At 53.6% G+C, this 60948-nt stretch overlaps 1 long non-coding RNA gene across 1 annotated transcript; it reads right to left on the bottom strand.

The window, feature by feature from the left end:
- Positions 1-30130: 30130 nt before the first annotated feature.
- LOC122236930 lies at positions 30131-38922 on the bottom strand. Its single transcript, XR_006215107.1, has 2 exons — positions 38790-38922; positions 30131-30495 (listed from the first exon to the last, which is right to left on the bottom strand). It is a non-coding gene; the product is annotated as an uncharacterized LOC122236930 (long non-coding RNA).
- Between the last annotated feature and the right edge of the window lie 22026 nt (positions 38923-60948).

A 60948-nucleotide genomic window follows, 5' to 3' on the forward strand; every position in this document is an offset into this window, starting at 1 on the left:
TTGAACAGGAGCCCCAGGGAACTCCAGGGGGGCCCCAGGGGAGCGAGGAGGGTAGGCTGCTTTGGTGGGAGGCTCAGGGCCAGAACTGGGTGCATGGCTGTCCCCAGAGTCCCTGCTCTGAAATTCTGTCTGGATCGTGGAACTGGTGGCACAGGCCTGTCCGCATCTACGCAGCCCCCCTCCCCCCACACTGTTCTAGAGCCGCTCTAGAGCCCAGTGAGCAGAACTCCCTGTGATGTTGAAGCAGCAGCTCTTTATCCGTCCCATCAGCCGCCACCAGCCACGTGCGGCTTTGTGAGCACTTGAAATGTGGCTCATGCGACTGAAGAACAGATGTTTCATTTTACTTCATTAAAATGAACATTTTAAAACTAACACTTGGCTCAGTTATTGGACAACTGTGAAGTTTGTTTGGAACAACCCGGGTGCGTCTATCTGTGTTTTCGGCTTTACGTTTCCCGAAATCTTCAATCCACATCAAGCACTTCCGAATGCAAATTGAGCGCCCCAAACTGCAATGTGCTGTCAGAGCAAAACCCACGCCAGCTTTTGCAAACTTGCGGAAGGCGAGAAAAATGGCAGATTACTTGCCACGGTTGTGCATGTTCCTTAGCTGCTGAGATTATCGTGTTTGGCGTGTTTCAGATAGCCACGCGTGGCTCACGGCCCCACCCCCATGGCAGAGAGCGGTCCCCGTCCCCCAGGGTGGAGCAGCGCCGTGATTTCCAGAAGGGATTCCTACTCAACGGTCCCGAGACCTCGGGGGCAGGATTTCCTGGGGGAAAGCCCCAATTTTGAATATTCCACTCTGTGGTCTCTTCCCGTGGTGGTGGTGGGGGGGGGGGGCGGGGGAAGACGGCCAGTCTCACCCGTGGGCTTCCGGAGGCGGCCGGGATTCGCGAGTCACGCTTTCCTCCAGAATCAGGATAAGACCGGTGACGCCCCGCCCAGGGTCGCCACGCAGGGATGGCGACCAGAGCCGCGGGCAGCGAGGAAGACCAAGTAAGACCTCCTCGGGAGGCACCTGCCACAGCAGCCACACGCTTTCTTTTCAAATTGGCACCGTGAGGATAGTAATAGCCACGATCAGTAACTGATCGGTCAGGTGCCGATTCAAGTGCTTTACCTGGTCGTCGTCCTCATCCCGCAGATGAGGAGACTGAGGCAGGGAGGAGTCTCAGCCGCGATATGCCCGTGTTCGGCGGTGGTACAACCCAAATCCAAACCCGGTCAGTGTGCTGTCTTCACAGCATGCTCTGCGGTCCCCTCAGCAGGAGGGAGGCGGGAAGCCCGCCGTAAAAATGGCCCCAAGTTGAGTTAGAACAAACCACCGGGAGAATCCGAAGCTCGGAAAGCCAGGATGGTGCGGGAGGACGGCCGGGCACCCAGCACTGTGCGCCGTGACCCCCGCCCCTCCCCCCCGCCCCCCGCAAGCACTTGGCCCAGGGAGCTGAGCGGCGCTGGCCTCTCTGCACGAGGCCAAGTCGGTGGCCCAGACATCAAGCGCTGCCTCTCAGGACAAACGTGGGTGGGAATACTGTAGCAGCAGGTGCGGCGAGGGCCCACAGATGTGCTGGGGACAGATGTGCTACTTGGCAGGCTCTACCCGTCCTCAGATGGGAGGTGGAGCTCCCAGAAGCAAATAACTTGCCCAAGGTCACAAACCCAGCTTCCCCGGCCCCGACGAGAAGCCGTCCATCTCGGAAGGAACAGGGTGTGTGAATGATTGCCCACACCCGTCTCTCCAGGGTGATCGTAGCCCCGCTCACCTTGGCGGGACGGGCCCATCCTTTATCTTGTATCTGTGTCTGTGCACAGCCCCGTGACGGCGCTGAGCGCCCAGGCCCAGAGGAACCTCGGGACGGGTTTGTAATACACGAGAAAGGAAATCTGCCAACAGCCGGCCGTATTCCCCGAAGTGACAGGGAGCCGCGGGGCTCCTCTGCGCTCCTGTCACTGCTCTGCCTGAGCGCTCTCCTCAGTTCATCTGCTCAGTGTCGGGACCGTCACTTCGGACTCAGCGATGCGTGGCTCCGCGATAGCTTCCGAGCCGCCCTGCATCTGTTTGCAGACCCCGGGAGCGCCGTGGCGGCCTCGCGGGCTCTCTGATCTCCCCACGGTGCCTAACAGGGTGCTCTGGACACGGGGCGTGTTGAATACTGGCTTGTTAATAACGCGCCGTGCTTTTCATTTCGCCGATAGCTCTAGGAGGCGAGCAAACGGAGGCATGTAATTAATATACTATAGATGAACTCGAACTAATTTCTTCCCCCGCGAAGCCGGGCGAGGAGAAAACTGCCTTAGACCCGTCTCACCGCGTCGCCCGGGATGGAAAAGTTGGAAAAAAGCGGCTGCTGGATAGTTAACAAAAAAACCCCAATCAAACCGTGCTTGTCCGTGCCTCGAGGCAGTCTCCCAGAAGTTTCCTCTCTGCCCAGGAGCCATGAACCTGAGACCCTCCCTCCTGCTCCCCCCCTCCACCCCGTGATGGGCGTGGGGACCCCTCCCCGCACACTGGGACTCCTTCCACAATTCATCCCAATCAGAACCTTATTGTATGATGCTCTGATGGCCTGGGAACCGCGCTTTCCCGTCCGACGGGTTGAGGAGCCTCCCTCCGGCAGAGCGCGAAGGTGACATATGACCACACTTTATTTACCGGCAGACAGACAGAGCCCCTCGCTCCTTAGCCTGCTAACAACACGAGGTCGTTCATCACTGGCTTGCTCCTTTTTGAAATTCACTCTGCAGCAAGCACTTTTTAAAGTCATGCACGTAATGCATTTTAAACAGCATTTTCTGCACAGATCCATTTGCTTGACCTCGGCCCTGAGCGCAAGATGGAAAGGTGTTTTAGCAGGCACCCCCCGCAGCCTGTTTGGAATGCACACACGGACGCGGACATGTGGCTCTGGGACTCTGGGGAGCAGAGGGGAGGCTGTTGTTAACACTTGGGCTGAGTGACGGCTCCGGGCAAGCCCCCGGGCGTGGGGTTGGGGGTCTATAGAGACCGCAGGGCTGGGTTTCTGTCCTCTGGAACTTAGCCTGCAGGGCAGGGGGTCGAAGCAGACTCCCTTCTGGTAAGTAAGGGGCGGCGCGTCCAGCTGGCCTTGGTCTTGCAAGGTAGTGGCCGGGCACCTCTGGGTCGGATGGATGCCGGCTGCCAGCTGGTTCACCCGGCCGGGCTTCTTGGAGGAAGCGCCTGACTTGAAGGATAGGTTTTGGGTCTCTACAGGCTGGATGGAGGCAGATGTGGGGGTGGGGGTGGGGGTGGGGAAGCTCATTCCTGGCTGGGGAAATTTCCCAGGCCACGTATGTAGGTTTTGGTGTGAGACGAGGGGCCCCCAGATTGAAAAACAACATCGGGTAAAGCACGGGATGGAGCCAGACTCTCCTGGGGGCCCTCAGACCTCACCTCCCCCAAACCAGGCTCCAGATGCCTCCTTCTTCCCGAATGTCCCGCCGCAGGGAATGGTGTTTTCATCCAGCCATGTTCTGCAAACAGGTTCTCTGCCTCACCCTCAACTCGTGTCTATGCACACAAGGATGATTTTGCAGTGCCCTGATTTCTCTGGAACCTTCCATTTCCCTGTTCACTCCTCCACGTGGAGCCCACTCTTCCCACCCTCCCTGGACCTCTGCGGCATGGCCCCCACTGCTCTGCCCGCACGCTCCCGTCCTTGCCGGGCTAGTCTCTGCACGGAAGCTACAGACGTTCTTTTCAGCAAGTCTCATCTCGCCCCCTGCCCCCTGCGCCCCGAAGGCCTTCAGGGGCTCCCCATGGCGCTTAGGATCAAGACCGATATGCTCAGCTTGGCATCCAGGACCCCACACGACCTCCCCTGTCTTACAACAGATGCTGTTCCTCCTCGCTTTCTGGGCGGGGGCCCCGCCCCGCCAACCTTGCCCAGAGGCATGTTCAGGATCAGTTTTACTTCCCTCTGGACTCAGGCCTCACTATCCTGTCCTTCAGCTCTATTATCACCTTGCCCCGGAGGCTGCCTGGCCTTCCAGGCCTCTCCGATCACAGCCGTAATTCCACACTTGACCCTCTAGCGTCCCTCTACTGGACTGTAGGCAGGCACGGGGGGGGGGGGGGGGGTGTTTCTGTTCACTGTTGTATGTGCTTGAACGGATGGACGGACAAGAACTTCGAGCGACCGGGGAGCTCCGTGAAGACCACGGAGGGGCCCTGAATGCCGCTGCCGTGGTGGCGGTGATGACGGAGACTCTCGGTGCCGAGGGTGGGGCTTGCCGGTGGCAGGGAGGGGGTCCTGTAATGCAGACACCTCAGGATCAGCCTTCCAGGAGCACGATGAAGAACGAGCGCGACGGGGCGGGAGAGAGCAAGAGCAGTGAAGAGGCCGTTGCAACACTTTGGGTGGAGGTCAGGTTCAGGGTGCCGGAAGGAAGGCGGGGGAGAGAACACGCAGAAAAGACTCGGGATCGGAAACAGGCTTTCAGAAACCGCAAGTCTGACCGCGTGACCTCCCTTGGAGTTTGCAGTCTCCCGTGGAACTTGTCCAGGTCGTCACAGGTTAGCAGAAAACGGCCCTCCCTGCCGGCTTCTGTCATCTCGGTCTCATAGCTGGTGCTATAGGAAGGCCACCATCCAGGCGGCCCCTGAGCAGCCCTCCATGCCTGGCCAGGTGACGCCCTTCCTAGGCGGGAGCTGGCAGGACCTTCCCCTCCTGCACCGTGAAGGGCACCGGGGGCAAGGCTTGTGCCTGGGCACACCAGTTTTTCTGGGTGCTGGAAAAGAGCAAGCCATTCTCAGGCAAGATGCACGCACCCCGAGGGAGGCCTCCCATCTGTCCCAGCCCCTAGCTCGTAGCAGCACGAGAACCGGTAATTCCCGAGCCAACAACAGAAGCGGGAGGGGACCGTCTCTGGAGAGGACGGTCAGACTGGGGCTCTTTGCTCAGCCCGCAGCACCCTGGGAGGCGGGGCCCGTCACCTGTGTCAGAGGGGTTCTGGATGCACACATGTGGGGGCACCGCGGCCGCCCCCCCGGAGAAGCCAGGTCACCGCCCACATTCTCTTGGGGAGTGTTCTTTGGGCAAGAAAAATCTGGGTTGGGGCTGCGACGCTCATGACTTCCTGTCCCAGTTTGGCGATTTTTAGGCTCCTAATGGTGGCGGGAACGATGACTTAAACCCGTGAGCCAAGCTCTGCCCTGGAGCCTTCAGAACATCCGCCTTCTTTCTCATCCCGTCCTCCCAAAGATGAAGCGAGCTCCTACGTAGGTGCTATGAGGTGCACCCATCCTGCCGGGGAGGAGACGGGGTCGCAGGGCTTACGGACCGGGTCCACGCGTCGGGAGCCACGTCTGGCTGCATTAAAATCCACGCCCTTGACTGCTGCGTGAGAGCGGGGTTTGTGCACCTCAGTGCTGTCAACATCTGGGCCAGATGCTGCCCTGCTGGGGGCTCTCCTGCTCGCTGCGGGAAGCTGAGCGCCATCCCTGGACTGCCCCCCCACCAGATCTGGTGCCATCCCCCCCACCCCCCAGGGTGTCCCAGTTGTGACAGCTAAAAACGGCTCAGACACGGCCGCACGTTCCCCAGGGGGCAAAACAGCCAGGGGGTGAGAGGGTCTGTGCTACCCTTTCCTTTGCAGGCGAGGCTGGGACGACCCAAGGGTATGAGGGCACTCCACACCCCCTCTCCTGCCCCCACCTCTTGTGGGGAAACAGGCATGGGATCCCGAAAAGCGCAGACACCCACAGGATCACCCGCCATTTTATCTGGTTCTCAGTGATTTCTTGGGACTGTCTCTGTCCAACCACACTTCAGGCCCTTGGAGGCCAGAGCTGATACGCCCACCTCTTCGGGGGTCCCTGTGACACTCCGCACAGGCGAGGCATACAGAAGGCACCCAATAACGGCCTCCTGCGTGACGCAATACCATGGACTGCTTACAGGGACTCATGGCTCCGGGCCACCTTGCCCTGAGGCACAGCTGTGTCCTACGGCTGATCCCCAGGGGTGCCGAGCAGCCCCTTCCGGCTTCCCGAGCCAATCGCGGACGCTCCCTCGGGAAAGGCCTGGGTGCCTGGGGCTGGAGCCCCTTGTCGAGGCCTTCGGGTGACTTTGTGGGTGCGGGGAGCGTGAAGAGTTTCTGAGGGAGACCCAGGATGTTTGGGGCACCTCCGAACCTAGAGGTCAGGAGGGGGGGGCCTTTCTCGGCCACCGTGGGTGCGGCAGAGCCCGGGGCTGCCTGCAGGGGGAAGGCACGGGCTCTTTCCGTTGTGTGCCCGGCTCTGGCACGTGGACTTATGCGGAGAATTTCTGGGGTGCAGCCTGCTCAGACTCTGCTGACCGAGGCTGAGAAAAACCCCGACCCAGGACCTAGCGGTATCTTTATCTGTTCCTCTACCCCAGCTCCCCATTCCTCACCAGCTGCTTCGATGGGTGGCCTTGGGGACAGAGCCCCCTTGGGCTTTACCTCGCCACGCGGCCCCTGGGGGCAGCGGGGCTTCATGTTTAAGGAGGACGTGAGTCTTCGGTCCCGGCGCTTGGAGTGAAGGCTCAGGGAGGTGGAGGGCCCCCGGCACCCGTGATGAAGAATCCCACACGGGCTGGGGCTGCTCCGGCCGGGGCCTGAGGGCAGGCGGGGTCGCCTGGAGGCCTACCTGGGGTCAGATGTGCCTCCCGCTTGACCCTGTGGCTGGGATGGCCAAGTTTTCATCACCATTCAAAAGGAAAAAGGTCTTCTTGTGGGAAAGGGTCTTGCAGGTTGAGGGGGGATCTCTGAGCAGGGGCTGGGCCTCAGTGCCTGCGGTCACATTGGCACGTGGCTCCCCGGATGGTGGCTTCGAGAACGGGAGAGAGTCCTGGGACCCGCGGTTCCCAAACAGCCTGCTCCAGATGAGCTCTGACTTTGGCAGAATGCGACACAACCCAAAGCGGGTTCGAGAGAGGGACCGCATCAGTGTGGGCTGCAGGGTGGCCTTGGGTTACAGAGTGACAGCTCCCGGTAGGCGTGGGAGAAGCTGGATGCGGAAACAGGGTCCTAAGAAGGCTCTGGGACGCCTGGTCCCCAAGATGTGCCCGTGAGAGGAGCGTGGGCCTCCGTGCGGCCTTGACCCACAGGTGGGGAGCACCGCCCCCGCCGACTGGCTGGGCTCCGACCTGTGTGGTCTGGATTGTCTGGGACTCGCGCTGGGGCTCTGCGTGTCTCAGGGGAGCTGTTTCTAAGTCCCCCTCCACCCTGGATCTGAACCCCCCGCCCCCTCCCCCAGCCGTGTCTCCCCCTCGAGTGCCAAGGTAGGGTCACCTCTCTGCCGGCACTCAGGGTGGGGATGGGGCCTGGGGATTTTCCACTGCAGACCAGACCACGGCGCCGGGGGGGCTTGGGACGGTGAGGGGATCGGAGGCCTGGGTCTCTGCCTCGGCTGAACCCCCAGCCCTCCAAATTCCTCGCCTACGATATGGGGAGGGGAGGGGCAGCGTGACCCCTCCAAGGTGACCTTCGTGGGCCCGGAGGGCTGTGGCTCGGGTGGTGTGACGCAGGTGCCCGCCAGGACATAGGCGGACACGTCCTGGCCGTCCCCCGGCCCCCCAGCGATGCCCCCTTCCCCTGGGCTCTGAGGGAAACAGAAGGCTGTCTCCACTGCTGGACTCAGCGACAGGATGGAGACTCATGATTCATATCCCAGGGAGGCTGTGGGTGAGCAATGAAGTGACTGTTTGTTTCCCACTGCAGAGTCTCTGTGCATTTTTATTTTGGCTGCTGCTACAGCAGCAGGTCCTGGAGAGGCAGATGCTGGCTTGGGCCAAGGAAGCCGGAGAAGCAAGAACGAGTCGTGAGGACCCTGGATGGCCTGCCTCCCGCCCGAGGAGCTTCAAAGGACATTTATGCGCATATTTTGAAGTTAATCATTCCTCCCGAGAATCCCAGAATCTCAGGGCAAGGTGAAGAATCTCCCAGGGCCCTCGTCCTGGCCTGCCTTCAGCCGGCGGCCCCCTCCCTCCCTAGCAGCTTGGGAAGGACACGCAGGGAGTGGTCCCAGGTGGCCCGGGTTCCTCCCAGAAGCTCCGGGCAGGCTCATCCGGGGTCACCATGCTGGTCATCCAGGCAGGTGCCCAGCATCAGGTGAGGGCTCTTCTGGTGCTGGGCTGTGTCCTTCAAGACTTTGGATCTGGAATTCTCTGGCCAAGAGCGGGATAGGACTCACAGCCCCCATCTTGAAAAGGGTGATTCCCTCGGGCGGTGGGGACGAGCAGGGGGTCTTTGGGGGAGGCCTTCTGACCCTTCGTTGTTCCGAGTCCAGTGTCCCACCCCCGAGTGCACTGTCTCCGCAGCCTTTGGGAAGACAGCATGGGGGGGGGGTCTCCAGCGGACCCCAGATGCCTGCGGCCCAATTCTCTCAGCACCCGAGACCCCCGGAGCCCCCTGGCTCCTGTCTGCGAGAGATGTGTGACCGCAGGCCATGCTAGCTCCTGTTGGAAGGGAACATGGTAGAAACCCCAAAGCAGCAGACATCACGGCTGGTTGCCCCAGGACGTTGGTACTGTCTTCAGGTGCCGGGAGGAGTGAGGGAGAGGCAAGGGAGCCAGAACCGGGGGGCCCGCCCGACTGCTCCCCCTCCCCCACTCTGGCACAGGGCCCTATGATGTCCTGCCGGGCATTCCAGGCTCCTCCCTCGCGGGTCTCCTGGCCAAGGACTGGATCTATATCCACGTTGCCGTGTCATCAGCTTTGACGGCAAGGTGGCGGCGTGCGGACCGTCTCTGTCTCTCTCTTCCTGTCCTGCGTGGCCTGCATCAGGTGCGCCTGAGCCCCCAGCCCCTGCTCTGCTTTCCCGTCCCAGTACCCCTGCCCGCAGCTGGCCCCCCACCTGCACACTGACTTCCGGCCCCAGCCGGGCTGTGCCCAGAGGGCAGCTCACCGCACATGTAGTTCATACCTACAGTTGCTCAGATAAGAGCCCGGCCCCAAACGGAGCGAGTCAGGGGCTCGTGTTTAGGCAGGGCTGGCTGATGCGTCCTGGCAGCGATAGCGTGAGGACGGAAGGGGGAGAAGACAGAAGTCCGTGTTAGACGCTGTGCAGGGAGCGGCGGGTCTCAGTTCGGTTCGGTACGGCAGCCTCCGGGGACCGGGCAGACGGAAGGTGAGGCCCCGTGACCTCAGGTCCTTCCCATCCCGACACTCTGGCTTTGTGGGCACCCTTGCCATTTGCATATCCCAGCGCTCGGGCTGGGGGGAGGGGGCCTGGAGAACCACAGAGCTAAGCAGGCCAGAGGCCGGCCCCACGCCTCCTCCATGCAGGCTGCCTTGGAGCACACTTCCCGTGGTGGCGAGCACAGGGGCTCCCACGGCGAGACAGGACCACGGAGGCCGTGTGCACTGATCGGTGAGGTCACACAGGCTGGCCCACGACTAGACACGTCGACTCTTCGCTCCAGGTGACCTGGCAGGTCTGACGCCCAGGTCGAAAAGAGGGTGCATGTGCGAGAGACACAGAGAGAGGGACCCGCCGCCAGTGGCTCGGTGAACAGTCAGGACTCCTCACGCAAGGGCGTCGAGCTCTCTGGGTGCTGCCCTTCTCCAGCCCCCAGCTTTGTCTTTCTGCAGGTGACTGAGCTCAGGGCACCGACCCCTGACTTCACTTTGGTGCCTCATAAAGACTTGCTTAGCCTCTCATGTAAGAACGCGCTTGGGCTCCAGCCAGCGAAGACTGCTGTTGGAAAAGATGATTTTGCATAGGGAGTTTTTACTTCCAAACCTTCCCTTGGCCCTTCTGGCTGCTGCCCCTCCCGCCCTGGCTGGCTCTGGTGCCTGTCCATGTCTGTAATCACTGCAGTACATTTATCAGGGAGCGTGTCTGAACTGCAGGTACACTATAACCAGGATCCATGGCTTCTGGGGTCAGGGGACGACGTGCCATCAGGTAGAAGCCCGCAGAGGAAGTCGAGCCGTCACTCGGCCAGGGCCCGTGTTTGCCGAAGGAGCTGCTCGTAGGCCGGCAGGGAACCCCAGAAGGCCTGCCGTCTCAGGCCTTGGGCAACTGTATGGGGCAGGGGCCCTTCTCGTTGGTTCTGTGCTCTCTGGACACCTCTGCAAAGCTCTTAGCGCCTCCAGGTCTGTGGAGGTGCCTCTGCCCATTCCATAGTTTCCGGGACAGACCCCGAGTCCAGGGAGGGCAGAGCCACAAGTCCAGGGAGGGGGGAACCCCTCAAGTCCAGGGAGGGCGGAGCCACAGGTCCGGGGGAGGGGAACCCCGCCAAGTCCAGGGAGGGCGGAGCCACAAGTCCAGGAAGGGGGGAACCCCCCCAAGTCCAGGGAGGGCGGAGCCACAAGTCCAGGGAGGGGGGAACCCCCCAAGTCCAGGGAGGGTGGAGCCACAGGTCTGGGGGAGGGGAACCCCCCCCAAGTCCAGGGAGGGCGGAGCCACAAGTCCAGGAAGGGGGGAACCCCCCAAGTCCAGGGAGGGCGGAGCCACAGGTCCGGGGGAGGGGAACCCCCCCAAGTCCAGGGAGGGCGGAGCCACAAGTCCAGGGAGGGGGGAACCCCCCAAGTCCAGGGAGGGTGGAGCCACAGGTCTGGGGGAGGGGAACCCCCCCCCAAGTCCAGGGAGGGCGGAGCCACAGGTCCGGGGGAGGGGAACCCCGCCAAGTCCAGGGAGGGTGGAGCCACAAGTCCAGGAAGGGGGGAACCCCCCAAGTCCAGGGAGGGCGGAGCCACAGGTCCGGGGGAGGGGAACCCCCCCAAGTCCAGGGAGGGCGGAGCCACAGGTCCGGGGGAGGGGAACCCCGCCAAGTCCAGGGAGGGCGGAGCCACAAGTCCAGGAAGGGGGGAACCCCCCAAGTCCAGGGAGGACGGAGCCACAAGTCCGGGGAGGGGGGAACCCCCCAAGTCCACGGAGGGTGGAGCCACAGGTGGGGGGGGAAACCCCCCCAAGTCCAGGGAGGGGGGAACCCCCAGTTCCCAAGTCGAGGGAGGGCGGAGCCACAATTCCAGGAAGAGGGGGAGCCCACCAAGATTTTGCTGCCAGACCATTTCTGCTGCAACCTTGGGACTGTGTGGGACTCTCGCACCCCTCGATCTCAGCTGTGAGTCTGAGTTCGTCCCAGATGGCATCGTGAGCGTGCTGGGCTTCCTTCTCGGGGTCACGTGCACCCACCAACCAAAGAACCCCTTTGGGCCCAAAGCCACGCCGCGTTGCGGTGGGAGCCACGCCTGGGTCCCTCCCTGTCAATACCGTGTGGTTCTGGACAGAAGGGTTGAGGGGCCTCTCCAGGAAGGTGTCTCTGTCGGGCGCAACCCAGGTAGGGTCCTGCTCTTCAAGCCTCAAGGCTCTCTCCCTGACCCCAGGCCATGGGATGCGGGTCCCGAGTAATTGGACGGACTGTCACTGTTTGCTCCTGTCCTCTGCCTGCCGCCTCTCTGGGGGCTTGCGCCATCCACCTTCATTACGTTAAGGAACCACCAGTCTGCATAATATTCCCATTAAATGGAAGGGTACCGGTGTCCCTGGGGTAGCATTTGGAGATTCTGCTAATAGACTCAGAGACGGGCTTGGCCCAGGGGAGGTGGGAATTAGATTTACTTTCCATCTGCTGAGTCATCCATTTGTAGGGGTTCTTTTGAAGTCGGTGGGGAAAGGTTAGGTTCGGAGTGTCTTTGCAGGGCCAGCGGCCCGGGCAGCGGGGGGACTTTCGTGTCCTCCCTGATGCCTCTGGGGTCGGAAGCTCGCTGGCGCTCCCTTGAGTTGACGCTTTGCTTTCGCGGGGACCTCCTTTAGCCCCCGCGTGAGACCAGTGGGATGTTTTTACGTGCCTCAGGGTTTAGTTGTCTTAGTTTACCTTGTTTTCGTTTTACTTGTTTCCGTTTTCACCATTCCGGACCCTCAACGAAGACGCTGGCTGTGAAACTTGGCTCTTAAAGGTCTCCTAATTTTTTAGACTGAGTCATTAATACGTTAGAGTATTTCGCAGAATTCTCTTAAAAGGCCGCGTGTTGCCGAAGCGATTCATTTCATCACCAAGACAAATGAAGCAGGCGGCTGTGGTCCTCCGAAGGCCCAGATCTGTCTTCCGGATCGCACTGCGCAAGCCCCTAGCAGGTTACATGAAAAAGTACACACAGTGTTTTGTGTACTACCCACAGATTGATTCTTTTATTCCCCCGGGGTTGTAAAACATTCCTTTCTGTCAACATGGTGCGGTTTGTTTTTGGTTCGTGCTCAGCTCTGCTGGGATCCAAGGCGGGCTGTGGAAGCTCTAAAGAAACAGAGACGGGTCCCCCGGGGGCCGGGAAGCCACACCTGGGGGCCGCGGGGCGCCCTCCCCCCGCCTGCTCCCTGTCCCTGAAACGTGCCTGGACACACTCGATACCAGAAGGAGCCCGGCTGCGGGGTGAGGACAGAGTGTGGGGAGAAAAGCATGGTCTTCTGAGGCCGCCAGGGCCCCGCCGGGTCAGCCCGTGAGATGGTACAAGGGGTGAAGGTTTGCAGAGGCGGTGGATGATGTTTGGGACCAGGTTGCCATGGTAACGCCACGCGAGCACCAGCCCCCCGCGGTACTGGCAACGGGAGCGCCCTGTGATCTGTATCCCCCGGCAACACGCAGGAAACCGACGTGCATCTCCTGGCAGACGTGAGGCTCTTCCTTAAAATTCTTCCTGCCGAGGGGCGCCCGGGTGGCTCCGTCGGTTGAGCGTCCGACTTCGGCGCAGGTCACGATCTCGCCTTTGGCGAGTTCGAGCCCTGCGTGGGGCTCGGTGCTGACAGCTCGGGGCCAGGAGCCTGCTTCGGATTCTGTGTCTCCCTCCCTCTCTCTCTCTCTCTGCCCCTCCCCCGCTCATGCTCTGTCTCTCTCTCTCTGTCAAAAATAAATAAACACTAAAAAGAAAAAAAATAAATCAATAAAATTCCCCCTGCGGGGGGTCCTCGGCTGAGCACCTGAGCCCCGTGGCCGGCGCACCAGATCAGCTGGCCCTCCCCGGTGCAATCGAGTGTTAATCTAGTTCTTTACAAAAATTCCAGCAGTGAATGAATGCCTATCGCTCGGGCCCCGGTGAAACAAATGAGGCTATGTCTCAGCGGCGAGATATATATACACTGATAGGGGATCAGCTTCAAGACAGAGTGCCAAGCACAGAAAGCAAAGTGCAGAACACCATCCGTGGAATGTGCTAGCATTTGTTTCGGGAAAAGATACATGCACACGCATGCTGACACATACACAGCCTATCTTTGCAAGAATTCAAGAGGCCGGTAACGGGGTGGGAGATAGAGGCGGAAAGAACAGTTACTTTTCACCGTCCGCCCTTTCTGTACGTCTTGAGTTATGTTTCGACTGTGCGCACGCGTGGTCTAGCCAATATAATAAATGAATACGCTATTAAAAACCTGTTGGAGAGTTTGCTGTTTAAACAAATCCAAGAGGAAACAAATACTTTTTATAAACAGAGGAGGCTCCCTCCCTCTCTCTCTTTCTCTCCCTGGCTCCAGGCGACGCTGTGGGAAGCATTAAGAACTGAATCGGGAAGGCAAACGCTTCCTTCCAGCTTGACTCCTGGAGTCCGCTATGCCCGAGAAAAGCATTCGTGTGACGCTTACCAGTGTGGAACAGACCAGGCCACGCAGAGGACTTTTCCAATGACCAAGGCCTTGACTCTGCCCCCTCCTCATATTGCCTTGTGGCTTGGACCCATTTCATGCCTGGGCTTCGATAAAACAGGCTCAGCAGTTGGGACTTGATTCCCTACGTTTAACTGCCTAAGGGTTAGGGTCTGCCTTTGGTTTTTAGCCTCGGACCTGGTGGGGGAGGGGTGGGAGCTCAGGACTCTGCAGACAAAGCAAGCAGCGTGGTCCAGGATGAATGGGAACCGGGGAGGATGGAAACCTGGGGCGGGGGGAGGCATCAGCAGGTTAGAGATGCCGTTTCCCCCCAAGATCCTGCGTGATGCTGTCTGGGTTGCTCTCTGGTGTTGCCAAGAATCCTGGGCATATAGGCAAAGAGTTAACGCATTGGAAAAAGAATCCACAAAGTTTGTTGACCTGATTCTCTGATTCAACACGGCATCAGCATACTCTCACATTTTGTGCAAACCGTCCCAGATGTGGGGTGGCTGGGAAGTCGTCCACCTGCCATCTGCCTACTTGCTGTGGCCCAAGCAGCCGTGTCTTCCTTCCCTCTCCAGATGGGGGGCGGAGGGGGGGCAGTTCACATCAGCTGGACCCACAAATTCAGGATGGTGGGTGAATGCCTCTGCACTTTCAATGAAAACATCATTCGTGGGCCCCCCCCGGGTGGCTCAGTTGGTTAAGCGTCAGACTCTTGGTTTCAGCTCAGGTCCTGATCTCTTGGTTCATGGGATCGAGCCCCCTGTCGGGCTCCACGCTGAATCCTGCCTGGGATTCTCTCTCTCCCTCTCTCTCTCTGCACCTCCTCTTCTCCTGACACACACTCTCTCTCTCTGTCGCTCTCTCTCAAAAATAAATACATAAATGTAAATAAAAACAGAGAAAAAAATAAAACACAATTTGCAAATTAAAAGTGGCAGAGGTTCCTGGAGTCCGTGTTACTTAGTTGGGGAACCAGCTGCTTACAGATGATTTGAGCCCATGCGTGTCTTTGATTTAGCTTGTGCTTGGGATCCAAAGAAGAAACGTAAGACATGGTGCCTGCCATATTCCAAGTGCTTCATACACGTCAGCACGCCGTGGGCCCTGTGCCAAATCCTACCCTCCTGTTTGTAGATAAAGCCACACTCGCGTACCCACTGCCTGTGGCCGCTTTTTTGCCTCGAGAGCAGAGCTGAGTTGCGGGGCGCCTGGGTGGCTCAGTCGGTTAAGCATCCCACTCGGGCTCAAGTCATGATCTCGCGGTTTGGGGGTTCGAGCCCCGCATCGGGCTCTGCGCTGACAGCTCGGAGCCTGGAGCCCGCTTCCGATTCTGTGTCTCCCTCTCTCTCTGCCCCTCCCCCGCTCGTGCTCTGTCTCTCTCTCTCAAAAATAAATAAACATTAAAAAAATTAAAAGAAAAAGAGTAGAGCTGAGTCGTGACAGAGCCTGGATGACCCCGTGTCCACACTCTGTGCCATGTGGCCTTTTGTAGAAACGGTTTGCTCACCCCCCTCTGGAGGGGGATGGGAGGGTTCACAGACATTTGGAACACGGGAGGACTGTGTTACGGTGGAGGGGATGGAAGGGCCGTGCCATAGGCAGTTAGTATTACCGGAAAATAGCATCCTTTAAACACCACCACCACCACCTACTTCCTAGTTCCCCGTGCTTTGTTCTGGCTCTCTCTCAAATGCAGAACCGGACCCCGCAGCATCCCCGGGGGCAGCCGGTTAAAGCCTTTCTGTCCCCCCCCCCCCCCCAGAGGAGGGAACGAGTGATTGGGACTCAGCAGTCGGCAAGCTGCCGGCTGCTTTTCCGAAGCTTCTAGAAATGGTTAATGGAACTCAAGTGTTTCCGTGGCACGGCTTGGAAGCACACGTCATTAGATTCGCGTCCCCACAAGTCATCTGGCACACGCTGCAGGAGGCCTGTGGCCTTTCAGGAGGACCAGGTCCTGTCACGTCTGGGAGGCACAGAGTCAGGTTTTGAGGCCCGTGTGCCCTTTCTTCTGCATAGCACTGACCTCCTGTTATTGAGGGTCCGGTGGGTATGTTTTTAACTCCCATTTATTTCCCCCCCTAATTTGAAATGCTCCGGTCACACCCAGGGAGTAGAACCCAGCCAAGGGGCCCGCAGACTCCAACGCTTTGCCTTGTCGGTTTGTCTGATGAGTCCCCTGCGTCATGCCCTCCAGGTGGTGGCCCAGAGGAGCTCTGTCCGAGCTGGAGCACGGCTGGGTCTCAATTTTCCCAGCGTCTGGCTTCGCGGAGTCTTCTCGAAGGCGAGTTGCTGCATGAACCACTAGAACATAGTGATCCGGGGAAAGAACGTCTGGCGTAATCTCTGCCGTTTCAGGGATGAGACTTGGGTAGGAGGGGCGCAGAGGACTGGCCCAAGAGCCACGTTCCGTCCATCTATTCCTTTCCCAAATGTTGGGGGGCCGGGGCGGGGGCAGCTGTGGCCGCTGGCAGACTGTGTCCTGTCACCCCTCTGCGTCTCCAGCCTGGTCCAAGGCCCGGCGAGCCCGGAGGGGTGATGGAGCTGGAAGGGACTTTGAAAAGGTGGGCCCATTCCGCACAGGGGGCTCCTTCACTGGCCCTCCCCTCTAAGCTGGGGGAGGCAGACAGGCAGGAGGCCTCGAGGCCTTGCAAAGAAGAGCCGAGGTGCCACAAGGGTCTTCCGGTCCTTCCACAGGGCCCGGGGTTCTGCCTGGGTCAGAGCCAGAGGCCCTTCCCGGGCCATCTTGCGGCTTGGGTCCCTTCTGCGGCCCACGGATGGGCCGGACACCCCACCAAGTACCCTGGCACCATTTTCTGTCGACGCCACGGTGCAGGAGGTAAACAGGACACGCCCACTGGCCAAGTTTGCCGAAGAATCCATCCTCCACCTGCGGCCACTGGCAGAGAGGCTCAGAGCCCCGAGGAGGTGTGACGGCCAACGGTGGCCTTGTCTACGGCGGGGGGATGGAATAAGGGCCCGTGACTTGCAGGTGGGGACGAACGGGGTGGAGGAGACTGCGCACCTCTGGGATCCACGCGCACCAGCGAGAAGATGAAGTGCCCGCCCGGGCCTGGCACACAGTCGCCTCCCTGGTGAGCTCGCCACCCCCCACCCCCACCCCGCCCCTCCCGGGAGCACTGCATTAAGTAATTGCTTTTGTGGCCAAGTTATATGTTACTGAGAACGAACCTGGCTCCGACTTATCATTCACGTTTACTGTTTTGCCTAGAGAGGTTTCCGTGGCAGCTCGGAAAGCCAGGGATGAATAAGGACAGAGGGGACGTTAAAGGCAGGCCGTTAGCAGAAGTGACCATTAAACACCTCGGCCAAAATCGAAGCCCGGTAGCGCCTCGCCCATATGAGCGGGGAGACAGATCGCTCCCCTTCCGGAGCCCCTTCCAGAAGTGCTGAGTTTGCAAGGGTCTCTCTCTTTTGACCCCAACTCGTGTGGAGTAAGGGCTGCGGCCCCGTAGGCCAGAGGTGGATACTGAGGCTCCAAGAGGCGGAGAATGTGACGTGCAGGGTCGCACGGAGAAGGAATGGCAGGGCCAGAATGAGACCCCCCCCCGTCTCAGGGTCGCCACTTAGCCGCTGGCACAGCTCATTTGGCCAGGTCGCACCCGAGGAGCACGAGGCACAGAAGCCCACCCCCCGCCTCGCCGACCCGTCCCCCGGGAAGAGGACGGAGGGGAGTGACGGCAGGTGCGGCAGAGCGGGCCACATATGGTCCCCTCGCTCCGGTCCGTCGGGCACTCGCGGGCCTCAGTCTAGAACAGAGAGGAGGAATTCAGAGGCAAATCAAAGGAAGCCCACGTGGCTGTCTAGGCACAGAGGGAGCGAGCGAGGCCGGCCAGAGATCTCAGGTGCAGGAAACCGGCTGGTCGTGATAAAAAGCTGCTACCACCTATGTCCTGGACCCCCCTTCCCTGGCACCTTCCCGGCACGACCCTGGCATCGGCCCCTTGACCGCTCGCTCTGGCTCTCCCAGGAGAACACGCGTCGGCAGGGTGCTGTTCCATGCGGGGGCCTCGGGCCACCGAGCCACGGTCACGGAGGAAGAGGCCGACCATGCTGGTCAGAGTGAGACGCAAGCAGCTCAGGGGGGCACCGGGCCCCAGAAGGAGGCGGAAGGCCGACCTCACTCATCAGGGAAGAACTGACCGCGTTCGATATACACTGCGAGGGCACGATCCGTTCTGGTAAACGAGTTACCCAAGAAGATTAACAACAAACCTCTGTGGTGCTCCACGGGGCCACGCTCTGCGGTCCTCCGGGTCACCGCGGGCGACACCCGGAGCCCCCGCCCCCAGCCCCGATTCGTTTCCCGGGGAGTCCTGGGGAGCTGCAGTTTCCTTGTGAGGCGTTTTATTTTAAGAAGCGTCAGCCTCCTTTGGTTACCACTCGACTCCAGACCTTGCCCCCAAAAACTTACGGAAAAGGATGAGCCAGCCGTGCAGCTCCTCAGACAGAAGACTATTTAGTCTTTGTGCCCTAATTTGCTGAGAGAACGCACAGGAGGGTCTCTGCACAGCCATCGGGGGCTGGGCAGAACAGAGAATCTCTATGAGGGCTCATGAAAGGCATCTGCGTAGGAACGGGGACAGTGCTTGGACCGTCTGGAGCCCCGAACAGACCTCACTCTTCATCTCAAATCATTAGTCAGTCTCTCGCAAGTGTCCCAAGCTGAAGCACACAGGACGCACTTATGGCTAAATATGACCTAATAAGGTAATCCTTTTCATTTCTGTGTCATATAATCAATAGGGAAAATACAGCATATTTATAACCCACAATTAGGCTTTCACTGCATTTCCCCCCCCCCCCCGCCCGCCCTCCATCATTCATCAACAAACACCCTCTATAAACCCTATACCCGAATCTGAGTGGTTCTCATTCTATCAATCAAGTCGTCCTCGGTGCAGGAAAGATTCCATAGCATGGCAATGGCATTTAAAAAGAGAGAGAGAGAGAGAGAGGCCCACTAAGGATGATTTTTAAATTCACACATCATGCGGCAAGATGGATTTCAGCATTAACCAGCAGCATCATTAAGAGCTGGCTGCTTAGAGGGGAGGCGTCCTTGAAAGGGTGATGGTATACACATTGTGTTATAAAGTAATATAATCAAGCAAAGTAAATGAACTCATTATGATCGGCTTTTTATTCCCAGCTTGTCAAGAGTCATAACTGTATGAGGCATTCTCTACCCCGATCAATTGGAAAATCGATACCTTGGTATTTGTGGAGAGCATCTCTGATAGGAAGAAACGAAAGGAAGTGTTTGGGAAACGTGGGGGGTATGATTTAGTCGTCCCGACAGCCCGGGTCTCCAAGCAGCCACTCATGTTTGCCAGAGCCGGGGCCGGGACGAGGGCTGACTCCCGGGAGCCAGCGGGCTGGCTGGGTTGGGAAAAGGCTTTGATCCTCCAAACCACGGTTTTCCTGGGGAATCGAGGACGGCGAGTCTGGGTGCAAATTTCAGCTCTTTGCACACCAGCAGCCGTGTGCGGTGAGGCTTTGCCACCACTCCCGTGGGCGCGGACGCAGGCTGGCTTGGCTCGGTGGGGCGGCTCGCCATCTTGGCCCCCGGGACTTTGTGGGGGACAGCGGGTGGCATCAGAGGCCCACCGCCTTCGGAACGGCCTGCCGGGACCCTCACTGTCCCGACACCATCACTCAAGCACGTCTTGACTACCGAGCAGTTGGCAGTGTTTAACCAACCGCGGATTTTACAAGTTTCGGGCGTGAGGTGACCTCACCGTACACGTCCCCACTTCCTAGATTGTTTTATTTCTTTAACAAGGTAAGTACCAGTCACATGCGCAAGCAGAGGGAAGAGTGTCACAACCCCCCACGGAGCCCTCACCATCTCCAGCAATTACCGACTCATGGCCCATCTTGTTTTCATCTCCCCGCCACCCGTTCTCCCACCCACGGATTATTTTGAAGGAAACGCCAAACATCGTGGATATTTCCGTGTACCTCCTCGAAAACCGTGACCCCGATACCATCGGCGCACCTAAAAAATGAGCAACTCCTCAAATACCCAGGGCGTGTCCAGATTTTCCTCATCAGCCCGTAACTTTAGAAGACAGCCAGTTCAAGCCAGGATCCAAATAAGGTCCACGCATCGTGATGGGTTGCTTGGTCGATACAGCATGTAAGCTCTTAATCTATAGATTCTCCGTCCCTGCAGTTTGTGGGTTGAAGGAACCTGGTCCACGGCTGCGGAATTTTTTGCAGTCTCGAGGTTGCTGACGGTGTCCCCAGGGCTTCGTTGCAAATGGTGATATTCTAGGCCCACTGTGTCTTCTTTATTAATTAACTGAAGGACTGCTATGAAGAGAAACACTCCCTCATCAACGATTCAATTTCCCCGAGAAACAGTTCTTATTTAAAAAACAGCAAGGCAAGAAAAATGTTTGATTTTTCACAACAGGGGGGCGGGTTCGTAGGCCTCTCCCAAGGCGGCCAGCGAGTTTTCAACGTTTCAAATCTTCGGCAGGCAGCCGTTGTCCCATCCGTGCTCAGACTCCCCGGATCTTCGGCCCGAGGGGACCCCTCGGTTTTACAGCCAGCGACCTTTCTCACGGGTTCCACCCTTTTCCCTTCCTTCGAAACCTCCGGCCCTTTGAGAGCTCGGTGGAGTCAGAGCGCTGCCTGCCTTCTTATCACCTTGTGGTTGACTGACTCTGCTTCGTTTTCTCTCTGGACAGTCTTTAACAAATCGTTTTCTGTCTGGACAGTCTTTAACAAATCGTGTCTTGTTATTTATCCAATTTGCTAATACATCAAATGGTTGTAATGAATTTCTGGGCCGTGGGGTGCTTCGCACAAGCAGCGGTAACGCACAAACGCATTCACGGACCCAACTCCCCACCGTCCCCAAACCCCCAAGCCTTCTTGTCCCAGGGACCAAGATGGCCATTCCTGCCCCGGCCCTGCACTTGTTGGCGTTCGTGGCTATTGGTCTCGCGTCTTTCATCCTGCATTTCGGCTGCGTTCTGTGGCCGCCCCCGATGCCACAGGGCGGCGCATGGATTTCTGCTCCCTCCATCCATTGTCATCTGGCTGATTTATTTGTTGAATCTTCAGCGGAGAAAAGCAATTGCTCTGAGGTCTGGCCCAGATACTGTGCTGTTCTCGTCAGTCTTATGACCTTTCAGTGCTTTCTGTGTCTCAGGCTGCCTCCTGCTCTCTGCAAAGGTGAGCCAGACAACGCGGTCACCCACGCACCTTTCTGGGGGAAGTGCTGAGTTTTGGCAAAGGCTGACTCTGCCCGGGATGTCTGAGGTTCCCTTGAGTGGGGGTGGGGCTGGGGCTCCTCTGTCTCAATTCCTTTTTACAAAAGAGTCGCTGCATTGAGGAACGATTGGGCTTTGGAAATGATTTGGCCCAACCCCTGGGGCGTCCTGTTCTAAGACCGACTCGGTCTGAGGGCAGACACAGGCCCCACGAGCTGACCCAGGCTTGCCCCTGGGGGAGCGGTTGGTGCGACTCTGTCCTAAAAAGCAAATTCAAATGAAAGGGGCAGGAGGTGGGGAAGCGCCATGCCCCCTGCCACCTGTGTGCACTGCTTCCCCAACGCTGCCCGCCTCTGTCCCCGGTGGCGGTGGCGGGGCGGTGGCAGTCCCGCTGGGTTAAGTCAGCCAGACACCGCCATCCCCGGGCGGGGGTGGGGGGGAAACAAAGGGTGTTGCCAGTTCTCGATCGAGGTTCACAGCTCCTTGGTGGCACAGGCCAAAGGGGCCGGGGTCCGTGGACGGGGACCTGGGTAGCCTTTTCCTTGGATTGTCTTGTCCCAACACAGTGAAGACTCAAAAATCTCGTCCGGAGTCAGACTGAAAACCTCTGTCCTCCCCTCGGGTCCCAGTTCGCCAGAACCAGTAAATGCGGTTCTGTTGGTGGCTGAGTTTCCATGACCGTCTCTGCGGCCTCCATTGCGTTTCCTTCCCGGAGCTGCTCTGGCTTTCCACCCCCCTGCCTCCCGCCTGCCTGGCCCTTCCTGCCATCCCTTCTCTCCCAGCCTCCCCCAAACTCTCCGCTCGCCTTTTCCTTCCCTTCTTTGTGCTTCTCTCTTCTTGCTGGCTTCTCCCTCTCGCTCTTCACTTCGGTACCCCCTTGCAGAGTGCCACCTGGCGCCTCTGAGGACCACGGCGAAGGGGCCCCCGGGCAGGTGTCCTGGTGAAGTGCCAGGTTCCCCAGGCCGCTCAGTCATCAGGGTTCTGAAGACGTTCCCAGCATCCTCTCAGTGTGTCCAAAAAAAAAAAAAAAAGAAGAAGTCCTTCTCTTGACCTTGAAATCTTATCTGACATCTTAGACATGCCCTGTGATTTGAAAGAAGCTTTAATAGAACATAGACTCAATGATCTTTCAAAAAATAATGAAGACGAAAAGAAAATTGCTCTTTCCTTTACAGATTACCCATGGAGAATCACAAGTACAGAAATACATTCAAATCTCATTAAGTGGTTGTATCTCTCGGACTTTGCCAAGAAGCCGGATGCCAAGTTGTTACTCTGTGAGAACTCAGGGGGGTCTGAGAGCTTCTTCACTTTGGGAACTTCAGATTGGGTGGGCAGTTGAGAACCTAGGACATGCCAAGGGCCATCTCAGTCTTCCTTCTTTGCCAATCTTCTTTCCAATATTTCTCCATTTCAGCTTCTTGTAATCACCCAGACGGCACTCAGAGAAGAAATACAGTCACCAGGTTCCAAGGTCTCAATCTAATTAAAAAATGCTTGCGTTGGAGAGAATTTTAATTCATACGCGTTATTCCGATGGCGTGCTGGGTGGGGGGTAGGCTTTTCAGTAGGTTTTAAATCCAGAGACTTAGTAAGATACTACATGAAAAGCGGACAGCTGATTTGCGAATGTGATTTCCAAATATCATCTCGAGCGAAGGCCTTCCCAAACTTGGGTTTGGGGAGTCAGCGCTTACCTACCCAAACGTGGGTCCTCTGTGTTCTCCTCGGGGTTTGCCCTTCTCACTTAGCCTCAAAAATATCCATCTTCTTGAAAGCCGGCTGCGTCCCATGTGAGAAGACAGAGCTGTGGACGGTGGACGTAATCCACGTTCACCCTTCCTCCACCTCTTACCTTTTCCCCTGAATTCTGTCCCAGGCCCAATCCAGTTTTTCATTCATCCGCCTCTATCCATCAGATGCCGGTCATCTCGCACTGTGTGCCCTTCACCTACCTGAGAAGCGAGCGCCGGCCACATTCCGTGCGGACCAGGAAGCTCTGTGGTTCTGGACCCACACGCTGAGTGGGTCCTGCAGGCTTTGTGACGCTTCAGGGCTGCTCACGACTCCTGGATGCTCACGCGGCACTGCTGTCCCGCGCCCCCGTCCAAGGAGATGGTTGACGAGGGAAGCCCCCCCTGTACTGTGCCGGGATGAAACAGGCACCCTGAGCGCACCCCAGGGGCTCCCGCTGCCATGGCAGCTCCTTGCACGTAGATACTCATGAGGTTAACGTTCGGACGCTCACGGCCACTGGGCTACTGCCAAGAACCGTGACCCCTTGTTGGGATCTTTCTAGTTGACCTCTGGCTTCTCCTGGCGGCCTCCCTGCGGTGGCAAGTGTTTGTGGAGGAGAACAGAGCATCGTGAGTATGTGGGCAGGGGACAACGGCGAGGTCAGCCAGGAGCTAAGCCCAGAAGACCTCGCCCCTCTCCACCCCGTCCCCAGCTGTAGTTTCTGCCGCTCAGAACGGAGATCCTGGTTCGCGGCACTCTGGTGGGTGACCAGTCTTTGCTCCCTCTCAGCCCTGTGGGCTCCGGAATTGCTTCCTTTGAAGAAGAAATTACCGCGATTTTTTTTTTTTTTAAGTTAAAAAATTTCAGTCGGTGCGTCAACTTACATGCAGTGAAATGTTTACATCTCAGCGATCTCAGCCTGTTTCCAAGGGTGCGGAACAAGACACGGAACGCTTCCGTCATCCCAGAAATTTCCCTCGTTCCTTTTCTCAGTCACTTCTTCCCGGAGGCGGCCACTGACCTGATTTCTGCATCATAGGTTGGTTTTACCTATTTTAGAATCTCATCTAAGTGGGAGCATATGGTATGCACGTTTTGGTGTCTGCCTTCTTTTGCTCGCCATGATGTTTTTGAGACCTAACCATTTGGTAGTGTGTTTCCGTACATCCTCTCTTTTTATTGTTGAATAGTATTCCACGGTGTGACTATTCCACGTTTGGGCTACCCGCCGATGAGTTGATGAACATCTGGGTGGTCTCCAGCTTGGAGCTAATGTGAATAAACCTTCTAGGAACATTCTGGCTCAGGGTTTTTGTGCACATATGTTTTCATTCCCCCGGAGAAACGCCTAGGAGTGGAATTGCTGGGTCATGGGGTACATGCACATCCATTGCTTTAAGAAACTGCCAGAGCGTTTGCCAAAGTAGTTCTACCATCTTCTATGACCTTCTGAATGCCTCCCCTCCTATATGTACCATATGTTGACTGGGTCCCCCCCTCCCCGTGTTCTATCCACTCCTTCTTACATTCCAAAATGTTTCTCGTTTACCGATATGTGCCAGGCACTGTTCGAGGCGCTAGGAATTCAACAGGAACAAAAGACTCTTGCCCTTATCCTGGCAGGCTTTTGTTTTTTTTCCAAAGAAATTGACAAATGTATACAGACGCAAAGGACCAAGCACCAAGACGATTTTGAAAAAAGAAGCGTAGGGTTGGAGCACTAATATTACCTGATTTCAAGACTTACTGTGAAACACGGTCATCGAGATCGTGTGTCGCTGGTGGACGAACAGATTCCCGGATCGATGGAACAGATAGTTTGGAAAAGACGGCATTTCTACAAGTAGTGCCAGAACGTTTTTGGATACGTCCCCAAACCCCTCAAACCCCTAAAGCACACACAAAAAAGCCACCTTTACCTGTACTTCTTACTATGTACAAAAATTCACTTGAAATGGATTGCAGACCTACATGTAAAACCCCAAACTATAGAACGTCTTTGAGAGAAAAAAAATAGGAGAAATTCTTTGCGACCTTGGATTGGAGGCAGATTATTTAAATAGGACACAAAACGCATGAGCCATGGTAGAAAACAGTTGATCAGTTAGATTTCATCAAAACATAGAAGCTTCTGTTCTTGGAAAGACGCCGTTAAAATCACACAAAGATAAGCCCCAGGCTGGAAGAAGAGATTTACGTGGCCACTAAAGGGCTCGAATCCAAACTATATAAAGAATTTTTACAGCTCAAGAAGAAAACAACACAAGTGTTTAAATGGGCAAAAGATTTGAACGGACTCTTAATCAAAAAAGATAATGAGACCATAAGCACATTTTGAAAAGATGTCCAACATCATTAGTCATTAGGGAAATTCAAATTAAAAATGAAAATGAGATGTCACTACACACTCATTAGAATAGCTAAGATTTAAAACCAAAACACCGGAAACTTAATACCAGGGGCCGTGTTGCTGGAAAGAGCAACTCTACTCTCAGTCATCGCTACTGGGAAGGCAAAACGGTAGAGCCACTTTGGAGGACAGCCGGCCGGTTTCCTCGAACGTCACGTGTTCGCTCACCACCTGACCCAGCCATCCTCCTGCCAGCTCTTCCACCCCGATGAGATGGAAACTTAGTTCCACACAAAAACCTGCACCTGAACGTTCGCTCATCATCGCTGAACAAACGGAAGCAGCCCAAACGTCCATTCACTAGTGAGCGGGCGAATCATGGCGCGGCTGGCGAATGGTGCTCAGCGATAAAAAGGAGTGGATCGCTCACGCGTGCAGTGATGTGGAAGGCCCTCGGAAGCGTCACGCCAGACACAAAAGGGGGGGGCACACTGGTGCCACTTACGTGCTCTTTGGGGCGAGGCAAGCCATAGGGGCAGAAACCAGATCACGGGTTGCCCAGAGGGGGTTGGCTAGAGAGGGCACGGGAAACGTTGAGGATGACAGAAATCTTCTACGTCTTGATTGTGGTGGTGGGAACGGGACTGTATGCATTTGCCAAAACTCAAAGAAGTACACACCTAAAAATGGGGAGTTTTACTGAAGGCAACTCGTACCTCCGGGAGCCTGACTTTATGAAAGACCCTGGCCTCACGCAGCTTCCCATCTCGTGGGCATGTCCTGAGTCTCTGGAGGTCCGCTGCTCGCTGCATTTTGCTGCCTCTCCTGATGTACGTGTGCCTCTCTTTTCAGATGACCTGGGGCGGGGGGACGTTTGTGTCTGTGCTTTTCACTTCCCTCTTCAGTCCCCCAGGTCCTGTTGGGACACGGTGAAAGTTTGTGCAGGAATGGCGTTTCTTGCAGGAGTCCCATGGAACCACGTCTTGGCTGTTGGGCACCTGACAGCCCTCGGATATTCCATGCTGCACGGAAGCCTCCTTCTCCCAAAGCCTGGGAAGGTCACAGCCACTGGGCCGCCCGGTCGCTTCCCGGGTACTGGCGGTTTCTACTAAGACCTTCCTGCTGGTATGGGATAGCCCATCCTTCAAGGTCGCTCTTTGTTTTCCTAGCCTGACCGTCTTAATACCCTACGAAAGGTACTACCAAAACCAACAGTCATCTTAAAAGGCCTTTTGCAAAGATGTTTGCCGAAGGTGGACAAATGTAAAATGATCAGCTTTGGGAGTAGCTTTTGATGTTGAAGAGCCGTGAGCTTAAAGGAAACCAAGAGGCAGAAGGAAACGCGAGAGAAAGCATGCTTTCTGATCCAGCTGATGACCCGGGACGATGGCCCCGTGAGTCTGATGTTTGTTCACCGTACCAGAGTGCGCCCTGTTAGCCTGGGGTCTCTTGAAGCCCAGTCACATCTGACTTACGTGGAACCAAGAGGATTAATCCAGCAGACCGAAGGCTAGAGGAGCTATGGGTCTGAAAACCGGGAGGGACTATAGGAGATTATTCGGTGCCTCCCTCCCCTGCCCCCATCTTGGGTGGGTAAAGCCTTTACGTTTCCGAGAGATGGAGACAGTCCAGCCCCGTCGGCTCGTCCAGGAGACACTGGGCTCCCATCTCCAGACGCCCAGGGCTGATTCTCTCTCTGACCTGCCATGCCCCACGCACAACCTCCAACTCGGACGCACGTCAGGACCCCACTCAGCATAATGGGGTCATTCTTTGGAGGTTTCGAAGCCTCGGGTCACCCCTCAGAATACCGACCCTCCTTGGCCTGAAACTTCTGCGTGAGTGCCTGTCAGGTAAACTAGCTTTTACTGTAATGGCGATGTTCGTATTACCAATTTATCTGGTCGCATCTCCGTGGGTGGAGACACCACAGCGTCTCTTAGTGTCATGCATCTCAGGACTGGATCCTTCTAATGGCCAACAGGTCTCCCTAGATAAAAATCACAGGTCGTGAGAGCAGGAAGGAGACCTCAGAGATGACAGAGTGGCTTTGCAGACGAGAACACTGGACACAGGAGATGAGAAAGGCAGCGACTGTCTCGTGGCCTCTCCACTTCTTATGCTTAGTCCTTCTCAACGTAGGAGATTCTTCCACGGGCCCCGGGTTAGCGCCTCATCATGTTCTTGGGAAGGAGCGTAATTAGACCTTGGGCGACGAGCATACTCGAGGCTATGGCGACAGAGGCGAGTGTAGATGGTGCTGGCTGGTGACGCCACGCCGGGGAGGTTGCAAACCAAGAGCTGGTGAGTCTTTTCCGCCTTCTCTGCTGCGGGCAGGGGCGTGTGCATCCCTGAAGGTGTTTCCTGTTCCCCACTGGTGGCTGGTGCATGGCTTAGGCTTGTACTCTGCAGTACAAGAACCAAGTAGGTGAGCCCGCCCCTAGAATGTTCACCAGCTCAGCATAGGCGTGGCCCCGGGGAGCAGCTAATGCAAAGCCCACCTGATTTATTAGGAAAATAAGGCCAAACGCCCAGAAAAGTTGATGGTCACCCACATCCTCATCCCGAGATTGACTGTTGTTTGTTTTACCTCGTTGCTTTATCTGTACTTGTGCGTGTGTTTGCGAAATCACTGGAAGGGAAGGAGCAGACAGACACACGGGCATTCTCCTCCCTGACCCCGTGATCATCAGCACACCCTCCAAAAGTTGACTCTAATCTGTAGCCCAGATGTGGGACAGATGTGGCTGTCCCCAGACCGTTGAGGACCGCCACGTCATGATTACTAGCGACTGGGCCCAGGATGCGATCCCAGGTCACGTGCTACGTTTGCCTCTTTCGCCAGACTATTCTTTATTTTCTTTCAAAGGATTTTTGAAGGAGAGACAGAACGTGAGTGGGAGAGGGGCAGAGAGAGAGGGAGACGCAGAACCCGAAGCAGGCTCCAGGCTCCGAGCTGTCCACACAGAGCCTGACGTGGAGCTCGAACTCACAATCTATGAGATCATGACCCAAGTGAAGTCGGTCACCCAACCGACTGAGCCACCCAGGCGCCCCTCACCAGACTATTCTTTAAATGGACATCGAGGAAAGCCCTAGTAAAAATGGGGACATGTTCATTCTCTCCGGGGAGAGTCCAGGACCAAACAAAAAGGAAAGAGAGAACACAACCTCAGAGTCTGCCCTGAGACCCAAGGTCAGGTCAAGGGCGGCAGTGCTCTCCAGCCAACAGCCTCTGGGCTTCGGGGATACTCTCACCCGGGGCCAACAGCTCTTCCGCAGATTTGGTGAAACTCCAGCCATCCCGCTAATTCCCAGGCTGCTGGCCTGTTTGGCGAGGGCGGAACCCTGGGTTCTGCCCGACTGGAGCTGTAACTGGCTTCCTTTTATGAATGAAGGAAAAGGAGAAATGTGTTTATTTGAACTCTTGCCTCTGAGTGACATCCTGGGCTGGGTTCTCCCTCTCTCCCCCTCTCTCTCGGTTTGTTAAGAAAATATGTGACATCACATCTCATCCCTCACAGACAAGGGACGGAGCCCCGGGGCTTAGGGCTAGGGCCACGGGGGGTAGGTTTCTGAGCACCGCAGCGTGGTGCTGTGATGGAAAGTTCTCAAGCCCACGGATTACATGTCTCACCCCTGTCAATCACCTCCGCTATTTACCCCACAGGGGACGCCAGGGCGGCTCTCAGCATGAATCGCGTCAAGGAACCGGGAGGGGGTGGGCCCAGGCTCCAGGGAGGTGTGGACAGAGGCCTCATCTTATTCCCCCAGCAAACTCACCATCTGGGCAGGGAGGAGAGCAAAGAACACAGGAGCCCGAAAAGTTTGCCCAAAGGAACCCTGGCTCTTCCCATACAGGGTGGTGGCCTCATCGGGCACAGCCGCGAGAATCCCGGTTTCTCCCGTCTTCCGTGCAGACATCCCCAAGGATGTGCCCCGTGAAGCTCCGGAAGAGGAAGCGGGGATCCTTCGGGATGCTGTGCATTTTGCCCTTCTGCTAATCCAGCGGCAGACCTCCCCGAGCTATTGGCACCCTTACTGGTAGTGGATCTGGAGGCCACCAAAGTCTTGGCGTCCAGGTACTGGGAAACCAAGGATAGAGACGCCGGACCTCAGGGGCTCAGCTGGACAAGAAGGAGTCTTCAGTCAAAGGGTCAAAGAATCACAACCCTTTAGGAATCACAGGAGCCTCAGATCGCCTCATCCCCCCGCTCCCCTCCGCGGAGGAGGAGAGAAGCTCGGAGCACGTCACGGGCCGGGGGCAGCTGGGCGGGCAGGGTGCAGAGCGGGACTGACTCCAGCCCTTCCTCCCAGCGCCTCTGCAGCACCTGCTGCTTCCTCCCGAGTCTGGGGCTCAGTCCTCTTATCTCCTTGGGGCCTCAAACGGTGTAGCGCCATGAGATCTTGGGCAATACTAACTTTGAACACAGAGGAAGGGCGAGGGCCAAAGACGGCTCTCTTTGCCAATCTTTGGGGGAGTGGTAGTGACTCCATGGCCATGGGGGACACGTTCAGCTGAGCGTCGAAAGGGGAGCCTGGGTAACTTCTGGGCAGAATCAGCCTGGCCCTGCAGGGTTCCAGGGGCGCAGGACAACTCTGGGCACCTCCTCTCCACCCCGCCTAAGGCTCGCATCCTGTTTCAGTGTCTGCTTGGCCGGCTTTCCAGACAGCCTGACAGTGACAGATTATTCATCTGTTACTAACCTGATCATCTAACAGCCCTGGGTCCCTTCTCCTTCATTGATGGAAGCAACAGCCTGGAGAAAGCCCTCGCGCTGTGCTTTAACACTGTGCCGAAGGGAAGGGGCAGAATCAGTTCCACCGTCCGTTTCGGTGGCGCGGACCGACATTCCAGGATTCAGATATGTCACCCAGCACACCCAGCAAACTGTCCCTTCGAGCCCCACAGCCTCTCACCCTGAGATCCTGCCCAGCACGGCCAGGTTTTCGGCACCTTGCAAGAGTCTATTCCCCTACAGAGTTTCCATGGTTTGTTGAGTGTTCTGTCCCCAGTCTGTTGAGCCAGACTCGGTCTTCGTGCTCTGCAGGTTTATGCTTTTGGGGGAAGAAAAGGAAAAAAAGGATTCCTTTCGAGCAGCCAGCTAGACCTAGCTTGTTACACGAATGAGCGACGCGATTCATCTTGAATTTTAGTGCACAAACTGATGGTGACATTTTACCAACAAAGAAGTTACCACAGAGATGTCGTCGAGGCTAAGATGATTCCTCTGATTTATTTATTTATTCACTGCACACAGAGGGGTGTTGTTGGAGCTGTCTTTAGGCAAGGCTGGGGGACAACGAGGTGCCAACCGGTCGCCGGGGACCGGTTAAGTCGGCTTTTCTTTCTCCTCCCTGGGAGGGCAGTCCTCCCAAGGAATCGGCCATTTCTTACTGCTTATTTCTTTCTTTGAGACAGACTTCCCCGTTTTGCTTTCCTTCTCTTGTCTTTGAATTCCACCAAGAGGAAGAGACTGCACGAGAACAGAAATGTGCCAGGGTCGGAGTGTGGGGCACTAACGAGCTGTAAATGTGGGTCAATCAGTGGGCAGAGGGGCAGAAAATCGCAGGGCTGATTCTTCCAGCTGGGAAGACAAAGGCAGGGGTCTTGAGTGGGATGGGAACGTGAGTTTCCCCCAGATGATCTGTCCCCTGATGTCATTCTTAGATGAGGAGGGGAGGCTTTGAGCCCTTAGCAGCTCAGACTCCCGGCTTTGGTGAAACTCACTGTCCCCCAAAAGGCCACTTGCTTTCCTGGGTCTGAGCCCGAGTTCAAGCTGTCCCAGGCTAAGAGAAGCTACTGCTACTCCAGTTGGCCGGGACCGTGCTCTGTCCTCCAGTGCTCCGTGACGCACACGCCCCGAGCGCTGCCCAGGAAGGTTTTAGGTGGAACACGTGTGAGTGTACTTTTGCTTAAAGGTTAGGCTAATCTTAACGCGTGTTAGGGAGGAATATCTAGGCCATCTGGGGAGCGATTTCAAGGATATTATTGCTTAGGATGAGGCCAAGTTTAAAAAGTGAATTGATTTTGGGGCACCTGGGTGGCTCCGTCGGCTAAGCGTCTGACTCGGGCTCAGGTCATGATCTCCCGGTTGGTGAGCTCGAGCCCCACGTCGGGCTCTGTGCTGACAGTGTGGAGCCTGCTTGGGATTCTCTCTCTCTTCCTCTGTCTCTGCCCCTCCACCCTGCCCCCCACCACTGGCACTCTGTCAAAATAAATAAATAAACTTAAAAGTAAAAGTGAAATGACTTTAGTCAACTTTAAACATTAAATGATACGGGGAAAATCACAGCGTGCACGTGACTGAAGTTGGGGAGCAGGCTGGGAAGTACTTTCTTGCCGGCTTAAGTGCGAATTCCCAAAGTAAGTTCGCAAAGACTCCCCAACCCTGAGCCCTCCTCCCGATCTGAGGTTACCAAACCCCACCTGTAACGTGTGCCCCGTCTTCTGGAGCGGAGAGCAGCCTGGCTCTCTCGTCTCTCCCACCACTGACCCCCCGCACAGCACCTAGAACACCACCCGGTCCACACGGGTGCATGAAGTGTTGGCTGTTGGGTGTAGGGTGTTGACGTGGCTCCTTTTAGTGAAGGGGAACGTGGAGGTGGAAGTCTGGGCATCTCTTGCCCCACCTTGGGATCGGGGGGAAAAGGCAAGCACAGAAACTGACAAAATGGCAAAGGTGTTTTGACTGGTGGAGAAGAAAATGGCTTTCTTGGTTTGTCTTCAATTGCCAGGATGGAGAAAATCAAAGCAAAGCAAAAGAAAATTGCTGCTCTGCAGTGAGCCCGCAGGAGTCCTGACGCCTTGGCGGTTAGCATGAGCTGCCTGGCCACAGAGGAAGCCGAGAGAAGGGTTTGCGTCAAAGGTGACCTGCCCCCCCAGTGGTCTTGAAACAAGGACATTACAGTGATCCACCCACCACCGGCCCCCAGACCCCCTCATCCCCTCTGGGAGCCAACAAGAACATGGATTTCTCCCTTGAGAACAGCAGTAATGGAAGTACCCTTCTGTCTGACACATCTCAAGGGCTCAGATTTGGGATCGTGCCTTGATGGAAAATTCCGAATCCAACCTCAAGTCGCAGGAGGGACCCCTCCCCATCGGCAAAATAACCACCCCCCGGTGCAGAAGTGTTCTTTCTGGTTGATCCCTGGTTCTCTGGAAATCTGTGGATTAAATAACATTTTCTGCCTTTCAGTTTTGAGGTTTTGCAGAAACACGATTTCCCCAAAGGGCCAGGTGGCTAAAGAAGAAAGGCGTTTCATTTTTTATTGGTCACGAAATAAATAAAATCTCTTTCAAAAGTTGTTACTTTTAAATTGGACTGGATTTTCTCTTTCTTTCGGTTGAACAAGTTGAAGAAAATAATGTCATCTCTTGGCTACCAACCACCCAGATGATTCTGTTTTATCTGGCAATTTATATGCAGAGTGTGATGTATGGTTTAACCTTCCTAATTGGGGGACACACTGTCTGAATTAGTGACAAGACTGAATTATGGTGCTTTTAAGAAAAAAAATATTCCATTTTAGTACTTTCAAGTTCGTGAAGCCATTAGAACTGGTCTTCCAACGTGTTGCCCAGTAAAGTCTCCCTGGGACTTTTCTTGAAAGAAAGGAAAGATTTAGGCGGTTTCCACATTTTATTTGCACTAATTAATTTGTCCGAGTGAATACCTTTGTAAGGTGGGCGGTAGGTGGAGGGGTGGTTAACAGGTTCCACGGTGTTGATTCTGATTTCTTCAGTAGAAGAATAAACTTTGCTCCAGTTCAGGATCATGCTCATCCTCATGATCTCGGCACGGTGGAGGATGACAAAGAGGAAATATGGCGGCAGCCTTGGGTGAAGCCTCCTCCCAGTAAGATGGGGAGTGGTCACAGCTGCCTGGAGCAGAGCCCTTCCAACGACCGAGGATCGGGGGCCAGTTGGGCCAGGTGGTTGCCAGTGCCAGGGTTCCCTAAAAAAGACCCACTCTCTAGGAAATGCCTGTCATTTTACGCAAGGATGTGGCCAGGAGGCAGACAGACGGCTCACACTTGCCGCCCCACCAGAGCTATTAGAAAGGAGAAGTTAAGCGTGTACCCTTTGGGACACTGGAGAAGCAGGACCCACTCCACCTAGCAGGGGCAGAGTGCTCTCCTACCATGAGCGATGTGAGCTCAGTGGCTCTGAGCATATGTAGCAGGGACTGGAGCTTGGAAATTCCGTGGCTAACGAGGTGGATTGATAGTAAAGGGGAACAGAAATCCACAGGGGTCTAACTATGAACTGTCCATGCGAATACATAATTGAGATCCAGTTAGGGGAACAGGTAAACCTGTTTCGACAGTGCTCCCTTCTGCGGTAGAACCTGCCAGAAGGGAGGAAATCTCATGATGCAAAAAACAACATGCCCACCGTGTCATCGAAATAGCAAACATGTCTCAGGCAGGGCCGGACTTGTCGTGAGGTCTGTGGGCCAAGGGGCAGGAGGGCGTGCGTTCCAAGCTTTCTGTGGATATGTTTCCAGGCGATCCAAGATGGCGTAGCTACAGCCTCTCTGAGACCAACAGTGAAGAAGAAGAATCATCCAGATGGACTGAGGCAGAAATAAAAGACAATTGGCCAAAGCCCCAAACAGGTAACTTTTCTCTGAAATGGACTCAAGGATCTATGTGCATCCAGTGGATGTCTCCTGTGGTTTGAGGGGCAACGGGCGAGGGAGCGTGCCCCCCATTCCGTGCCAACAGAAGACGTGTGTGCCCAAGGCATGATTGGATCCACACGCGGTAGGTCAGACTTTGCAGAACAAGAGGCCAAGAACTTAACTTTAGCCTGGGTCTATTTGGATTCCACTGGGGAATTTCTAATTATAAGAGGGACAGCTGTTGCTCTGGAGGCTGGCCACTGTGGGTGCCTGGTGCTTGTTTACTTGTGATCGGGGTGTGATGCTAAGGATGCCTCGCCTCTAAGGGGGCTCCTTTCCGGCTCTTGGGGAAGCGCGAAGGAATCACGGCGAAGCAGATCAACCGGGTCGTCTTGGTACAGATCCCTCCCATTGTCATGAACGCATACGCAGAACCAAATGGAGAACGGGGTGCTTATCTGGTGTCATTAACCACTATCTCGAGGGGGATCCTGGGCAAAAGGATATGTTATTTGAAGAACGATTTCGGTTCTCTTCTTTGCTATGCCTTGCTTATCTCTGTTCTCTTATTATTTAGGGCTTTTTCTTAAGTGTGCATTCAGTTGAAAGCAACTACTCAGAAAAATATTGAAGAAAGGGAAAAGAATTTCATGTATTACCGACCTTCTGCTCCTGTCTTAAGGGATCCCTTTTTCAATTTTTTTTTTGTTTTGTTTTTGGCAAAGCCAGGACTGCTTAAAGCAGACCCAAGAAAGGCTGTCGCCCCGTTTTAGCCTTTATACCACACCGCCCTGGCTTTTCCGGGAATAAAGAGAGAGATCATCCAGCGAAATTCCGTTTGGGGTTGACTTTGATGTTCCGATGTCTAGATGCAACCGTAAACATCTTTTAAATTCGCAAACCACTCCTAAGAGCCCTTTCTCTTCTAAAAGGAAATTACTTGGAACAAATATGACATCGATTTTCCATCTCCCTTGATTAGTCTCATTTGGTCTGATTTTTATTATTTGAGGCTTACCGACAACGAGAATATACAGTTAGCAATCGTTCTAATTAGATTTTGTGACCTTTAAGGAAGAAAAGGCGGGTCTGGGCCCGGCTGGGCCTGAAACTGCCGGAGAACAGAGCCGGGTTTATGACCGTCTCCCGGCAGCTCCCACAGGGCACTCGCGGGAGCTCCCGGGGTGAGGACGGCAGAGGAGGGAAGGGGAGAGGTGCGGGGGGACCAGGGCGGCGGGCGGTGCCGCTGTGGAGGTACCGCCACCGGCAAAGCGGGGCTTGCGCGCTGATTCCGACCAACAGATGGTCCGCTAGGAAATGCTGGAGTCAAATGGTTCCGGCTTGTGACTGGGTCCATTGAAAGCAAGTGGACTGTGCAGGAAAGATGAGGTCACGGGCGCATATAGGAAGCATAGGGGATGTTTTATACGCGCCGATGAAGGGGGAGCATCATGGAGGTGTCCGCACGATTTGGACAATGGGATACTTGCTGAAGGGCCAACTTGTTAGCCTGAGATATTGGGGGCGGGTGGGATATGCATTTTTCCAAGCCTGTTTTCCCCAACGGCTTGAGCTTTGGAACGCATGGGTCAGGCCCAGAGATAAATAAATGGTCTGCTGAGTGTCCAAGGTTTCCCGAGTGAGGCATTTTACCGGACTTCAACCCTGGACCCTGACAACTGGTAGACAGGAGCCAATACAAATTCGAGAGGCTTTGCTCTTTAGGCGGACCTGCTCTTCTTAGCGTCTGCAGCAAAGATCACGGGATTCAAGGGCAATGCCTGTAGGGTACCAGCGACTCCCCAAAAGTGCCCGCGGTGTTATGTGCGTTTGAGGGGGACCTTCATCTCCACGGCCCATCGACATGCCTGCCCTGGACGCACAGATACGTTTATAAAAATGTGAATCGAAGACAGACGGAATTCTCAACGGCCACCTATTTTGTTTCTCTTTGGTGTGATTCAGCAGGCGAGGCCAGAGTTGAGGCCCGGAGCAGAGAATCCAGGCGGACCCAGGAGCCATGTTCAAGACGGAAAACAAGGCCACAGAAGAAAAAGCAGCCCGTGAGGGCAGCTGGCCGAGTCCCCTGGGGAGGCGACCGGCTAGTCACAGTTCAGAGAAGCAAGAACCAAGTCAAGCCCGACCCTAAATAAGAAACTGCTGAGTTTTCCGAGAGACGCTTGGAGCGCGGCATAGCGTTTGCAAAGTAAGGGAAGAAAGGGGCACCCAGCTCATCCCAGCGTGAAGTGGGCCTCGTTTCTGGGAGAGCCAGGGTGCGCCCTGGCTCCCCCAGAGGGCTTCTCCCACTTGCAAGACCCTGAGAGAGAAGGCGGAATACGCCTGGGTCCCGGGGCTTGAGGGAGGCGGGGGCATCCTTACGCCAAGAGGGCGGCCATCGTCCCAGCACCTGGGCTCACCAAGGGCTGGCTGGAGGCCGGGCACAATGTCGACAACCCCGAATCGGACGTCCAGCTAAGGATGGCGATCAAGCGGTCAAGTACCCGGCTCCAGGCCCCTCAGCTGGAAAGTGCCGGATCCAGGATCAGAGCTGGGACGACCTCAGCACCAAGGCGGGGCCTCCTGACGGACACGCTCTTCTTCTGGTTCATCCCTGCCCATCTGCAGGTTAGCTTTTCCGGAGTATTCGCCCTTCGTGGTCTCCTATGACCCGTCCTTCGGGGCAAGTTCGGGCGGCCTCGGATCAGGTCCACTTCTACCCTCTCTGGCTGGTGTGAACTTGATCTAGTTACTGAATTCTCTGGACCTCAGTTTCCCCATCTGCTCCAGGAGGCTTCATAAGAGAAGCTAAGGGAGAGGGTTGCTGCAAGATTAATGGGTCAAAACGGAACCACACCAGTGCCTGTTATAGAGCAGACCTTAACAAGGCCACCCTCTCCTCGCGTGGAAGGAGGGGTGAGGCTGGCTGGGGGCGCTCAGAGAGAGAAGGTCTCTCTCAGTTCTGCCCTGGCACCCACTGGCTTACCCTGTAGCTCCCACTTTGGACAGCACAGGGGGCTCCCGTCCAGCAGCTCCTGGCTATTGAGCCGGTGGCCTGGATGGACTTCATTTCTACGTCTCCGAGAGGCAAGCTGACGAAAAGACGTGGTGGCGGGTTTGGGGGCCGGGGTTCATCGGTCATCACCGATCACCTGGGTTCGGTTAGGTCTGTTCCTGGTGGTGGCGAGCTGATGAGCCACGGGAGGCTTTCTCCACTCCTCTTGCTGCCCACCCGCGGGAAGCCTGCCCACAGGCCGTGGCCGGTGCGGCCCAGCTCTCCCGGGCGCTGGGGAAGGTGCCTCGGGAGGGCGTCGCCAGAGCCCTGAGTGCCGAGCAGAGGGAGCACTGCGTCCCGCGGCCTTGCTGGTAATGCTGTGCGCGTGGCAACGAGCTGTCAGCGAGGCAAGGCCTTGCGACGGCGGACGTGGCTTTCTCTTACGATATCAATTTCTTTTAATTATTCCATTCCAACAACTTTGAAAGTCACTCCGTAAGCTGACAGATGATTTATGCCTCGCATTAGCTCCTGGCAATGACTGCCGAAGGCCTCCGCCGCCTGAGCCTCCCGCTCTGTGCGCCCTCCCCGCGCACGCAGACAGTAGCCTGCGTCCAGACCTCCTGGCCGAGCCTTGGGGACCTCCCTGGGGAGGAGGGGGGCGGGAATCTGTCCCTGCGATGAAAAGGAGACGTCCCCCCATCTTTCCCCTCCTTACCCTCACTGGCTTCCCTCCACGTTTTCCCTTAAGGTAGTGAAGCTACGAAATTTCTCCGAAGGGAAAAAGGCCGCCCCAGAAAGCACTCTGAGATGCTGCTACCCGCCCCCACCACCTTCAGGAGACCCCACAGACAGCCCCGGTCAGGAGGAGCGGCAGGAGGGGCGCCCAGGTAGCCAAGGGTTACCTGGGTCTCAACACCTGCTCCAGGAAGACACCCGATGATTGCCTGACCAAATGGAAAAGTACGTTGTGATAGAAGATCAACGCAGAAACACACACAGCTTCTGGCGGGCCCCCAGCGAGGGGGCCCCGAAGGTCACTGCAGATTGCTCTCCACCCCAAGGAGCCTCCCTGCCCCGGGAGGGTCTCAGGTGAGAGGCCCCGCCGCCCCCCCCATACACACCGTGAAATCTCTGTCTCTCTGAAGGTCAAGACTGTTTTGTGGGCCAAGGGCGTTTATAGACCTGTAAAAGGGATCATTTTTGCTAATGCCGTGAAATTATACTCTGAGTCAAATAACAGTGGTCCACGGCAGGACCAGGAGTAATTTCTGTCGAATGGGAAATCGGGCTTTTAGAGAAGTTGGAAGCAGCCCAGTTGATGTTGATGGGGTCCCTTTTTCTGTGCACTTTAACTGGTGCAAACAGGAGCTGGAACTTTGTAAATGGGCCCCTTCAAAAAAGTCACCTGGGAAGGCTGAATGGAGCAGGTGCCGTGTGCCCGCCTAATGGTAATGGAGTGCCCAGGAGGGCCACACGGTCACAGTGCTGAGCGAGCCTGTCTTAGAACCCTCCCTCTGTTCTCCTGTGGCTGTGTGTGCCCGAGGCAGCGTGGGATGGACGGGGGGACGCAACGACAGACACCTGGCCGCTGGGAGCCCACGCTGGATGGGGAGACAGGCGTGTGGGCAGGGCAGGAGCCTGGCAGGGAGGGGATAACATTATCCCCATTTGACACCAGAGGAAACTGAGGCCAGACAGCATCATGTGGCTTGCCTGAGGTCACACTGCCACCATGCTCCGCTGCCCGGGTGCCGCTGTGGGTGTGGACGTCCAGGTGCTGTGGACTCACTCCTGAGCTGCCCCCAGACCCCAGCCCGTCTACCACCTGGTGCCCAAGGCCTCTGGGAAGAACCGCTCCTTCCCGCTGCCTGGGAAACTCAGGGCTGCGCGGTCGAAACACGGCCTCAGGTGGTCCCGGGCGGCCCGTCCGAACCCAAGCTCCCGCTCGACCCCCTAGTCCCCTCACCGTCTCACCAGCCTGCTTGTTCTCTCCCATCCCAGGAGGCACACCCATTTCCCCTCCCCCAAATCCTTCCCCGGGACCCTGTCCCGTGTCCCGGAGCAGTGGCTTCTTGTCCTCAGGCACAGCCACCCTCTCCTGGGCCGGGTTGCCATGCGTCCTGTCCCAGCTGTCCCCCCCCCCCCCGCAGACGTGTGACAGGCTGGCTCACTCAGACTCCTCTCCGGCTCCCGCCACACCCGTTCCCGGGTCCTCGGCATCTCTTGTTCAGTGCGTGTCCCGAGCTTCTGTCCCTACCTGCGTAGGCATCATCCCTCATCTTGAAGAAACCAAGTTCACGATCTTCTTCCCCCACCACGAACCGGTTCTCTCGCTGCTCCCAGTGTGGTCTTTGCCGATGAAAGTCCAATCCCAGGTCTCACGCGAAGTCCTCAGCAGCCAGCCGGCCAGCCAGCTCCGGGCGTAGAGTCCTGGGGATGATGGCTAGTGTGTTTCTCTTCCTCACCTGTCACACCAGGGTGGGGGGGCGGGGCGCTGGTTTGGAAATGTTTCCTGGTTCCAGCCCTATCTCCCCCATCCCGGGTTGCTGCCCTGAACCAGACTGCCATTATTTCTTGCCTGTGCCATCAGCGAATTCTCCCTGCCACCAGCTCCTCAAGCCGATGCCCTCTGTGCCCTGACCCCAATTCATCCCTCACCTGCCCTTGTCGCCCCTCTCTTAACCCTTCCAAGGCTTTCCTCTCTCCTTCACGATGAACCCAACCTTCAGCTGGCTCATGAGCCCTTGGTGATCCGAGCGGTGTCTTATTCCCAGAGTTCCCGGTTCTTTGAATTGCACGTGATTTTTTTTTTTTTTTTTAAAGATGTTAGGTAATCTCTACACCCAACACAGGGCTCAAACTCACAACCTTGAGATCAAGAGTCTCATGCTCTACAACTGAGCCAGCCTGGTGCCCCGAGTTGCACATGGCTTAACTCGTGCCTGGAATGTCCCTTCTCCAGGCCTCTCTGCCTGGAGGGCTTTCCACCCATCCTTCCAGACAACCGAGCCGCCCCTCTGGGGAGCCTCCCGGCTCTCTGTCCTCCTTTGAAATTCCCCGCCGTCTCAGAAGGGGCTTTCATCCAGACCCTGTGCCCCAGACGCCCCTCCCTGGGACACCTCTGCTCTCTACGAGAGAACCTGCGAGGACAGGGACCTGCTGTGTTGGCCTCTCGCTGGGCAGTTCAGGGTCTAGGACACAACGGCCTCACAGGATCAGCAAAGAGACTTGTTAAACCAGGCCATGCAATCTCTGCTGCTAATGCAGGAGTAAACCTCAGCCCGTCCCAAGCGATTGCAAATTCCAGATGAGAGAGTCTAGAAGCCTTTAAAACTTTTAGAAGGCCCTTGGACGCACAGGCAATTGATTGGTCATCAAAGGTTTTAAAAACTGATGTCTTCTGGGTCTAGAGAGGCCACAGAGGTGGTTGTGCCCAGCTGCGGGGGCTCGCTGGGCTGTGGGGGGAGGCATAAGCAGGAAGATGAGGAGGATGTCTCTCGCAGACAGGGGGCCAGCAAGTCTATGAGGCCCCCTGATAACGGACGACCTTCCTGTGACAGCCGATCCATTTAGAGAACTGGGAAAATGGAGTTAAGTTTACATGTTGGGGTTTCTCAAGGAGGGGCCACGCCTGCCCCATCTAGGGCCATGGGCCCCTTAGCTGGGGACTCCTTGCTCCAGGTGGCCGTGTCCAAGCCCAAGATGCTGTGCTATTTTGTGACGGTTCTGAGTTGCAGGCTCTCGGCTTCTGTCCTCTCTCCGTCTCTCCCCACTCGTCTGCCCCGCGGGCCAGGCTCTCAACCCCAAGGCCCTTGCAGACGCTTTTGGATGGCAGTGACCTCTTACACAGGTAGGTGCCAAGGGGAGGTCCCCTTGAAGACACAGCTCCTGCCAACAGACTAAGCACCCCACCTACCAGCGTCCCAAACACTCCGCACGCCTTTGCTGTGTGTCTCGTGCCGTTGGGGTGGGGAGAAGCCAGAGAACGGAACCCTCTGGTGCTTCCGCTCTTTGCTTGCAGGAGTCAGAAGGAAGTGGTTGATGTGCTCCTATGGCACCTTACACATAGTAGGTGCACAGCAAGCACGCGTGGGTCTATCCCAGTAGGCTCTGGCAGTGTGTGTTTCTATTATTTTAATTTAGTTTCATTTTTTGGCATCTTGGACATAATTCACCATGAGCTCTTTCCCTCTGATGCACTTTCTGACTCAGACACAACATTTGTAAACTCGAAAGACAGCCCGTCCGTGAAATTAATTAGAGCAAAAGTTAAGTACCAGCCACGAGGTGCTTTCTCCCATCACATCATTTTTAGAAGCCTGTCTGAATGAACTACTGCTTCCCTGCCCCCAAGAGGCCTGGACGGGGAGGGAGGGGAGCTTCCTGGATCTGGGTCTCCTCCTTCAGAATCACTGAACACACCCCTGCAGGAGGGGCTACTGGCCTCGGCTTGTCCAGTCCGGCTCCCTACCCTCTGGTATCCTAGCACCGGATGAGGGAAGAAGACAGATTTGTGTTAAAACAAACAAACAAACAAACAAAAAACCCAAGAAAACCCCCCCTAAAACTAATAGGGGCACCTGGGTGGCTCAGTCGGTTAAGCAGCCAACTTCGGCTCAGGGCACGATCTCACCATTTGGGGGTTCGAGCCCTGTGTTGGGCTCTGCGCTGACGGCTCAGAGCCTGGAGCCTGTTCCGGATTCTGTGTCTCCCTCTCTCTCTGCCCCTTCCCTTGCTCGCACTCTGTCTCTCCCTCTCTCTCAAAATAAACATTAGAAAAACATTTAATAAAAAAACCGAATAAATGCCATCATAAAGAATATTTAATCAATCCACTGGAAGGAATATTCTTTGAAAAGCCCATGCCACATTTTTTGGTATAGAAATAGATCCTCCTAATTACCAATGAAACAGATCCATTTTGATTTACTGCTTATAGCTGATTCCAATAAAATCTAAGTCACCTACAAGTACTCGTATAATATTTGACTTTTAGTTCATGCCATCGCACACTGGAAGGGCTTTGTCTGGCAAATCTGCATGGTTTAATCTCCCTTCTTGTCCTTCGTTCCGTTGGGGTCTCTGGACAGGGGGGTTGGAAGGCAAGTCAGGCTTGGTCCCGGGTTGTTAAGAGCGGGGACAGAGAGCTTAGAATGACATGGCTAAGGTCATCGACTGGGGCCCACATGTCCTGCCTCCACGCTTATCGACAGCTGCTCGAGGCCAGGAGAGGACAATAGTCTTTAACATACGTGTGGCCTCTTCCTGACCCCCCCATGGGACGAGTCCCCCCCCCCCCGACTCCTGCTGAACCTGAGGTGGTTCTCAGGGTGAAACCCGCCTGTTCCTGCCCAAGGCTCGGGAAGCTTCGGCTACTGTCTGCAGGGGCTTCTGATAACATAGCACAGAACAGGGCGTCGATGCAGAGGGAACCGTGGACACCACGTCCGGACTTTTCCGGCTGTGATCCTTCCCAGGGTTTCACGGGTACAGACGGCTGTAGCTTTTTACATTCACGCTTTCACCTTGGGGGCTGATTCTCCTTCCCCATTCAGACTCACTAGCAAAACTACGTGTTTCTGCTTAAAGAATGACAGAGGGTCACATTGGAAAGTGCCTTCAAGACCGTCTAGACCAACCCTCTAATTCTACAGACAAGGAAACCGAGAGGGCGTTGGGCCCCAGGCAGGATTTCAGATGAGGGCCTGACCCCACCCGGAACAGGGGCTTTTCCGCCCACAGTGCTACCCACCCCGCACAGCTCTGTGGTGGCCACCCCTGCCCGCCCCCAGGGGGCTGGAGGCGCTCTCCACCCCCTCCCGGTGGGCGCCCCCCCCCAAGCATGAGCCTGGCTGAAAGAACATGTACTTCTAGAAGTTTCTGAAACCGGAGCATTAAACAACCCCCCTGACGTTCCATATGCGGCTTTTTCCTTCCCTGGTTTGGGCTGAATAACCGCTTTCCCTCCCCGAGATGCTTGATAATCCAGCAGCATTAAAGGGTTGGGAACTTGGGGTGACCTTTTCCTTTTGCCAAAGGAAATAAAACCACTTTTGAGCATTTTCAGCAGAAAAAGACAATCTCAAAATCACTACCCCGAGACTCACTTGGGCGAGGGGACAGGCTGGGAGAACCTTCTTAATCTGCCCGCCATGCATCACACTGATTTAGTAGGCAACAAATGTCAGGAGAAATTAGAAAGGGGGTAATAGCTCAAAGAAATTAAAGAAGGTTGACCAGCCTTCAGCAGTGTCGCATGGGGCCGACTTCTGTATTCACGGTGGTTTCTGGTTCTTTATTTCCTTTTAATCTCTAGCCTCTGCCGCCGTCCAGAACAATTCCTTACGTTCACGAAGCCCGTGCTCATTTACCAGGTGCTTTCCCGGGCGCTCGCTTCCAGGCGGCGTGTGTCTGCCCGCGTGCGTTTGCATCAGGCCGTTTGCCACGAATGTCTCGCTTTCTTCTTGCCTTCGTTAGGCCATTGTTGTGGTCAGACATTTTTCACGCTTTGGATTCTTTCCCTGGACCACAAAACAATATGCTGGCATCGCTAGGGAGAAGCTATTGTCTCTGCCAGATCTGATTGGGGCTGGGGGGGCGGCCCCGCTGCGGGTGCCAGGCCTGCTCTCCGCAGCCCCCGCCCCGGCCCTGGGAAGGCACGGCGGCCTCAGACCAGGGGCCAAGGCGTGGGGGCTCCCTTCCTCGCAGGCTGTCATCTGCTGGTCATTGTGGAGCGAGGTGGACGGGCTGAGGCCAGAGGGATGGTCACCGCGCTACAGAGGAGGAAGCCGCGACCTCGATCCCATGCGGTCCGCCCCTGCCCCAGAGCCATGGCCGTGGACACTGGTCCCTGTGCTCTATATGCCCGCTTCACCCTCTGGTTGCTCTGGGGCGCGGTTCCCCATTCCAGAGTCTTCTCTTTTCAGGGGAGTTTGAAATCATTTGGTTTGAGGCTTTCCTCTTCCCTGGCCCCCACCCACAGGAGTCTGAGTGGCTCACCTTATGCATCTTACGCAGCACTTGCCTAGTGCGCAGCCCTGGGAGCTGTCCTTGCACCCTGGGGTGCCTGCTCTACTGGCCTCCGGGGCCCCTTGCTCCCTGATCTGCCCCCCTTCCTATCCTTCCCTGGAGGCCCCTTTGCACCCTCCTGCCAGGGACCTATTTCATGCCCCTCTGCCTCTCTTTCCTCATGCCCTGCTCCCTCCCCTGGAAGGCTGGATGGGACCCTGAGCCAGGCCGGCCTGAGAGGTCACCCCGTTTCACAGAAGGCTGTGCATCCCCCTTTTCCCAGGCAGCCTGGAGAAGCGTCCTCTTGCTGCCGGGCCTCCCCCTTCCTGGCTTGCTTTCTGGTCTTCCTCTTCTTCCCAGGCACCCCCCTGGCCAGCTCCTCCTTGCAGGTGCCCATCTTAGGTGCCGGGCACGTGGCCGTGCCCACAACACAACCTCTGCTCTTAGGGTGCCGGGATCCCAATGTCGGGTCCCAGGAGTACAGGGAGAACCTGCATGCCTCGTGCCCTGTTCCCCTGCCGGGGACCCTCCCGTGGCCGCGTCCCCTCTGGGTTGGGAGTAGCCCCCGGATGGATGTTTTTAGAAGACTGCTAGAGCCCTTGCCGACCATCAGACCGATGTGGGCTGTGTGGGTGGCTAGAGCAGAGAGGGGGCTGGGCTCTATGGCCCCCATCCCCGAGCCCCAAGGCTGAGGCCCGCGTGCTGGCCCCCCTGCCTTGCGAGGTCTGCTTCAGCAAGGGATGCCCTGCCCTTGGGAGGCAGTGTCCGCTTTCTGCTGGTCCTTTGCCCTCCCTCCTGCAGACTCCCCTGTGTGTCCCTCACGTGGCCCCGGCCTCCCGCTGGCTCTGGGAGCAGGCGCGTGTTGTCGGCGAGCCGCACAGGGATGGTGGGGGTGGCTCTCCGCTGCTTGCCTCACCCCTGCCACCAGGGCTCGGTGCTGTGGGACCGGCCGCCGTCCGACCAGGGCCATCGCGAAGAACCGAAAAGAGCAGGAGGAAGAGAAAAGAAGCTGGTGGAGGGGCTCCAGGTGGTGGCTACCTCCAGACACAGGCCAAGCTGAACCCCTGGTCCCAGGAGCCGTCACTGCCAGCCCGCTAGGCCTTCTGGAGAGGACAGTGCACAGCGGGAGGCAGATGGAGGCTGCCCTCCACCTGCCCGGGGCCCCAGCCCTTCAAGGTCTGGCCCAAGGGAAAACACTCATTCATCTCAACCCAGTTGCAGAGTCTGGGAAAGCGTGGGCCGTTGGGGCCCCCAAATCCCTGGGTTGGGAGCGGGTCTGTTGGTCATTGTTCCCAGGGCCACCACAGCCTTCCTCCTCGCCCCATGCACGTGCCTCTCTGCCAAGTTCCCCCCGCCGCCCTGCCACCCCCCAGGCTTCCCTCTCTCTAGCCTGGGGTCCAGACCTGACCCCTTGAGATCAGGGGAGACAACAGAGCAAGCCCCCGGCCCAAGCTCAGCCACTGGTGGAAACCACGTGGCACTGGGTCCTTCTCTCTTGGCCTCGAGGTGGGGGGCAGGGTGGTCCCAGCTAAAATAGCTGCTGAAAGAAGAGGTCAAGGGGAAAGGCCTCTGTCATTGTGTCTTGCCAGGGGTTCCCCAAGACCCAGGATCCAGGAAGAGGGGGAGCCCCATCAGGGAGTTCCCACTCGGGGAAAAGGAACTCAGCGGAAGGACGATGAAGAAGCCGCTGGAGAAAGCAGGAAGCTGGCCATTAACAGGTGATGAGGAAGTTCATTCAGGAGTAGTGGGAGTAGTAGTGAGAGAGTCTGAGAGGAAGCCGATGAGCTGGGAGTCTCCCCCTTGCTCACAACCCCCTGGCTGAGGTAGAACTGGCCTGAAAAGCAGGGGTCCACAGTTGCTATGCAGCCATGTGTCCCTGGGAGGAAGACTGGGCCCTCGGGTCTTGGGAGCTGGGGCCAGGCCATGGGGAGAGCACACGTGGGAGTCAGATGCTGGGCTTGCACCTGCTTTTACTGAGAACATCCATCCTTCTGTCTCGCTGGTCCCTCCGTAGGACTGCAGGAGGTCACTTGTTCATCCTTGCTTTTGTCCAGGCCTTTGGCAATTCACACTTGTCTCCTTTTGTCTGTCCGATCATTCATCGTCTAACCATCTTTGATCTAGCCAACCACCTTCCTTCCATCTTTTCATGCCTCCTCTCTTCCATTGATCTAGCATCTCTGGATCCAACCACCCTTCCTTCCTTCTTCCCATCTACCCACCTATCTATCCATCTCCCATCCATGGGCCCACCCACCTGCCTTCCCACCTACCCACCAACGCACCAACACATCTATTCATCCAACCATCCAACCACCCACCTGCCTTCCCACCTACCCACCAACGCACCAACACATCTATTCATCCAACCATCCACCCACCCACCCGCCCACTCATCCATCCATCCATCCATCCATCCATCCATCCATCCATCCACTTATCCATCTATCCACCCACCTGCCCACTCATCCATCCATCCATCCATCCATCCGTCCATCCATCCACTTATCCATCTATCCACCCACCTGCCCACCCATCCACCCATCCACTTACCCATCCATCTACCCGCCCACCCACTTATCCATCCATACACTTATCCATCCATCCATCCATCCATCCATCCATCCATCCATCATCCATCCATCTACTCACCCACCCACCTACCCATACACCCATTCACTTCCCTGCCTGCCGCCTTCTTGCTCGTCCATAGGATTCCCAGTATATTACAGATAATAACATGTACACTGTATTTTCTCATTTCCAGTGCTGTTTGGCATCCACTCCAACATTTTAGCCTTATAGCTACCCCATGGCATAGTCAGATCAGGGCTCATCATCCCCTTTAGCAGGTGAGGAGCCTATGGCTTAGAAATAGAACAACTTGCTTCGTTTCAAGCAGTAAAGATTAGAACCTGACCATTCTACCATGCCAGTCTGCATCTGACCTGCCTTTGGGTGAAACCCTGGAGGTTTTGTGGTTGGGTTAGTTATGAGGTTTGACCATGAGCAACCAGTCCTCTTGGAGGTGGAAATGAAGGTGTTGAGAGAAAGAAGCCTAGCGTTCGCTCAGAGGTCAGTCCCTGAATGCCCGAGCGGCTTCCTTCCGTGTTCTTTGCAGATACAGGTTTTGGGAAAGTGAATCTGTGTGTTGTCCTCAACTCTCCCACCTGTCAACCAGCCTGGTGTGCCGTGTGTATGTCCTCACGCTCCTGGTGGAGGCACTCGGCTTCGCCATCATCCTCTTTGGCTCCTGGGCCTTTGGGGTGAGCCAGCAAGCCCTGGGCCCGCACATTTCTCCCCAGACCGCTGAGCTCAGCACTTTGGTTTTCTGGGAACAAGTGTCCGTAACTCTGGGTTCGTGGAGGTGCAATCTCGCTCTGTTCCTGGGGGCGGGGTGGCCATCAGTGATCTTTAATAACCAAGCGGATGGCAGTACAGCTTTGCCATTGGCTTTCTTAATAGCAGAGAGTGGTCTCTCTCTCTCCAACCCCCTCCACCCCGTCTCTCTTTCGAATAGTAATTCCACGGACTCCATTACCAAAATGGCTCTTGCCTTCCCTGCCCTGTCCAAGTTGCTATGTCGTCCTTTGATTGTTTCTCTGAAAAGCTCTTACTAATTAAGGTGAAAGCCAGACACAGACGGGGCTGGGGCTGAACTGTGAGGCACCTTAGCTGAGTTGGCCACATGGGCTTCTTTAGGGGCCCCACAGCTGCCACCTCCTCTTGGTCCAGGGCTTCTGGCCTCCCTTGAGAACCCATCCGAGCCTGGGCCCTCACCCCAAGAACCGGGGGCGTCGGCTGGCCAGAGCGGGGCTGGCGGAAGAGACCCAACTGCTTGCGGCACCCTCCAGACTGCCTGTGCTCAGTGGCCAGAGGGCAAGGGGGCAGTGACAGTGACAGCAGAGTCCCCTCCAGCTTCGGATCTTGGGGGCTATGTCCTGTGTGTCTTGGGGTTCAGGGAAGTGTCAGAGGCAGCCCAGCCCTCAAGGGACTGAACACTGGACCGAGGAAAGGGAGCACGTGTCTGGGAACAACGTGCCAACAGTCCATGCTGGAGAGCATCCAGAGCCCCAGAACCATGAGGCCGGTCAGGGTCCTGGGGCACACAACGGCTGACTACTCTGCTTGGGGACAGGACGGGAAAGGTCAGGGGGTTTTCAGGAGTCAGGAGACACTAGAATAAAGCCTTGAGGGCCAAGTAAGAGGCAGAGAGAGTGCACGAGAGCAGGAGAGGGCACGAGCAATGGATCCCCCAAGGGTTTCCAGGGGGCAAAGGAGGGGCCCGTGCGTATGGAGACTAATAGGGGGAGACCAGAAGGAATTGGAGGCTAGTGGGGCTTCCAAAATCCAGGCTAAGAAGGCGACATCTCCTGAAGTGGCAGAGGGGTGTGAGAAGGGGAAGGGCTGGGGACAGGAAGTCACACTTGGCCATGTGTCCACTGCTAAGGCACGGCCCACCCCCTGAGCCATTTTTCTCACCCTGGTAGAAACACTTAGCCTGACATGGCCGAGTCCCCTTGGAGGACAAGGTGCCCGAAGCAATGGAGCTCATCTACTTCCGGGTTCCCCCAACCTCAGCACCCACTTCTCACTCCTCCTCCTGCCCGGCGTCCCTGGGAGGTTATCTGTCTGTCCAGATCACCATCGGTGGTTGTGAGGTGGCAAAGTGGAGAGGAAGGGGGTCCCGGGGTTGGTGGTGAAGGGGGCTGGGCGGTCGGGCATCTGCCTCCCAGCCCGAAACCCTCGCCTCCCCAGCTGCTGTCCTAGAGGTGGGTTTAGCGCTCACGCCAGCCTCTGAGCTTTTGTTCTCGCTGTGCCACTCCCCAGATGGACCCTTCCCCTCTTCTCTCCCTGCCAGTCTCAAAAGAGAAGAGATTTCCCTTTGCCAAGTCTGGCCTCCTGGCATCTCCACTCATTTCTGCTGTTCTTGGTTCTGACACACGTCACCACCCAGGGAGGACAGCACAACGCGCCCAGCTTCCCGAAACGCCCCCGATCGTGCTCCTTTCTCCGTGGGCTCTCAGCGGCAGAGCCTGGTCCCCTTCTCGGATGCGGACTATGACCCGCTGACCCGGCGATGCCAGCCCCCATCCTGTGAGTGTCTCCCGGAGAAGCCCCCACGGCATCAGTTCTCACGTGCGCATCTCTGTCTTCCAGATCCCTACCAGATATTTACACTCCGTGAGGCCACGGCTGTGAAGACAGAACGAACCTGGCACAGGAAAGGGGAGTCACGTCAACGCAACAAGAGCACAAAGATGAACCCAGGTGACGGTAAGAGAGGCGGCACCGGGTCCCGACGCAGGTTCCCTGCCTCTCGCTTTGCCCCCAGCCCGCCGCGCAGTTTCCAGCAAATTGCGGATCCGAGGACATCGTTCTTGCCAACGTCGCAAATCGCACCAGCCTGCCATCGGCCCCGCCCACTGAGCAGCCGTGGGCAGGCGTCCCACGTGATCCCATCCACACCAGCACCTTCCGGACCAGTCAGAGACAATCGGGCGCCACCCGGACCCTCGGCCCTGCCGTGACTCCCCAGCCGCGGGCGGGACGTCACAAGTGAGCATGAGAAGTTCTGAGCCCACGTGTCAACGATAATCGGAATGACTGACCTTGGAAGAGGGCCGTGTGGGTGTGAGACGCTGTGTCCGTCCGTCCATCCTTTCTCTCTCCTCTTCTCTTCCTGCTTTCAAAAAACAATGTCTATTTTGAGTCGATCCATCGTTTGCCAACCTTTCGCCACGATCGACTTTTGGGGATTAATTTGTTTTTGTTTTTAATTCTCTGAAAGTGTAATCGAGAAACATCGAGGAAAGCGTCTATACGTACCTGTACACAAACATACATAAAGTGCAACGCTTGATGCGTTTTCCACAAACAGAACACCCATCATAACCTGCACCCAGACCCAGATACAGAAATGGGCCGTAGCCTGGAAGCCCCTCACGTCCCCCTCAGGGGCTACCCTCCCCTCCCGGCAGAAGCCACGGCCCTGACTGCTAACGACACAGATTAGGGTTGCCTGCTTAAAAAAAAAAAAAAAAGAAGAAAGAAAGAAATCAGTCACTATGGTTTGCTTTGTTTTATTTTGTGAGACAGGATGACATTTGTTTTCTTTTTAATTACATGGCTAGAAAGAACGTGTTTTAAAAGTGGACCTTCTGAGGGACAGACAATATGTTACTTGTCCCCAAAATACGTTGGCCTTATGTTAACAGGCTTTTTATTATCTTTCTGCTTTGTGATTTTGTGTTTTGCGGCAGAGTTTTTGAGGAGTGAATTTGGAACATTAAAGGGGGTGGACGAGGGTGGGGGATGCTGGCTGAGGGTTGGACAGCAGTATGTATTCGTGATCGTTCTTTTATTGCGGCCAAATTTGCGTGCAGTAAATCCACAGATAAGTGTACAATTTAATGAGTTTTGAGCAACGGACATACCCATGCAACCACCACTCCCAGCAAGACAGAGAACATTTCTATTGTCCCAGAAAGTGCCCTCGTGGACCTTCCGGTCCATACCCACGGCAACCATTGTTCTCCTTGCGTAGATGCATTCTCCCGGCTCACGAACCGCGTCCACGTGTAATCAGAGAATGGGTGCTCGTTAGCTTTTGAGATTCACCCATATTGTTGCCTGTGTCAGTTTATTCTTCTTTCCTACTCAGTGCTTCATTGTATAAATCTATACAATTGGTTCGTTCTGGTGTTAGTAGACGTTCTGGTCGTGCCCATTTTTATGGACATGTGTTCTCTTTTCTCTTGAGTGAACGAAATGGTTTCGTGGGAGGAAGGTTGGGTGTTTAGCTGTTTATGAAGCTTCGATGCAGTCTCCAAAGTGGGTGTGTCGTCTTTCATCGCCGAGAGTTCTAGTCGCCCTACAACCTTGCCAGCAAAGGACAGGACTCATCTCTTGAATGTTGACCACTCTGATGGATGTGAGTGGTATCTCACTGTGCTTGTGTGTTTCCGTGGCGACTGATGACACTAAGCAACTTTACATGGGCTTGTCGTCCGTGTGTGCGTCTTCCTCGCGAAGGGTCGACTCAAGTCTTGCTCTGTGTTTGTTTCTTATTGAATTTTCGGGATTCCTTCCATATTCTGGATACAGAAGTTCTTTATCAGATACATGTACGGCAAATATTTTCTTCTTATCTATGACCTGCCTTTTTATGTACTCAATGTTGACTTTTGATGAGCAGGGGTATTTTTAATTTTGAAGAAGTCCGATTTGTCAATATTTCTTTTCTGTGGCTAGTGTTTTCTGGGACCTAAGAAATCTGCCTGCCTCAAGTTTATGAAGGCACTCCTATATGTATTCTGCTAGAAACCTCATAGTTCTAGCTTGTGTATTTAGGTCTCTGATCTACCTCAAATTAAATTTTGTGTGTGATGTGAAGTGGAGGTCAAGGCTCATTTTTTCCCATACGTTTTCCTACTTTTCCCAGTCCATTTGCTGCAAAAACATTTCTTTCTCACTGAAGGTGCCATTGCCTTGACACCTTTGTGAAAAATCAATTGACTGAACGCATATAAATCTATCTCTGGATTCTTCATTACGATCCATTGATCTATTTCTGTGATTCTGTCAATACCACACCAGCTTGATTACAGTAGCTTTCGATGGGTTTCGAAAGCAGAAAGTGTGTGTCCTCCATCTTGGTTGTTTTTTTTCATGACTGTTTTGGCTATTCTAGGTCCTTCGCATCTCCCTTTAAATTGGAGAAACAATTTGTCAGTTCCACAAAATGTCTCACTGATATTCAGATTGGAATTGTGTTGAAAGGATAAACATCCATAGTTTGGTTTGGAAGAAATCGCACCTTAGCAACACTGAGGCTCCAGGCCACCCCCATGACTTATCCATTTAGACCCTTCATTTCTCTTAGCATCGTTTCCTACTTTTTATTTCTTTTTATTTTTTAAAATATTTATTTTATTTTTGGGAGAGTGAAAGTGGAGGAGGGGCAGAGAGACGGGGGCAGAGGCTCTGAAGTAGCCTCTGCGCTGACAGGCTGATGGCAGTGAGCCTGACATGGGGCTCGAACTCACGGACCGCGAGATCATGACCTGAGCCGAAGTCAGACGTTCAACTGACTGAGCCCCCCAGGTGCCCCTGTTTCTTACTTTTTAATATGCAGGTCGTGCACACCTTTAAAATTATTCTTAAGTGTTTCATGTTTTTTGGTGCTATTATCAAGGGAACCGTTTCAAAATTTCATTTTCAACTAGTTGCTGCTAGAATAAAAAATGAAATTGATTTATATGTTTTATCCAATGACCTTATTAACAGTACTTATTGGTCGCAGTGGTTATTTTCTATATTCTTTAAGATTTTCCTTGAGTTAGAGCATCTATCTGCATGGTGAGGCTCGTGTTTTCTTTCTAATCTATACAACTTTTATTTTTACTGCTTTATTATAGTGGTGAGGGTGGACTTTCTTTTCTTGTTCCCAATTTTAGGGGAAAAGCCTTCGGTGTTTCGGAAACAAATAAGATGTCAACTAGGATTTATTTTCTTTTTTCTTTTCTTTTCTTTTCCTTCTTTTCTTTCCTTCCTTCTCTCTTCTTTCCTTCTTTTCCTTTTCTTTCTTTTTTCTTTTCTTTTCTTTTCTTTCCTTCCTTCTCTTTTCTATCCTTCTTTTCCTTTTCTTTCTCTCTTTTCTTTTTTCTTTTCTTTCTTTCCCTTCCTTCCTTTTCTTTCTTTCTTTCTTTCTTTCTTTCTTTCTTTCTTTCTTGGCAAAAGTTTATTAGAGTACAAGGTCAGAAAGGAAGAATAATATGAAAGCTCTCTTTACAGAGAGGAGGCATTCAAAAGTGAATGCCTGTGACATAGGTTAGGGTCTTTTTTTTATAAGGTTTGGGTCGCCCCCGCCCCCCACTTTCTTCTCCCTTGTTTCTTCTCAGGTTCTACCCTTATTGGCTAGGTAGCTCTATATGCCTAGTCATTCCTTTTTGATTGGCTCGTTTCTGTTGTGTTATGGGGTGGTCTGTGGCCATACCGTGAACTAGGATTTTCATATACGTACATCCCTTATCAGATTGAAAAAGTTCTCTTCTGTCCAAGTTTGCTGACAGCTTTGGTCATGAATAAGCACTGAATTTTGTCAGATACCTTTTCTGTACCTTTGAAATGATCATATGGTTTTGCCCATTTATTTTATTAATATAGTGAGTTAGAATTGGTTGATTTTAAATGTTACGTGACCTTTACATTCCTTGAAAAAACTCTCCTTAATTACGATGCAGCATCATTTTTCCTACCATTGAATTCATTTTGCTAATGTTATGTTAGGGATTTTTGAGTCTGTTTCATGAAGAACATTGGTCTATAGTTTTCTAATAATGCCTCTGTCAGCTTCTGGTGTCAGGATTATGCTGACTTCGTAAGATGATTTGACATATACTTCCTTCTCGGTTTTCTAAGAGTTTGTGTAAAAGTTGCATTATTATTTTTTCTTTGTGTATTGACTAGTACTCGCCAGTAAAACACTATGGGCCTCGAATTTCCTTGTGAAAAGAAACCAATAGTAAATCCAAATTCGTTAATAGGCATCGCACAATTGAGAGTGTCTATTTCAGGTTGTATCAGTTTGGGTAAGTAATGTTTTTCAAGGGATTTATCCACTTCATATAAGTCGTTGAATGTATCGTCATAGAGTTTCTCATAATATCCACCCTGCACTTTATGTCTTTACGTTCGTTTTGGCTTTTTTGGGTACATTTTTAAATTGATTTTCATTTTAAAAAAGCTTTCGTTTACTTTTGAGAGAGAGGGAGAGTGTGTGTGTGTGCAAGCCAGGGACGGGCAGAGAGAAAGGGGAACAGAGGATCTGAAGCGGGCCCTGCGCTGTCAGCAGAGAGCCCGATACGGGGCTCGAACTCACAAATTGTGAGATCATGTCCTGAGCCAAAGGCAGCCTGCCTGACTGAGCCGCGCAGGCGCCCCTATGTTTCTTTTGTTTTAGGTTTCATTTCAGATACTGGTAGTTTGTGAGTTCCCCCCCTTATTCTTTCTAGATCAGTTCTGCTAGGGATTTTAAGAGATTTATTGAACTAGGATCGACATATAATAAACTGCACATGCTTAAAGTTTACAATTTGACGAGTGCTGACACACGCATACCTCTGTAAAACCTTCGCCACAATCGAGATAACGAATATTGCCATCACCCATTAAAGTTTGCTCATGCCTCACCACAGTAGTTCTTTTCCCGTCTCTACCCTCGTTTCCATACAAACACTGATCTGCACTTTGTAGCTATCAATTCGTTTGCATTTTCCAGAAGTATATATAGACAAATTCACTCGGCATGACTTTGAGATTTATTCATACTATTGCACGCATCACAAGTTCGTTCTTCTTTACGGCTAAATAGTATAATGTTCTAAAGAAATGCCAAAATGGCGCCTGGGTGGCTCAGTCAGTTGAGCGTCTGACCTCGGCTCAGGTCATGATCTCACAGCTTGTGGGTTCGAGCCCCGCATCGGGCTCTGTGCTGACAGCTCGGAGCCTGAAGCCTGCTTCCGATTCTGTGCCTCCCTCTCTCTCTGCCCCTCCCCCGCTCAAGCTCCGTCTCTGTCTCTCTCAAAAATAAATAAAAAATTAAAAAAGAAAAAAAGAAATGCCAGAATGTATTTCTTCATTCACCTGGTGATAAACATTGAAGTGGTTTCCAGTTTTTGCCCATAATCAATGAAACTACTCTCCCCATTTATGTATAAACCCTCACACGGTTATATGATTTCATGTCTCTCCCTAGAATGAGATTGTATAGTAAGGTTTTCCTAAACTTTTTAAGAAATTTTTAAACTGTTTTCCAAAGTAATCATATAATTTTATATTCTTATCAGCACTGAATGAGAATTCTAGTTGTTCTCTACCTTCTCCAACATTCCATGGCTAATTTTTAAAAACGTAGACATTCTAACGGACCCTTATCCTGTAATAGTTTTTCTATTGTAGTTTAAATTTTACATTATAGTTTCAATGTGCAGTTACTGACTGACAGATGATATTGAACATCTTTTCATGTGTTTATTTGCGATCTGTGTATCTTCTTTGGTGAAACATGTGTTCAAATCTTAAGGCCATTAGAAAAATTTTTTTTGTCTTCTCTTTGAAGCATTGTAAGAAGTCTTTATATATTGTGGACAAAAGCCTTTTTGTCAATTATCTGTTTTGCAAATATTTCTCCCCCAGGTCATGGCTTGCCTTCATCTTTTCTTAACGGTGCCTTTGGGAAAACATTGAAAAAAAATTTTTATTTTAAAAAATTAAAAAAAATTTTTTTTTACATTGTGATGAGGCCCACCCAACATAATTCTCTCACGATTCAAGTTGTGGTATATGTCAACAGTTAGTTCCTTTTCGCTGCTGAGTAGTATTTCATGGTATGGATATACCATAGTTTATTGAACCATGCACCCAGTGACGCTCATCTGTATTGTTTTTTTGTCTATTATTTTTAAAATATTTTTTTAATGTTTATTTTTTATTTTTGAGAGAGAGTGCAAGCAGAGGGGGTATGTGGAGAGAGGGGGTGGACAGACGATCCCAAGAAGGCTCTGCACTGACAGCAACGAGCCTGACGCGGGGCTCGAACTCACGAACTGTGAGATCGTGACCTGAGCCGAAGTCGGATGCTCAACCGACTGAGCCACCCAGGGGCCCCATCCTTTTTGTCTCTTATGAATAAAGACGCCGTGAACCTTTTGTACAGGTTTCCATATAAGCGTTAGGTTTCCATTTCTCTGGATGAATGCCCACGTGTGCAATTGTTAGGTCATGTTGCAATTGTGGTTCATAAGAAGCCGCCACGTTGTTTTCCAGACTGGCTGTGCCATTTCACGCTCCCACCATCAGTGCACACGTGAACCGGTTTCTCTACATCCTTGCCGGCATTGGATATTATCACCATTTTGTAAGCCATTCTGTCTAAATAATAGACAAAAAAGGACCAATACAGATGAGCGTCGCTGGGTGCATGGTTCAATAAACTTTCTCAGGGCGCCTGGGTAGCTCAGTTGGTTGAGCGTCTGACTTTGGCTCAGGTCACGATCTCACGGTTCATGGGTTCGAGCCCCGCGTCAGCTCTGTGCTGATAGCTTGAAGCCTGGAGCCTGCTTCAGATTCTGTGTCTTCCTCTCTCCCCGCCCTTCCCTGCTCATACTCTGTCTCTCTCTCTCAGAAATAAATACAACATTAAATTAAAACAAAATAAATAAAAATAAACTGTTTCTCTACATCCTTGCCAGCATTTGATATTATCACCGTTTTTTAAGCCATTCTGATAGACATACCGTGATGGCTCATTAGGGTTTTCATTTGCATTTCCCTAACTAAGGATGATGAACAACTCTGCGTGTGTTTATTTGCTCTCTACAACACCCCCTTCAGTGAGATGTCTATTCATGTCTTTTGCCCGTATTATGACTTTTCAGAGTTCCAAGGATTCCTTATGCCTTCTAGACATAAGTCGTTTGTTGGATATGTGGTTTGCAGGTATTTTTTTTACAGTTCGTAGCCCTTTTATCTTCTTTTTTTTTTTAATTTTTTTTTAACGTTTATTTATTTTTGAGACAGAGAGAGACAGAGCATGAACAGGGGAGGGGCAGAGAGAGAGGGAGACACAGAATCTGAAACAGGCTCCAGGCTCTGAGCTGTCAGCACAGAGCCCGACGTGGGGCTCGAACTCACGGACTGTGAGATCATGACCTGAGCCGAAGTCAGTTGCTTAACCGACCAAGTCACCCAGGCGCCCCGCCCTTTTATCTTCTTAACAGAGTCTTCGGCAGAGGAGAGTTTTCAACATGTGATGGGACTCACTTTATCAGTGTTTCCTTCCACGGATCATGCTTTGGACAACGAGCGGAAGAATTCTTTGCCTGGTGCTACACTCTGAAGGTTTTCCCTTTTGTATTCTTCCAAATGTTTGATGTGTAGTATTTGGCTCAAGGTTCGTTATTTTGCCATGGAGATCGAATTCCTCCTCCAGCACCGCTAGTGGAAAGGCCGTCCTTTCTCTGTGAAATAGCTCTCACGCCTTTGTCAGAAGTCAGTCAGGCCTGTGCGTGTGGGTCCGTGTCCGGGTTCTTCGTCCTCCTCCACCAATCCCACACTTGTCTGGAGTCCTGTAGCTCCAGAATAAGCCTTAACGTCAGGTAAAGCCATTCTTCCTACTTGGCTCTTCGTGTTTTAGCTGTCTTAGGGCCAGTGCCCCTGTACGTTTTAGAATATCCTTTCCCATGTCCATAACAACACTCGGACTTGGATTGGAATTGCATTAAACGCATAGACCAGTTTGGGGTGAATCGACATCTTTCTTCTATTGAATCTTCTAATCCATAAATAATGGCACGTTTCTCCATTTGGTTAGATCTCCAGTTCTTCAGTATTTTATAATTTTCAGCATTTAGATTCTGCACAGGTTTCTTGTTCGTCTTTTAAGTTGCCACTAGGTACGTTGTTTTCCTTGGAGCAATTGTAAATACAGCTTCATTGAAAATACTTTTTTGGGGGAGCAGTTTTAGGGGCACAGACAAACGGAGCAGAAGGCGTAGAGAGTTCCCACATGCCCCCTGGCCACGGGCACATCCTCCTTCATTATCAGTATCTCCCCCCAAGAGGGGGTCACTTGATACAATTGATGACCTACACCGAGCGAGCCTTATCACCCAGAATCTATAGTTTACAGAGGGTTCACTCTTGGTGCGGTGTTCAGGCAAATGTACAATGATATGTACGCACCATTATAGTATCATCCAGGGTGGTTTCACTGCCCTAAAAATCCTCTGTGCTCCCCCTGCTCACCCCTCCCTACCCCCCTAGCCCCACAACCTCTGCTCTTTCTACGGTCTCCATAGTTTTGCCTTCTCCAGAACGTCGTATAATTGGATGTAGCCTTTTCAGATCGGCTCTTTTCATTTAGTAATATGCGTTTAAATTTCTTCTTCGTAGCTTGAGAGCTCATATCCTTTTGGCCCTGAATAATGTTCTGTTGTTTGGATGTACTACAGGTCGTTTATCCATTCACCTGCTGAAGGACATCTTGGTTGTTTCCAAGTTTTGGTAACTATCAACAAAGCTGCTACAAATATCCGTGTGCAAGTTTTGTGTGAACATGGATTTTCAACTCCTTCGGGTAAAAACCAAGGAGCACGACTGCTGGGTCGGCCTAGTAGGACCACATTTAGTTTCCGAAGGAACTGCCAACAAGTCTCCCCAAGTAGCCGCGCCATTTTGCGTTCCCACCGGCAATGAATGAGGGTTCCTGCTCCTCCACACCCGCGCCCGTATTCGGCGTTTTTGGTACTCTGGGTTTTGGTCTAAGAGGTGAGTACTGGTATTTCCCTGTTTCAGTTTGCATTTCCTGGATGACGTGACGTGGGGCAGGTCTTCATATGCTGAGTTGCCATATTTATATCATGCACGAGGTGTCTTTGCTTACGGTCTTTGGCCCATTTTGAAATCAAGCTGTTTGTTTTCTTGTTGTTGAGCTTTAAGAGTCTCTTACAGGGACGCCTGGGTGGCTCAGTAGGTCAAGCGTCCGACTTCGGCTCAGGTCATGATCTCGCGGCCTGTGAGTTCGAGCCCCACGGCAGGCTCTGTGCTGACAGCACGGAGCCTGGAGCCTGCTTCCGATTCTGTGTCTCCCTCTCTCTCTCCCTCTCTCTCTCTCTCTGCCCCTCCCCCACTCACTCTGTCTCCCAAAACTGAATAAACATTTAAAAAATTTAGAAACAAGAGTCTCATATATTTGGGAGCACAGTTCCTTTATCAGACATGCCTTTTGCATATATTTTCTCCCAGCCTTTGGCTTATCTTTTCTTTTCTTTCTTTTTTTTTTTTTTTTTTGACAGTGTCTTTCACAGTGCAGAAATTTTTAATTTTGATGAAATATAGCCTGTCACTTTTCTTTTCATGGATCATCCTTCCGTGAACTTTAGACATGCTTCTCATTTCCCCCCAACTCCTTAGGTGGGGCAGGATGGCTATTATGGGCTGGAGTTTGGCATTTCCCTCCTCCCGGTCAGTAAGGTGCAGATGAAACCCTAGCAAGTTAGTCTCTGGTTAAACCGTTTCTCAGAGGTCACACCTTATCAAGAACACAGTGCTCGGTCTTATTTCAAAATGGTTCCTGCCCCTGCCAGGAGGATGAGGGAATCTTTCTCTGATACTCACTGGGAGGGTCTGGCCGACCTTGTAGAGGTAAAATACACAAACGTATGGGGCCTCCCAGTGACTGGGTCCCCTTGGAGTCTCTCTGACTTGTCCACGCCAAGCCTCCCACAGTTTGTCAATTTAAGACTTTGGTTTTCCCTACCTGGTCGCTGGCTCCCCAGAGGTCCGTGGGGGTGGGTTTCCGCCCCGGCGAGTTGTGATGCACTGTTTTTCCCTGTTGGTCTCTTCAAGTTGCTGTTTGCCCTGTGACCTCACTCTGACAGACCTGAGACAGCCTGTCAATTTTTTTCAGTCTGTTCATGCTTGTGCTTGCTTTCAGGACAGAGCGGCAACTTCTAGCTTCTTCTGTGCCAGACTGGAAACCAGAAGCCCAGCATTCTGTTTTAAATGTTGGTTTCCACGCGTTCTTTGCCAGCAGATACAAATGCAATTGATGTTTGCGCGTAGATCTTCTGTTTTGCAACCTTGCTGAACATTTATTACTGGTAGGAGGTTTGGGCGGGGGGGGTGGGGTTTGGAGTTGATGCGAATGTTCTACGTAGACCATCAAGTCACGTGCAGATAGAGACAGCTTTATCCATACTTGGCAGTCTCTGTGTGCCTTTTATATCCTTGCCTTGCCTTATTACGGTAGCTTCAACTCCCAGCATTACGTTAATCTTAAGAAAGTATCCCATCCTTTATTGTAAATTATGACGTTAGCTAAAGATTTCTATAGTTGCTCATCATTGGGTTAATATCCCTTCTACTCCTAGCTCGCTGAGAGTTTTTTACTGTGGATGGATATTGAATTTTGTACCTGTTGAGATGATCATCTGGTTTTCGTCTCTGGTCCGTAGATAGGAATTACGTTGATTTATCTTCTAATATTAAGCCGGTCTGAGTTCCCGAGATAAATCTCACCTCGTTATGAGATATTACACGCATATACGAATGGATTCAATTCGCAAGGATCTTCTGGAGGTGGTTTGCATCTATGTGCATGAGGGGTACTGTTCTGTCGCTTTCTACTATTATAACGTGTTTGTCTGGTTCTGATCTCAGAGCAGTGCTGGCTTTTGTAAATGAGTTTTGAAGGGTACTCTTCACTTCTATTTTCTGGATGAGTTTGCATGGAATTGGTATTATTTCTTCCTTAAATGTTCAGGAGAATTCACTAGCAAAGCTATTTGGGCTTGGAGTTGTCTTTGCGAAAAGGTTTTAAAGTTCAAATTCAATTTCTTTTAACAGTTATAGGACTGTTCAGGTTATACGTTTCATCTTGAGTGAGTTCGGTAGCCTGTGTCTTTTAAGGAATTTGTGCATTTGATCTCAGTTACTGAATTTACCGACCAGACCTTGTTCATAATATTCACTTAATACCCTTTTCATCCTACTGGGTCTTCAATGATGGTCTCTAATTCTGTTATTGGCAGTTTATATCTATCTTCTTTTTTCTCCTTGATCAATCTGAACAGAAATTTACCAATTTTACTGACATTCTCAAAAAATAAGCTTTTGATTTTACTGAGTTTTCTGCATTGTTTTTCACCTTTCGCCTGTATTTGGGGTTCACTTTCCTTTCGTTGTTGTTTTTTAAGGTGGAACTTTAGGTCACTCAAGTTTTTTCCTACTTTTCTAACATATGTATTTTACTGTCTGAAGTTTCCTTCTGAACCCACAAATTGGAAGCCGTGTTTCAATTTTTCGTCAGTTCAAATATTTCATCCTTTCTATTGTGATTTCTTCTTTAACTGATGGATTATTTAGAAGTATACACTTTGGTTTTACATGTTTGCAATTTTCCAGATATTTTGATATGGATTTCTAATTTAAGTCCGCTGCATTCAGAGAATATTATGTGCATAATTTCAATCTTTCTGAATTTATTGCACGTTGTTTTACGGTCCACAGTATGATCTATTGTGACGAATGTTTTCGGTGCCCTTGAACAGAACGTGTCTCCTACTGTGGTCATTCACGGTACAGTGTTCTATATCTTCCCTGACTTTCTGTCTGTTTTACCAATTATCAAGAGAAGGCTGCCGAAAACCGCAATTAACTCTGGACTTGTCTATTTCTCCTTTGAAATCTGTCAGCTTTTGAAGCCCTATTACTTGGTGTGTGCATATTCAGGACGATTAGGTTCTCTTGATAAACAGTCCCCTTTAGCACTACGAAATGGTCCTCTTTAGCCCTGTAATATTCTTCACCCGTAAACCCACTTTGTCGCATTCAGCCGAGAGGCT

Source organism: Panthera tigris, chromosome A3 (assembly GCF_018350195.1).
Source record: "Panthera tigris isolate Pti1 chromosome A3, P.tigris_Pti1_mat1.1, whole genome shotgun sequence".
Taxonomy (NCBI): domain Eukaryota; kingdom Metazoa; phylum Chordata; class Mammalia; order Carnivora; family Felidae; genus Panthera; species Panthera tigris.